The sequence below is a fragment of the Lottia gigantea genome (assembly GCF_000327385.1).
Source record: "Lottia gigantea unplaced genomic scaffold LOTGIsca_1, whole genome shotgun sequence".
Taxonomy (NCBI): Eukaryota; Metazoa; Mollusca; class Gastropoda; family Lottiidae; genus Lottia; species Lottia gigantea.
Window position 1 is genome coordinate 271,759 of NW_008706746.1, and position 68,070 is coordinate 339,828.

General features: G+C 33.2%; 5 protein-coding genes across 5 annotated transcripts; 3 read left to right on the forward strand and 2 right to left on the reverse strand.

Moving 5' to 3' along the window:
• Positions 1–2,685: 2,685 nt before the first annotated feature.
• Positions 2,686–3,802, forward strand: LOTGIDRAFT_227783 (hypothetical protein; the record flags this gene model as incomplete). Its single annotated transcript, XM_009045373.1, has 1 exon — positions 2,686–3,802. One exon carries the CDS (start codon positions 2,686–2,688, stop codon positions 3,112–3,114), a length of 429 nt encoding a protein of 142 aa, XP_009043621.1. The 3' UTR covers positions 3,115–3,802.
• A 10,895-nt stretch (positions 3,803–14,697) lies between these two features.
• On the forward strand, positions 14,698–27,358 carry LOTGIDRAFT_227784 (hypothetical protein; the record flags this gene model as incomplete). The annotated part of the gene is made up of 12 exons (XM_009045374.1): positions 14,698–14,734; positions 15,322–15,474; positions 16,082–16,169; positions 16,653–16,828; positions 17,282–17,591; positions 17,901–18,017; positions 19,576–19,712; positions 20,083–20,849; positions 21,142–21,266; positions 22,860–22,924; positions 24,407–24,477; positions 26,805–27,358. 12 exons carry the CDS (start codon positions 14,698–14,700, stop codon positions 26,922–26,924), a joined length of 2,166 nt encoding a protein of 721 aa, XP_009043622.1. The 3' UTR covers positions 26,925–27,358.
• Positions 27,359–28,639: 1,281 nt separating this feature from the next.
• On the forward strand, positions 28,640–31,060 carry LOTGIDRAFT_227785 (hypothetical protein). Its single transcript, XM_009045375.1, has 3 exons — positions 28,640–28,707; positions 29,187–30,388; positions 30,905–31,060. Exons 2-3 carry the CDS (start codon positions 29,220–29,222, stop codon positions 31,044–31,046), a joined length of 1,311 nt encoding a protein of 436 aa, XP_009043623.1. The 5' UTR covers positions 28,640–28,707; positions 29,187–29,219; the 3' UTR covers positions 31,047–31,060.
• A 3,568-nt stretch (positions 31,061–34,628) lies between these two features.
• Positions 34,629–41,512, reverse strand: LOTGIDRAFT_103055 (hypothetical protein; the record flags this gene model as incomplete). Its single annotated transcript, XM_009045376.1, has 4 exons — positions 34,629–34,797; positions 35,072–35,223; positions 38,368–38,440; positions 41,451–41,512. 4 exons carry the CDS (start codon positions 41,510–41,512, stop codon positions 34,629–34,631), a joined length of 456 nt encoding a protein of 151 aa, XP_009043624.1.
• A 24,273-nt stretch (positions 41,513–65,785) lies between these two features.
• Positions 65,786–66,061, reverse strand: LOTGIDRAFT_98579 (hypothetical protein; the record flags this gene model as incomplete). The annotated part of the gene is made up of 1 exon (XM_009045377.1): positions 65,786–66,061. A coding segment is annotated over one exon (276 nt), but the record flags the coding sequence as incomplete, so codon positions are not given.
• Between the last annotated feature and the right edge of the window lie 2,009 nt (positions 66,062–68,070).

The following is a 68,070-nucleotide window of genomic DNA, read 5'->3' on the forward strand; positions in this document are numbered from 1 at the left end:
CCTTGACTGCAATAGCCAGATTTGATTGGATTGTACGCTACCGAAAACAGCAGATGAGAGCCCAAACATAAGTCATAATGTTTATAGTCTTTATGTCGTATGCTCTTGATTTCTCTAGCGTAAAATCCAATCAATTCACTACATTCCTTGATAGTGATACAAGGCAGGTTTCTATTGCAATAAGACGAAGTTTGTAATAGCTTGACATTGTGACGATGGCATACATATGGAACGTGTTTAATATATTCAGTGAAAAATCAGGCTGCTGTCACCTGACTGTCACAAGGTTAAAAAAGTTCACTGGGTGAACAGGTCTGCACACGTGAAGTCAAACAACCGTAAAGAAGGCTTATATAAAATGAAATAAGTGTCAAGTTAAAGATTCTACGGACATCGAAAATGACAACGTTATTACCAGTGTCCTAACACAATTCACCCCCTGGCACACTGCATGGCTTTGCTTTTTTTTTCTTTCAACTCATTAAGGTGGAGAAGCAGGACGTTTAACTCAATTCCGCTTTATCACATATCAAAGTACACAGCCGGACCTATACAATACCATGACCAAGGTTTTTTGGTTATGTTATTTATATAAGACATCAGTAGCTCAACGTGGATTTAAGTGGGTCGGAGCCCCTCCCCCGGGAACTTTTTTTCCTGTGTAGGAAGCGAGCGAGCGTCTTAATCACTGAGCCACCAAGTACCTCTTGCATTCATGGGCATTTTTCGAATTCCCTTGTGGAGTAAAAAATGAAATGAATGGAGTTTTACGCCCTATTGTTATGCATCATGTGGGCAAATGAAGACGAGCAATACCATATAGGGTGCAATGAGGGAAATTTTGCCGGGACAGCGGCATTAGCCTGCTCTTTTTCGATTTCCAACTGTCGAGGGATTCCCATGTGGAGGATTCTTGATTAATGTTGATTAGAGACATGTCTATATTCACTGTGACATATTTTTAAAAATTAATTGTTTGGATGAGTAGTGTAAAGTGCACTTTGGTGAATATCACCAGTACTGAATAACCTGAGAACCAAGAGAGTTTATGGAGTACAGGAATATAAAAAGCAGTGTAAAATATTCCCTTTTTAAAATTTTGATATTCATTATTCATATTGCATATTTTTATAAACTAGATCATGGGTGGAATTCAAACGCAATTGTGTCCAAACGACGCAAAAGCTATCGTTATTTTGTTTTGAGGTCAGAAACATGAAAGTTTTAGCAATCTATAATTTTTTTCTTTTTTTTTTGGCAATTTTAGTTGTCTTACACAAAATTATTTATAGATCTCGTTCAAGATATAAATATATTTTATGGCATAGTTTATGTTTTAGTACGTATAGATCTCGGAAGTGATTTATAATTTGAATTGATTGGTTGATGACCAACAGTGACAGATCGATTGATTGATAAAAAACACGAATTCTTCAAAAATATTAAAAACACATGGAAAATTACAATATATGCCAGCTGTCTTACGCATAAATTAGAGTTTCTCTCGCTGTTTTTCTGTCATCAAAGTCTTCGATGTTTTAAGAAATGGGCGTTTGAAATAATAATTTATGATTTGACATCTTTATCACAAATCGTTTTGTCAAAGATCTGGAGACAATCAGTCAGTCAGTCTGATGTGATCCGGCTTATATCAGAACCGTCGTCGATAAAACTCCGACATCTATCCGGTCCCTTGTATTGAAACCTCCGACTTGAAGCAGGTTACAACCATACCGTTGAATTGGTGCGGGACAGTAAAAGTGCTTCTCGGCTAGTTTTGATCATCTGTGCCGTCTCATCAAAGTTTCCGAGTCGAAAATCAAAAGGTTAGTTATGTTATTTCTTTGGTGCTTTAATTTTTTTATGATTTACCATTAGGTATATTGAATAAACAAAATTTCTTTTATTAAATATCATTTTACAATCTATACAAAAAAAGAGACTAGAAAACAATAATGATAATTCTGAAAAAGATAAATAATCTTAATACATGATTTAAAAATATTTCACCCCCCCCCCCCCCCCCCCAAAAATACTGTAAATTCGTTCATTTATTTATTTTTCTAATATTTATTTCTTTTTATTTATTTTCGTTTGTTTATAATAATTCATATATATTTATTCAATTTAATTCAAATTGTTTTAATTTGTTATTCAATTATTCATTATTTCATTTTTTCTTTTGTTATTCATTGATCAATTCACGAATTTATTTCGATTGGAATCTGAAAAATTGCTTTTTATATATATTCAAAATTTTCATATTGTATTGGGTGTTGTTTTCTTTTAGTTCAAAATTTAAAAATTCGATGAAACGAATAACAAATTGACAACTTTTTCGAAATAAGAAATAAATATGAGACTATTTTCTCAGTGGAAATTTATAGATTAATACCGATTTGTCCGCAGCGGTAGCCTCAGATGACCGATCAATAAACTGACAACTCTCATGCATATGCAAATAGTACAGATCATGCTAATTCTTTTTCGAAACATATAGTAATAGTACTTGGAGGAGTCCACTACTATACAAGTTGCACTCTCGATTTTTTGTCATACTTTTCACGGGATTTTGATTAACGGATTTATCTTGATTGTACAAATTTTTATCCATATCATATACTAGAACATTTAAAGATTAACTACTTGAAAATAATTTCTGTTACAGATATAAAGATGACTAAAATGGCGATGTGTTTAATGGTGGTGGCTGCCGTTACTATGGTCAACTGCGTTTCTCTGACCGCAGTTCCTGATACTAATGCCAATCTTCACGCAGACGTTTCTTCAAAAGCTCTTGGATCAAAAACTCCTTCGTTTTTTCGATTAGGAGGAAAGCTTTTAAGAATTCCTGAATTTATTTTAAGAGCAAGTCGAAAATCCGGGCGTATACCAAAAGTACCGGATTTCTTGAAAAATGGAAACTCTCTTAACATTCGAGGAATGAGCAACAAGAAAGGTGGAATGCCGCCGATTCCAAACTATGTACGAGAAGGGAAAATCCCCGCCTATGCATGGAGGTACATCCCTAAGGTTCTGCTACCGTATTTACCATTGATTAACCCTAAAAATATTCGACCCAAGACTCTTTCTCCGGCAATCTCCAAGCAATAGTCTTTCAACTTAATGGTGCGAAGTGACAGGGTACTGTGTTCATCAATTAGTTCTTCTATATCCTACCTTATTGTTCATTCTTATCTCATATGAAACTACATAATATGGTTCTTATATGGAAATAGCAAAGCCATTTTGAGTCACTACCTCAAGTGAATTTTTTTTTTTTGAAAAAAAGGCTATAATATTTCAACTGAGCGCTCTTAAAGTTCTATTGTAGCCATTTCCAAAACTTTTCATGTTTGTTTAAGACTAAGTGAGTATTATAGAAGATTTGAAATATCGATTCATTAAGTCGAGGTAGAGCTTCAAATTTGCTGTGACCAAGGTTCGTGTGTGTTAACCATATGTATATTGTACCGTGTACCGAACATTGTAACACGTCTTCCCGCACCTTTACCCCGTCAGATCCGATCTCATTATCCTCAATACACATAACTTGAAAATCAAAATTAAAAACTTGGAATGTGTTTTATCATATCGATTGATGTCGAAAGGATAATCTTGTCAAGTGCTGAGGTGTCAAATATATCTAATTAAAGCATGAATGAAACAGAAATCTGATTGGACAATGTCTTTGGTGCTATTCCTTTGGACCAATCACATGTCATGAAATCATTTAGTTATGATACTGGTTGTGGTTTTTACTAATTTCATGATTCTAATTTAATAAATCATTTATTTAATTCTTAATGTCTTTCGTTTTTTTATTATTCATAAATTGACGCAAGAAAATTATTAGACTGGCTGATAACATAGAATTTTTTTATTTATATTATGCGAGATGAACCGAAAATCAGACCTCAGTTAAATTGGCTTTCAGTCTTTCAGAAATATGATTTCGTTTTGATTCAATTCTTTCAACAGCTAAAGATTGAAATTGTGGTATGTCGAAAAATATGAAACAGAATGAAAATTAGATTCAAATGGTCTATTAAAGCGCACCGCAGACGAGAGGAACTAGCTGAGCTGCCTGCCTCAAGAGGTTGGGAGCTGAGCTGTTTCCCCTGTGTGCGCTGAATTTTTTGTTACATTTCTGCCTCGAGTGGCTGTGAGGAAAACATCTATCTTGTTTGATATTTTCTGCCAAAAGGTCGCAGACTAAACTCACTAAGCTTTGAATAATATTATCTTAATGAAAACATCTTATACGTGAAGAATATATCTTTATGTATTGATACAGTAGTATTTTATATGTGTGCTTACTCCCAGGTCCGTGTTCATTAATAATGACGATTAAACAATCAATGTCACCAAAACCCGAAACTGATTTTAGTCGGTAATAAATGAAGAGTAACGTCCCTTTATTCTGAGATGTCCAGTTTCCCACCTCTACCATTGTGGTGGAGCTAGCTAAACTGATAATAATGAATTTCCCCTACCCCAGGGGCAATCCATTTATCAGGATTTAGATGAATCAACTCAATGCAAATTAGTAGATCTCTCAGACCGAAGGGAGCTCATAGGGTTAGGGGGTTACTTTGTCACTAAAGGTCCTGGGTTTAATCCCAGCTCTGGCCGAGAAAGTTAAGAAAACACGGTTTCACTTCCGTCAGTGGAGCTGCGGTTTAGAAAGTCGACGGTTCAACTCCGTTTGTCAGTGAGGCAGGTCAGAGTAGACAAGGGCTACCAAGACAACACCCCAGTGCAAAGTAACTTAAACTAATAATAAGTATCGACCCACCCCGCCATCCCAGACTTCACCCCTGTGTAAAGTTACCTAGACTGATAATAAGAATACCCCCACACCCAGCACCCATTGTGAAGTCACCTAAACTCATAATAATGAATAAACTTCTCCCCACCGCGCCATTCCAGGGGTAATAAAGACTACACCCAAGTGTGAGGTTACCTAAACAGATAGTAATATGACGTTTATCCAGTCAATCCGGATCAACAGATTCGTTGAGAAATCAGGCTCAATATCAGGATTAATATTATACAGGAATGATAACGAGGTGATTTTAGGATTAAATAAATCAACTTCATACAAATTAGTAGATCGCCCAGACTTATGGGAGCTTATAGAGCTCGGGGCTTGCTAGCACACTGAGGATCTGGGGTTTAATCTCAGCTATCTGGCTAGATAGGTCAAGACAACCAGGTTTCCATTCAGTCAGTGATGTAAGTCGTGTGTTTAGGTTGGACGTTTGGACTGTTAAGTCATGGGTGTGATACCAGGTAGAATACAATGGCACATACAGACACTCCCACTTCCTTTTACTCTGTAAGTGATGCAGGTCAGAAAAGTTGAAATGAATAAACATTCTTGCAATTATATAGGCCTAATGCAATATTATTATCTCTCGATCTTTCAATATAGTCAGCCTATTATAGCCAATTATATTATTATATCAGAAGAACTTGCAGAACAATATCAGTGCGAATATTTCTAGAAGAAGTTTTGACTATAAGTTGAGGTATAGATTGCTTACTCTACTGATATATCTAATACAGTGTAATGTTTTCCTTCTCGGATTCGATTACACTGATCGTAATTATGGTTTTCACTACAATGTACATAACTGTGAATGTCACAAACATCATACAAAGCCTCAACACAAACTGTTAGTGTTCTGCAGAATAAATTAATAGACAAATACCTCAACAAACTGTAAATGAGGTAGATATAATTTCTTAACCTAGAAAAGTTTCAATTTGAATATATCTGACACAGATATGACACAATCAGCGGCGGCTATCAAACTTTGAATTGGAAGGGATCAGCGCAAAAAAAGTTTCGGAGCCATTCTAGAGGGGGTCAGGAGGTACATTTTGAGAAATAAAGAGTTTGTTACCATGAAAACAAATTTAATTTAAAATGTTGCCACTTCTTTCTCTACGAACCATGACACGCGTGGCACTGGCCCTAAAAACACAACCAAAAAAGCACACACATATACCGTACTCTATACACAAAAACACATTCCTTTCCCTTTCTTGGTACAATACAAGCTATATAAAGATTTAATGAAAGTCGAATGGGTTTTAATTGTTCGTAATGATGGTGATATTGATCTGATCAGAGATCGATTATTATGATTGACTATTGTGATTGATTATTGATCTATGTAATTGTCAATGAGGTTTTAAGGTTTTATTTATTAATCTTACAATCGAAACGCTTCAGTGATTTTACATAAATAAAGAACTCTACTGTCTGTGAAGAATATTAAATACAATATCAATGTATTCTGCAGAATTTATAAAGTAACACGTGATATTTTACTGATATCAGCTTACATCGTGTGCAAACCACGCCCCCGTTTGTCATATTTCCTCCAGATACTAAGACCGTGACAAAACCCTTATTCGTGATACGATGATCAGCTTACAGAACAATAGTCGAAAATTTCAAAATAACCAAACTTGTATAACGAATGAGATATGGGAATTCTTAAATTCGGCCGCTTAATGATGGTGAATGAATAATGACGGATATTTAAAATACATTTTATTCCATCAATAACTATCAAAATCGAAAAGGCAATCAATAAATTTGAAAAGATTCATAGAATCCTAAATTTTTTTATACAAAGCGGACACGTTAATTTTTCTGAGGAGAGACAAGGGACAAAAATCATAAAGTATACGTCGGAATAGAACCTGTACTCAAGCTCAAACATCTAAATAAAGACATCACTGCATCCCTTAATAATCACAATAGAGACGTTATATTAGAGGAATGTGACACAGTGATTCGATTGTTCAATTATCTTTCCAGTTTTGGAAAGCGGTACAGCTTTCATTTATTTGTAACAAAAGATATATTCTGGCCGGAAATTATGTTCGATTAGTCGCCGGGTTTCTAAAGACGAAAATGAAAAGGCTAATTTCCGAGCTCGTTTCTCATCAAACTTAATAACCACCAAGTGTTATTCCCAGCTGGTTTTAAAAATGATTTCCAGATTTTGTAGGTTGGTTGGTAGATGACAAGTTTACGTCCGCCTCCAACTGTTGCTGATATCACAGACTATGTAGCTGTTGGTAGATGACAAGTTAACGTCCGCCTCCAGCTAACCGATATCGCAGACTAGGTAGTTGTTGGTAAATAACAAGTTAACGTCCACTTCCAGCTAACTGATATCACAGACTAGGTAGTTTTTGGTAGATGAAAAGTTACGTCCACTTCCAGCAGATGCTGATATCACAGACTAGGTAGTTGTTGGTAAATAACAAGTTAACGTCCACTTCCAGCTAACTGATATCACAGACTAGGTAGTTTTTGGTAGATGAAAAGTTAATGTTCCCTTCCAGCTTACTGATATCACAGACTAGGTGGTTGTTGGTAGATGACAAACGTCCACTTCCAGCAGATGCTGATATCACAGACTAGGTAGTTGTTGGTAAATAACAAGTTAACGTCCACTTCCAGTTAACTGATATCACAGACTAGGTAGTTTTTGGTAGATGAAAAGTTAATGTTCCCTTCCAGCTTACTGATATCACAGACTAGGTAGTTGTTGGTAGATGAAAAGTTAATGTTCCCTTCCAGCTTACTGATATCACAGACTAGGTAGTTGTTGGTAGATGAAAAGTTAATGTTCCCTTCCAGCTTACTGATATCACAGACTAGGTTGTTGTTGGTAGATGACAAGTTAACGTGCACTTCCAGCAGATGTTGATATCACAGATTAGGTTGTTGTTGGTAGATGACAAGTTAATGTTCCCTTCCAGCTAACTGATATCACAGACTAGGTAGTTGTTGGTAGATGACAAACGTCCACTTCCAGCAGATGCTGATATCACAGATAAGGTAGTAGTTGGTAGATGACAAGTAAACATCTGCTTCCAACTGATGATGATATCACAGACTATGTCGTTGTTTGTAGATAGCATGTTAGCGTCCACAACTAGGTGGTAGTTGGTAGTTGTAGAAGTATTGGGTTCTGTTATAGCCGACTGGTAGCGCCAAGATCTGTTCAAGTTTCCTTGGAATTAGAAATGGTGAATGAGAAATCAGCATGGTGTAAATATGGGATTAATTTGACAATATAGCCAGTTTATTGTGGACAACTATAGCACTAAATTGTCCAGACAGAATCTGAATTAATTCCAGAGTATTTGGCCTGAATGATCGAGTCTACACTGGAAATTATCCCGACGGGAACCGGGGCATTTGGTCTGTACGCTATGTTCGAGTTTATACCGCTAATAATCTTGGAAGAATCCGGATGAATTCATATCAGAGTATTTGCTCTAATTGATCGAGTCGAAACGGAATTCTGCAAACGAGAATCAGAATATGTGGGTGATTATTTTGTCTGAATGATCGAGACTGCATCCTAATAATCTAAATTGCTAATTATGCAGAAAAAAATCTCAGAGTACTTGGTCTGTGTGATCGAGTCTACCCCACTAATTATCCAGACGGTTCAGAATCAGAATTAATCGCTGGTATTTGATAGAAACAATAATAAGGGATTAATAATGTTGACGTCAGTTATAAAGACTGAAATAGTCGAATAACAATAGTTAATGACCTCCTATTATTTCTCCAATCAAACAGCTACCTATAGTCGCTGATCTTTAACTTTCTAGTCCTTGGTGATTATAGATTAACTCAGGGGTGAAACGGCCAGTTGGGGACAACCGTAACACTGCCGAAAATAGAGGCTAACTTGAACGGAGAGTGGTGTAATAGGGAATGTTTAAGGCTGGTTTTCTTAGATTAAGAGCCAGCCAAATAGAAACTTATAGACGAAAATATCATTTTGAACGGAGAGTGGTGTAAGCGAATAGGCTGGGGTTCTTAGCTAACGTGCCAGCCAAATAGGAACGTATTCAACCCTGGTGAAAGTTTTGTTTTACGAAAGAGCATTGGGGATAAAACCAGGACAAATAATGTCATCGTATGGAAACAGTTCGCAGGAATGATTGGTGTTTCTCACTAGCCGGACGAGATAGGAACTTGTCTAATAGGGATGTAATAACAGTTTCAAATATTGTAAGCGACAAGTACAGAGTCAGCTAAAATAGGAAATCATCTAAAAGATCACAGTAATTTGTGAAATATTATAATTTAGATGTAGAGTTTATGTATCTGATAGAACGAGATGTGAAAATATTAGCACAAATAAGACAGTGTTAGATCTTGGGAAATTGTGAAGGTTGATGGATATTCCAATCCGCTCTCGATTGTGTTATCCAAACCAAATTTTGAAATTTCGGTTAAGTGTGCTAGTTTGTCATCTTATAATCAGGAGCTGTATGTGCCCGTCAACTATTCATAGACAATAACTTATTCCAATTTGATCAGAGTAGCTAGATTGAAATTTGAGAAGAATCCACATAGGAAATTATACATATGATTTGGACCTATTTTAGAAATAGAATCTTATAGTGTTTTTGTGAACTCTGAAAAGGTGATATTATAACGCGGATTAATCTTATAAACCCTTTGATCATAGATTAATTTTTATAATTTCTCATTTTATAATAGTTAATCTACTTACATACTATTCGATATAGTTGCATTCATTCATTCTTTCCAGATTCATTCGTTCAAAACGATAGTTATTCGTTTCAAGATTTGTTCCAGGATTTTTATTATTCGTTCAAAGATTTCTTTCATTCGTCAAAAAGAGATATTTTTCATTTTCGTCAGGATTCGTTCGTTCGTTTGTTAAAAGACGCAACTATATTCTACTTGGAGCAACCAATTTTGGATTGCTAACATATATATATTGTTTAATTACTGCACTGAATGCGATATCTATGTCACAGCACGAACTGGACGTGGATTCGAATAAACATTAAGCAACACAGTACAGCAAAAATTGCACCAGAGTGATAAAAGGATTTGAGATATTTTCTATTTTTTGAGGAAGTGTAATATTTCGATGAAAATGGACAGAATAACTCCAAGACCAGGTATAGTACAAAATAATATATTTCTTAAAGGAATGCATTTATTTGTAGACATATAATTTATAAAACTCGGTGAAACAGTTAATATTTGCTACCCGTACACTTTTCAGGATTAAAGAGGAAAATGGGTTCGTTTATACTGAACCTGAATAATTTGAATAATAGTTTTGATAGCTATATGCAAGTTTTCTCCTTGTGATTTGAATAATAGTTTTGATAGCTATATGCCAGTTTTCTCCTTATGATTTGAATAATAGTTTTGATAGCTATATGCAAGTTTTCTCCTTGTGATTTGAATAATTGTTTTGATTGGTATATATCAGTTTTCTCCTTGTGATATGAATAATAGTTTTGATAGCTATATGCAAGTTTTCTCCTTGTGATTTGAATAATGGTTTTGATAGGTCTATGTCTGTTTTCTCCTTGTGATTTGAATAATAGTTTTGATAGCTATATTCCAGTTTTCTCCCTGTGATTTGAATAATTGTTTTGATAGCTATATGCCAGTTTTCTCCTTGTGATTTGAATAATAGTTTTGATAGCTATATTCCAGTTTTCTCCTTGTGATTTGAATAATAGTTTTGATAGCTATATGCAAGTTATTGTTGTTAATAAGTTGTTGTGATTTGAATAATAGTTTTGATAGCTATATTCCAGTTTTCTCCTTGTGATTTGAATAATTGTTTTGATAGCTATATGCCAGTTTTCTCCTTGTGATTTGAATAATTGTTTTGATTGGTATATATCAGTTTTCTCCTTGTGATATGAATAATAGTTTTGATAGGTATATGTCTGTTTTCTTCTTGTGATTTGAATAATATTTTTGATTGGTATATATCATTTTTCATCTAGTGATTTGAATAATAGTTTTGATTGGTATATATCAGTTTTCTCCTTGTGATTTGAATAATAGTTTTGATTGGTATATATCAGTTTTCTCCTTGTGATTTGAATAATTGTTTTGATAGCTATATGTCAGTTTTCTCCTTGTGATTTGAATAATAGTTTTTGATTGGTATATATCATTTTTCTTCTAGTGATTTGAATAATAGTTTTGATTGGTATATATCAGTTTTCTCCTTGTGATTTGAATAATTGTTTTGATAGCTATATTCCAGTTTTCTCCTTGTGATATGAATAATATTTTTGATTGGTATATATCATTTTTCTTCTAGTGATTTGAATAATAGTTTTTATAAGTATACATGTATGTCTGTTTTCTTCTTGTGATTTGAATAATAGTTTTTATAAGTATACATGTATGTCTGTTTTCTTCTTGTGATTTGAATAATAGTTTTTTTATAAGTATACATGTATGTCTGTTTTCTTCTTGTGATTTGAATAATATTTTTGATAGATATATGTCTTTGTTCTTCTTGTGAAATCTAACAAGTGATATTAAATTAGGTGTAACGTCGTATTCTTCTTTCGACTGGGCCAATGAGATTATCAGAATGAAATCTAATATTTTTATCATAAAACACATCAAATTCTAAAAGATTGATTTTCATATTTCGTTAAATCTTATTAACCTGATCTTCGATCTGTATTAAGCACCAAAGCTTCTAGTTCACCTCGTTATTATATTGGTATGTGCGCATTCGTGAAAAAGGGGAAATAGTAGTTTTGACTTGGGTTGCATTTGATTAACGTTTAGTTTGCGATTAACATTGCTAATCGACTGTTACATATAACTGAAAGGGTTACAAAGCTAATCTTTCTATGAAATTTGATAAAAGATACAGGGTTGAACTTAGCTATTTGTAACCTGTAAGAGGATATACTCAGTAAGAATGAATTCACACAATGATATTGTTTTATAAGATGATACATCTTGCTTCTCGTGTACAAAAGGTTAAAAAAAAATAATGTTTGAAATTGCTAGGGTTTTCGAGAATTGTTCGAACTTTGCTGTACTTATGAAGATTCTCCCTCGGCCGGATGAAATTGACATTAGTCAAGTGAAAGACATTATGAACCTATAAGGGAACATTAACTCTTTCCTAGGTGTTCTAAAAAGCTCTTGTCAATATTTACGTTATAACGTATGAGTCTATCGTTCAAAGCCTGTAGCACACTGCGCCTCGGAATATTGTCCCAGTCTATTTTAAGGACATTTAGCAGCAGTAGGTCATTAGAAATGAAGTTCAAAGCAACTCGAGACATTAAGCATGTTGTTTTCTATTGTCAACTGACACTCTATTAGCCTTGTTTAAAATGATTGCCTTGAAATAGGTCAAGTGGGAAAATATTGAATAGTAATATGTGTCAGAATGCACTAAATCAATTCTATTTTTTAAAGATGGCTCAGAGTTTTTAAAATGATAACGAGTTCAAAGGATAATTGAATATGTTAAATACCAAAGTGGACCTACTTAACTTATTATTATTATTGAATAATAATCTCTCGCACACGATTTCAATATCGATATTCATTAAAGAGAAAATACTTTAATCTCGTAATTAACTCTGTTCCCAAGATTCTAACGGTATCTATATAACAAAATATATTAAATGAGAAAATGAAGAATTAGCAATACACAGCAGAATGGGGCAAGGAGCTGGATAACCTCGTGGCGAATCTCCAGTATTTGGCTACTTCTGTTTACTAAGACAATGGGATTATGTGGTCAAAATATTGAGCCAACACATACTCAAAACACGAAAAAAACACCCACTCAAAACACAAAAAACAGACTCAATCTTAACACAAAAGACAGATATACTTAAAACACAAAAACACACTTACTTAAAACACAAAAAACACACTCACTCTAAACACAAAATACAAACACACTCAAAACAACAAAACAACTCAAAACACACAAAAAATACTCACCCAAAACACAAAAAAAAACACAGACAAACTCAAAACACAGACAAAAAAAAACACACACACACTCTAAACACAACAAACACAATCACTCAAAACACAAAAAAGATACTTCCTTTTCAAACTTAATAATAAAATAATAACTAAATAATTCCCCATCTCTTTATTGGTCCTCAGAAATTTTGTCAATCGACTAATAGTCAGGAATATCACAAAACACATTTTACACAACTGTTCTAACATTAAAAGTCCACCATAAAGTTCAACGAATCAATTAATAACCTATCCTCTCTACTATCATTGGTATTTTTAGATGGTATTATCTCAAAATAACTAGTCTGTGGATTATTATTCCATATATAGCAATTCTTATTCCTATTTCTGAATTTGACATTTCAGATGTCTTTTATAGGATATTCCTGATAATTCCAATTACATAATACCGACTCATTCTAAGACGAAAAGGTCGTAACATTTCTCACTAAAGATTTGCAGGAATTTAGATTCTTTATATGACCTTTTTCTCCAAAATTTATTTTTAGATTGCTATATATCATCATAGAATCTTTTGATCATAAATAAATGTCAAGTTGATTATGTGACATGCTAATCTGGATGTTTCATTTCGTATTTGTATTGAGGTGACTCCATTTGGCATCCACGATCTGACGAAATTGTTATGCATCTCATGTTCAAGGTCATTTAATATTCATTAATCAAACGAAACGTATTTGAAATCTGTCTTCTATATTGAAATATGACAGGATACTTGGATAAATTGGAATTATTAAAGACGAATTGTGTTTAATGTAATCTGTTAGAGTGGAATTATAATCAATTCCCCGCCATGTAGTCAATATATATTTTATCAGACCTAAAATAATTCACCATTTAATCACAAGTGTTCAGTAAACACTACAAGTTAACTTAACGTGCGGTTATTTAACCAATAGCCCACTGATTAAATCAATCGAGTGCTATCGATCTGAGGTTATCAGTTTCAGGAATCAATACAGAATGTCTGCTGGCGGTATCAGAACACATGGCAACATTCGATTGTTTGTTTTAATGCCTCTATATTCAAGGCATAGTTTGGTTGAAGAAAAAACACAGTACATAGAATCGAGTTATAAGAATAAATTAAATACCAATATAGCTGTGAGCTAAATTGAGCTAAATTATAACGTTGACTGTCATTGGCAAAGGTGTAAACACAGAGAAGTTTTGTATACAAAATTCATCACAAACGAAAACGGAGAAGTTATGTTTTTTGTGATGACATTGACCATATAATACATAGAAAAAGTGCTAATTGCTATTACGGCATCCCGCCACTCTATGTTAATTGTAAACATAAGAGGTTTTGGTTGACAGTAATAGCAATAAATCAAAGAATCATCTTTAGTTCGATTGCATATTCAATTCTGACCACAAAGATGCTACATGTATTTTAATATAATAATATTATTATTGTCAGTGATAGTTGTTCACGATAAGTTCCACAGTAAAATTCAAAAACACAAACATAAATTTGATTAATTTTAATATTTCTAATTTATGTTTAACCATGTCAAAATACATGTTATCATAGCACGCTCTATATTCATAAAACAAAAATTCTCAAACCAAATCAGACCTTTAAACAACCTCTTGTCAAACCTCTTAATCAAAATGTTATGGACACTGTTTAATCAAGAAACTCGGTTTAAATATTATTATAATATCGCTAGATAGCCTGTATAATAACACGTAATGGGCTAGGCTAGATACAGGCGACATGTGGAATATGACTAAATTGAAAGGCAAGTTCAAAATTCGGAATTTCTTAAATTTAAAATTTTATTCTTCATTAGGAATAATAAATGAGCCGAATATGTCAAATGACAGATGTTTTAATGCAAATTGTTCTTGTTTGTGGTAAATAAATTGATAAAGCTATACATCTTCGCCTGAGTTGGCTATTAAAAATTCAAACATTCGCAAAATTGTGTGCGACATTGTATGGATTAGATTGTAGCTATGCGGATTTGTGCCGACCAAACTAGCTATAATATTTTAATTTACACTTTTAAGATCAAACAAAATGAAACACAATGTGTTATTGTGTTATGTGTGGAGTAAAGAGTAGCTTAGTGTGCGGACTGTACAAATATCTTTTAATGGGATAGGCATCGAACCAAGTATTCAATATCATTCCATACTTGCAGGTTTGATCAGACTGCAAGATAGACATCGAATATCATTTCGATATTGTAGGTGTGCGCATCTTCATGTGCGGATTGTGCTATTGTCCTACTCTACTCACTAAACTAAATTTTAAATGTCAATGATACTTTGCAGGTTGCGAAGTACGATTGCGCATCATGGTAATTGTGCTATTGTTCTTATTACCGAACTAAATACTGAATATCAAGTGTGCGGAGTACGCGGGGTGCGATGGTGTATCTTGGTGTACGAATTGTGACAAAATACCTAACTTATTTAATACTATTGATATATTGCAGGTGTGCGGAGTACGTGGGGTGCAATGGCACATCTTTACGATACAGTGATATCTCTGATCACTCAACCAGCTGAGAAACGATCTGATGCCGAGATCGAACAGATTCTACCCTGGTTTAGAAAGAAATCAGACATGTTTAAACATCTACATTCAGGTATTGTTTACACTTATTGTAATTCTTATAATTTCTGTCTAATGTTTATAAATTGAAAAAAGTACAACATGTAATATACCTTTGCAGAAATCATACGGAATCAAGGACAAGGAAGAAACATGGAAAATATCACCCTTTTTCTCTTTTTTTATATTTCTGATTGGTTGCTTTGACTATCGAATAAAATGTATTTAAAAACTTTTCTTCTTTAAATTTTGGGACGTGCTTTAAACAGTCTTCAACCTTCAAGAAGCAAAGTTGTTTGAAAACTATAACACTTCTCATACATAGTCCGAAACATCTGCTGTATACCGGCCTCTGGGAGCTATTTGGACAGTTGTCGGTTGGCGTACACTCCAGCTTACAACTGTCAATATAGTCATCAGTGGCTGGAATGGAGGCATATGTTGCGGACTACCTTTTATTGAGATTTTATTGATAATAAATGGCATATTTTCGGGCAGCTCTTCCAAAAATTTGCCCCCCCCCCCCCACAAAAGAAGAATGGACGTTGTTGCAGTTATTCATGTTTCCGATATCCATCTGTTAATAAAGTTTTTGCATATTCTTGCTGTCACAATCCCTAGTAATATAAAATCTATTGTAGAGGTATTAAAAGACATCATTAAAAACTGTGAGTTCACATCATGTCAGAGAGACAGTGTTATTATTAGACAGGGAGAGAAAGGAGACTGGTGAGTTGTTGATTCTTATTTTAGTGTTATTCACAGAGCATGCTCTGATGCCATTTTTGGGGGGGAGGGGGGAGGGGGAGGGGGAGGGAGGGAGGGGGTGAGTTTTGAATATATTATGTAAATAGTCTTCAGAATTACAACAAATGTACGAAAAACGCATAATTCCTTCAAAAATATCTCAAACTAGGAACAAACTAATTACTTCTATAGATGTATTTTCTATATATGGCAGTGTTTCATAAAAAGATGACTCGTCTTTTTCAAATGCGGGTAATTTTGAACACACATGGATTTGAAGTCTCCAATTCGACGATGAGCTGTGAACACTATTACGATTTTAGCTTAGCTAAAGAAAAATTCCGTTTCTGAGACTAAAGTATATGATTGGTCAAAAAACGGCATCTGTCCCTTTAATGCATGGACGGGCCATAATTTTACAGAATATTTCATAACTATTAACATTGGTAAAATCTGATCTTTCAGCTTTTTTATCATCCTGACTGGTACAGTATCAATCCATATCAACACCAGTCTGACTGACGAGGAGTTTGCTAACACCCGGAAACGACAGTTGGACGAGGAGGCCCTGGTGTTGAGAGAGGGCCCGGATCTGCATCCTCTCGATAGATCCAAATATGGAAATTACCTTGGAAAAATAGGTATGGTATTTTGTCCTTTGTGGATGTAAACTTTATTAATACGACAAAATGATATAAACCTACATACTATTAAATTGTCTGCACCAGTTTGGGATAATCGTGAATGGAAACGCCATGCAATGTGCACTGAGGATATTTTTGTCAGGGCAGAGGCTCAACTAGATCCAACCGCGGTACTGAATATCAACATAAGTGCAAGAAAAGCATGTACCATTCATCAATAATGAAGCCGTCAAACCGGTGAACAGACTGCTATATTGAAGCATTTCTGGCCCCGTCTTTGGTAATAATCTTAACCTTAAAGTTTTCGTAACAGTATAACTCCAAGGTCTATTGTAATAATTTCAGATAACTCTATAATCACTATATGGTATTTAACTGGGTTTGTTAACTTTCAATATTCGTCTTGATAACAAGATTGCTAATGCACATTCATTTTAATTATTTTTTCAGAGGCCGGTAAAAGTTTTGGAGAGTTGGCTCTAATCAGTAACGACTGTGTCCGTAACGCCAGTATTATCTCGACAGAGGTCACCGATCTCCTTATCGTCCGAAAAGATCTCTACAACCGATCTCTGAGATTTCACCAGGCCCAGGCTTTCGAGGAGAAACAGAAATTCGTCAACTCTCTGCCCCTGTTCCATTCGTGGCAGAGCCGGTATAAAAACATGATGGCGATGAGTTTGAAGAAAGAGATTTTGAAGTTTGAAGATGTGGTGGTAAAACAAGGTGCTCCTGTTGATGGTCTGATATTTATAGTAAGGTCAGTGGTTTTCCAGTAATATCGACACTCTTGCTGCCACAAAGGCTCTTTGAATATCAAATACAGTGGAGGCATGTCCCCCAAACCAAAAAAAAAAACCAAAAAAGCCAACAAAGATTTACTCAAATCTTTTGTGATTTATTATACGGTAACCACAAACAAAAGCCTACCTTGTTCTATATCAGAAATATGTGTCAGCAGCATGACATAAATCTTAATCAATTGATAACCTGGTAACCACAAATACTTTGTTGAATAGTTGGACTTTAAAGTTTCTCATGTCCTTCACCACTGAGGTTTTTATTTCAGTGGTCAAGTTAAAGTAGTGATGGATCCCTCCCAGCACAAAACCCAGTACCCACATCACTTCCCTAAAGGTGCTATCGCTGACCTGGAGAAGGAGAAGGCCAGGGATTTACTTAGAAAGTAGGTATTCTCAATTTTCGTTTTATGGGTGATACGATACAACGTTTCAAAAATTTACACTGTGACATTATGGCACCATAAATCCCAAAGATCATTATTGGATGGTATTAACAACGTTTCAACAATTTACATTGTCATCTTATTTCATCAAAGTAACACAATGGCACCATAAGTCCTAAAGATCATCATTGGTTGATATAAACAACGTTTCAACAACTTACATTGTCATCTTATTTCAAAGTAACATTATGGCACCATAAATCCCAAAGATCATCATTGGATGATATAAACAACGTTTCAACAATTTACATTGTCATCTTATTTCATCAAGTAACACAATAGCTCCATAAGTCCCAAAGATCATCATTGGATGGTATTAACAACGTTTCAACAATTTACATTGTCATCTTATTTCATCAAAGTAACACAATGGCACCATAAGTCCTAAAGATAATCATTGGTTGATATAAACAACGTTTCAACAACTTACATTGTCATCTTATTTCAAAGTAACACAATGGCACCATAAATCCTAAAGATCATCATTGGATGATATAAACAACGTTTCAACAATTTACATTGTCATCTTATTTCATCAAAGTACCACAATAGCTCCATAAGTCCCAAAGATCATCATTGGATGGTATTAACAACGTTTCAACAATTTACATTGTCATCTTATTTCATCAAAGTACCACAATGGCACCATAAGTCCTAAAGATCATCATTGGATGATATAAACAACGTTTCAACAATTTACATTGTCATCTTATTTCATCAAAGTACCACAATGGCACCATAAATCCTAAAGATCATCATTGTATGATATAAACAACGTTTCAACAAGTTACATTGTCATCTGATTTCAAAGTAACAATATGTCACCATAGGTCCTAAAGATCATCATTGGATGATATTAACAACGTTTCAACAATTTACATTGTCATCTTATTTCATCAAAGTACCACAATGGCACCATAAGTCCTAAAGATCATCATTGGATGATATAAACAACGTTTCAACAATTTACATTGTCATCTTATTTCATCAAAGTACCACAATGGCACCATAAATCCTAAAGATCATCATTGTATGATATAAACAACGTTTCAACAAGTTACATTGTCATCTGATTTCAAAGTAACAATATGTCACCATAGGTCCTAAAGATCATCATCGGATGATATGAATAACGTTTCAACAATTTACATCGTCATCTCATTTCATTAAAGTACCACAATGTTCCTATTTGTCCTCATAAGTCCTGGTTCGTCGTGGAAAACACCCAGGTGTGTAGAAAGGCCAACAGAATTAGCAGTTTAATACGATATTGGATATACTCGGTATTATTGTACTTACGGAATATGCCATTAGTTTGAAGACTCTACCTGTGGCCATGATCTCTAAACAACAGCGTATGACGTTTATCTCACCTGAAAACCGTCATACACTATCGCTAAAGAAACATGCTTGTGATCATGAGGATATTTAGGTTTTGAGTTGCATCCCCTTCTAAAGGCCAATCATTTTATTTTATATCACCTGATTAATTTTGCAGAGAAATGAATTTAGAGAAGAAAAGAGGTTTTGATAGAAAGGAAACCTACCAGAAACGAAGTGAGGTTGTTCACGAGACTAAAAAACAGGCTAATAAACATCTCGAGCTGTGTTTGATGGGAGCTGTAGATATTATAGGTACGTTAATGTTCATCAACAAATCTACAGTCTAACTTGGTCAAACGGTCTAAATAAACCTAAATATTTATATGTAATTAACTCTAGTGCTAGATCTAAAGACAATGTGATTTCGATGTGAGGGCGCGTGAGGCAAACTGACAAAATGGAGAAATAACTGTCGAGGCTTAAATTCAAAATGCGAAAAATCCGAGGAGGCGTTTAAGTCTGAAAGAAAGGATTCTCTCATCAACATTTTTTGAAAATTGGATTGATTTGGCCCATTCTGACACGTATTTTTGGGACAAAAACGTAAAAAAAAACACTTTTTCTAGGGACCACTAATCACTTTAATTTAAAATAATCAATAGCCCACTCTATTTACTTCTAGGTGATTTAGAAATGGTGCTCGGATTACAGACATATGCTGAAACGATCATCTGTACAGAGGAGGCACGACTGTTTGTCCTGGATCAGAACAACTATGACCGTCTGCTGGAAAAACGCCATCCCCAGTCCCTGAACATAATGAAAGACATTGTCCATAATAAACTTACGCTTCATTTCTCTCGGCTCAGTGAACAAACTCTCCCACTGTTTAGGTTTTTCCTGTACACACTCGACGAAAAGGAAAAGAAAGAAAAATTGCGAAAGGCGCCGATTGTACAACAGGAACGCCCTCCACAAATAGAACTTAGCCCAGACGGCATTCAGAAAGGACCATTGATAAATATGTACGGGCCCGGAAGTGTGTTTTATCTTATAAGGATGAGGGAGAATAAGCGGCGTCATCGTAAAATCGAACGATCAAAATATACCGATAAACTCGACTTCAATAAAGTTCAGGAAAACCAGAAAGCTTCTGGTCGCCCGCCACAAATCGTGGAAGAAGAAATACCGGAAGAGGGCGTTAGTCCCCATCACGAATCTCAACTCGCCATTTCATTGGCTAGAAATGCGATGACAGACGATATGACAGACTCTTTCCTTACTGGTGTTGGTGAAATGTATTCTCAAGCGGAAGCGGAAGCAGATTATGCTTGTAGTGATTCTGCGCTAAGTATGTTGGAAAGAAGGATACAAGATTGGCACAATGGGTTTAATGAGGGTACTAAAGGGAATAAACGAACCGTGAAACTTCATCGGTATCAAGCAGAGGTAAGTATCTGACCAATCGGTCTACTTCTCTTCTCTTGATGGGACAAAAAAAACGAGGCACTGTGTATGTTTAAGATCCTTCGACAGTTGAAAATAGAAAAATAACTGATTGTTCTATGATCAGAACCGCAAAACAACACTTTAAATCCAAAATAACAGTTTGTCTACACATTGGGAGAAGCAGGAAATGATCAATTCATAAGAGGAATTGTATCAATTATAAATAAGTAAGTATTTCACAATGGAAATTGGTATCAGGTGTCCAGATAAATAATCTTCATCATTATTCTAGGATTCTAAACCTCGACCAGGAAACAAGATAGTCATCCGTCTAAAGAACAAAACCAATGTAGCGTTTACGTCGTTCCGGAAAGATGAATTCGATGCCCAGACCGAGCCAGCCGACATCAAGCATAGGTAAGAAAGGTTGGGTGGTTATTTGTTGTAACTGGCGCAATTTCATGAAACTAAATCAAGCTGGGTATTGAATGTATGCCGTCTAAAACGGATCGTGACAATGAGACGCCCCATGCAAAAACGAGTGTTTTTTCAAAAAAATTAATCTGCTCTCCTTCCGGTTATTACAATTACACTTTACGACGATATGAAAACTGAAAATGAGTAGTTGCTGGTTTCGCGCCCGAAGCAGACCTTGCTTTCTCTTTTCGAAAATCTGATGGCACTTCTTTTTTGCTCTCGGTTTTTGCCATACTTTGGGTGAGCTTTTGATTATACTTGATTATACTTATAACTTTGACGCGAAATGGCTTACAGAAACCTGTTCTAAGGGAATTGCTGTTGACACTATATGCATCATATAAACAATGAATTTCGTTCTCGTTTAACGACCAGTGCTTTCATTGAAACTCATATCGATACACATTAATATTGAAAAGCGTTATCCATCTTCAAGAATGTTTTTCACATGCCTTTGTTTAGTGTCATGAAGTTGTCGCCCTTTGTTGAAAACTAATTGCTTTTACGTTTAATGTCTGCTGCATGAAAAATGAATTTCGTTGGATTTTGCTAATTGTGCTAATAAATTTCAGAATTACAATGCATGACATTTGATTTTGCTAATCGTGCTAAATAAAGTTGAGAAATGCAATGCAATATTTTGCAGCAATCAGTTGTATGTAGCAAATGAAATGATTTACATAATTTACATGTCCATTAACCTAATTTTTGATGTTCTGACGCCTGTACTAATCAATGCACGAATTCGAAGGTCTTGTCCATGTAATGTAGTGCACATGCCGATTCGGACTGTTTTTATCTTCAAAAAAATACATTGGAAGCAAGACCTTCGACGGCGTATATGAGAGCTACATTGTCACTGAGGGTAACTGTTGAATTTACTTCCAAATAAACGTTTACTGTACCCTGTTTTCAAACAATTAATGATGACAGATTTCGTTCAAAAATATGAGAAATTCCGTAATTTTCTGTAATTTGCATCTACATATACTTGGCGCAGCACAAGAAGTTCCTGTCAAGATGGAACAACTTAGTTTCTGTATGATCCTTACTTCCATCTAGTCGGTAGTCAAAATTTTTGTCATTTTTCCCCTAATATCCTGATGAAAAAAGTTGACTTCTTGAAAATTAGAGCTCGTGAGCGTATTTTTTGGGGAAAAACCATGTTACCGTTATTTCTCGATTGTATTCATTCAGCCCTTTCAGTGACAATCTAGCACTCTCACCAGCAGTGATGTTTCTTCGGAGGGAGTGGTTCGGTTTCTTACCATTGAGTTATTAACAGTCTAATAAAAAATATACCAAACATCCGTTTCGTTTTTTATTAGTTCTTATGAAAAAAACGGAACGAAAATTTGGTATGATTTAATTAGACCGAGTTCTTAAATGCTTGGTACTGTTTGCCTCTCTAGACAATTCTGTGGCCCCAACTTGGCCCCTCCACCTCATGATCTATAGAAACTTCACTGCTAACCAGCATGTTTGTTTGTTACTTGTTGTTTATTTTTGTTTGTTTGTTTGTTTGTTTGTCAGTGCTCGTTTCGAAATTAACCTACCCAATATTAACCCCTCGTCGGATGATGAAACTAACAATCAAGGTAAGAGTGATAGTCTTAAAATGACTTGGCGTTTATGATGAAAATATAAACATGGGCACTCCTTATCAATTTGAAATTTGATTTAACAGGGGAAATTTGTGTAATTTTCGCTTGGATTTACTGGGAAGTGCGTATCTTACTAATGTTAAAGGGATTCTTACTATTTGAAGCGTAATAAAACACTAAGTTTTTGTGGAATTGCAGGAACCACAGACGTCTGACTGAAAACTGGAATAGTGCAAATTGATGCTATCAGTGTCTCTGATACATACACAAATTTTTCAAACCTCTTTACAATCCCTTTAACATACTAAAATTGTATATTATTATCGACGTTCAGTCATTCTAAGACTATCAGTACTATTCTGAAGCTGATACATGTATTCATTTAAATTTGTGAAAATCAGCTGAATTCGATTATAAAACAGTTGATTCTGCAAAAACAAGAGGCAAAAATTGTATGATGATTACATGTGTACTCAAACTCAAAGTCAAACGCAAATATATCTATTTTTCCGAATATGTCTGGTTTGGGCGGATAGGTTTAAATCCCCCGCACCCTCGGAGATGAAGAAAATCTCCACATGGCTTAGATTTTTTGTCTCATAGTCTAGCTCTTTAGTCTGATTTTTTCGTGTGTTTTCGACAGAAATGATCACTTATCTGTCGGAATTTGTCTTTGATTGCCATCGTGAATCACTGAAACTATTTTCACACAAAACAGTTTTTCACTGGGATATCATTTGTATCTACGTGGAAGGCTTCTTTTTATATGTAAAATGTTTTTCATGTCAAAATTATCCCAATAACACTTGCTATTTCAATCGTTTGATATTTAAATAAGTTTCGTTTCAAAACACGACTAAGATTCAAAAGTTTAGATTTTCGTTGACTTGTAATCGTTTTAACTGTATTAACATACCAATGAGGATTAACAGTATTGTCAGCAACATGAGATGAGCTCTTGTCAATGGATGAACACTTTTAAATTGTCGAGAAAGTTGATGACTAGAATGGATTCACGTGTAAAGGGAGATAACAATATATTTTTTGACAACAATTAAATTCCTGATAATGATAATGTTAATTGTTGAAACATAAAAATTTGTGCTCCGTTATTTAAACTGTTAAGCAGGGAGAATCGGGTCCTGTGATAATGCATGTGTGGTATATTTGGAAAACAATCCCGCGACTAATACTTTTTTGACCAATGACGTTAAAAACCTCCGGTCATTATAGTATTTTTCTTGAAGTTTCTTAAAGATGTATATGATCTTTTTCTACCTGTTTAGGCAAATAGTTAAGCCCCCCTTGAGACCCCCCGTATCACACTGACCTCGGTTTATTGCGATATTGAAATCTAAATTATGCAAATTGAAGTTAGGCTAAAAATGTTTCTGATATTACATAAAGCGATAGGGAAACCTCGTTTAAATCTTAATAAACTTGAAAGTTAATTATTTTCGTGTATTTTATTTTCAGAGGTATTCGAGGACTCAAACAGGTTGCGACCTAAAACTTGTCCTGCTGGAACCCGGCAGAGATTCAGAAAGGTAGGTTTTCATGAAAAAACTCTCGTTCTAATAATTGCAATATATCGAAAGATTGGTGTATCGCGATTTGACATGCCACGAAACGCGTTATGTATTTCAACCTTTTATCCCATTAACCCATATCGCTTTACGTATTGTATTGTGATACGTATTGTGATACGTATTGTATTGTGATACGTATTGTATTGTGATACGTATTGTATTGTGATAAGTATTGTATTGTGATACGTATTGTATTGTGATACGTATTGTATTGTGATACGTATTGTATTGCGATACGTATTGTATTGTGATACGTATTGTATTGTGATACGTATTGTATTGTGATACGTATTGTATTGCGATACGTATTGTGATACGTATTGTATAGTGATAAGTATTGTATAGTGATAAGTATTGTATTGTGATACGTATTGTATTGCGATACGTATTGTATTGTGATACGTATTGTATTGTGATACGTATTGTATTGTGATACGTATTGTATTGCGATACGTATTGTGATACGTATTGTATTGTGATACGTATTGTATAGTGATAAGTATTGTATAGTGATAAGTATTGTATTGTGATACGTATTGTATTGTGATACGTATTGTATAGTGATAAGTATTGTATAGTGATAAGTATTGTATAGTGATAAGTATTGTATTGTATTGTGATACGTATTGTATAGTGATAAGTATTGTATAGTGATAAGTATTGTATTGTGATAAGTATTGTATTGTGATACGTATTGTATTGCGATACGTATTGTGATACGTATTGTATTGTGATACGTATTGAATAGTGATAAGTATTGTATTGTGATACGTATTGTATTGTGATACGTATTGTATAGTGATAAGTATTGTATAGTGATAAGTATTGTATAGTGATAAGTATTGTATTGTATTGTGATACGTATTGTATAGTGATAAGTATTGTATAGTGATAAGTATTGTATTGTGATAAGTATTGTATTGTGATACGTATTGTATTGCGATACGTATTGTGATACGTATTGTATTGTGATACGTATTGTATAGTGATAAGTATTGTATTTTGATACGTATTGTATTGTGATACGTATTGTATTGCGATACGTGTTGTATTGTGATACGTATTGAATAGTGATAAGTATTGTATTGTGATAAGTATTGTATTTTGATACGTATTGTATTGTGATAAGTATTGTATTGTGATACGTATTGTATTGTGATACGTATTGTATAGTGATAAGTATTGTATAGTGATAAGTATTGTATTTTGATAAGTATTGTATTGCGATACGTGTTGTATTGTGATACGTGTTGTATTGTGATACGTATTGTATTGTGATACGTATTGAATGGTGATAAGTATTGTATTTTGATACGTATTGTATTGTGATACGTATTGTATTGTGATACGTATTGTATTGTGATAAGTATTGTATTGTGATGCGTATTGTATTGCGATACGTATTGTATTGTGATACGTATTGTATTGTGATACGTATTGTATTGTGATACGTGTTGAATAGTGATAAGTATTGTATAGTGATAAGTATTGTATAGTGATAAGTATTGTATTTTGATACGTATTGTATTGCGATACGTGTTGTATTGTGATACGTGTTGTATTGCGATACGTATTGTATTGTGATACGTATTGAATAGTGATAAGTATTGTATAGTAATAAGTATTGTATTGTGATACGTGTTGTATTGTGATACGTGTTGTATTGTGATACGTGTTGTATTGTGATACGTATTGTATTGTGATACGTATTGAATAGTGATAAGTATTGTATTGTGATACGTATTGTATTGTGATACGTATTGAATAGTGATAAGTATTGTATTGTGATACGTATTGTATTGCGATACGTGTTGTATTGTGTTACGTATTGTATTGTGATACGTATTGTATTGTGATACGTATTGTATTGTGATAAGTATTGTATTGCGATACGTGTTGTATTGTGTTACGTGTTGTATTGTGATACGTATTGTATTGCGATACGTATTGAATAGTGATAAGTATTGTATTGTGGCATGATGGGCGATACCAAATACCAATCCTGACTACATAAAATTAATTGTGCTAGAGCAGATAGGATTTCAGCTTCCCATGAAGATCTGAAATTCCTTTTACAAACGCCTTTATTTACGTAGGATATCAGATTTCACTCTTCGGTTGAGTTTTTTTTTTCTTTTGCACATATTGTTAATCTGGTATATTCATTATTCGCCGCCTACAATCTTCAGCTCTGGCGAGCAGTTGATTCGGTCAAACATTGGCTCGTGACTCTTTTAGTTAAAGATATCATGCACTTACTCATGGACTGATTTTTTACATTACAGAGAAAAGATTCGAAACAGTACACACGTGAAGAATATCTGGATCTAAAAGCTGAATTAAAACGTCGCCAGATGGCGTACAAATCATTCCTTCCACTTCAAAGATCTACCACCACTGTATAGCTATTTATAGTAACATGTGCGTATATGTACGTGTACAATTAAAGAACAATTGAAAGGGACATTTACTATGGATGTGATCATCAGATGGACCAATGATGATAATTCTAAAATTGACTGTCATACGGAGGTTAAGGTTAAGCGGCGTTAAAAATAATTAAATCAGGCCGGTCCGGCTTTGATCACCTCTCCCATCAGTTTGATATCTGTTACCATAAAGCTCTGTATTGCCCTGTGCTTTCAGGCCCTTGAAAATTCCGTGGCCCCTCCTCGGCCCCTCCACCTGTTGATTTGTAGGAACGTCCCTGAGGAGAAATCGGACAATGAGTGCTTGACGTGTAAAGACAATTGATGATCGACGTCCCGTGTAAATAAAATATAAATATATACATAATATGTCACTATTAATATTATTAAATAAAATATAGTTTATTTTTCAAAGGTATATTTCCTCTCAATTTGAGACATTGGGGTCATGGTCTGTACTAGACCGGAATCTGATCTCCTGATGGCAAGCTGTAATTTGTCACAGTTCAAGATCGAAAGTCGTGTCTTCAAACCAAGTTGTGTCAAGAATTATCTGAGTTTGAAAGTTAATATGACCACTGTCTTTGCTTGAGACTCTACCTCATATAGAAAGACATATTATATAGAAATTCTCACTTTAAAATAGTATGATTATTGTCGTGTGAATGTATTAATATGAGCCTCCTTGACAATTCTGTTTGCCTTACACCCTCACCTTAAGATATATAGAAACACCATTGATAACGTGAGATACATTTTCATTTGAGAAACGGGGCTCTAGGTATCATTTCCTTTAACAGATAGCTAGGAAGATGGCAAGTTAATCTTCGCTTCCACTGGATGCTGATATCATAGACTAGGTAGTTGATGGTAGATGACAAGTTAATCTTCGCTTCCACTGGATGCTGATATCATAGACTAGGTAGTTGATGGTAGATGACAAGTTAATCTTCGCTTCCACTGGATGCTGATATCATAGAGTAGGTAGTTGATGGTAGATGACAAGTTAAACTTCGCTTCCACTGGATGCTGATATCATAGACTAGGTAGTTGATGGTAGATGACAAGTTAACCTTCGCTTCCAGCGGATGCTGATATAGCAAAATAGATAGTTGTTGGTAGATGACAAGTTAACGTTCGCTCCCAGCGGATGCTGATATCACAGACTAGGTAGTTGATGGTAGACGACAAGTTAATGTTTGCTTCTAGCAGATGCAGATATCACAGACTAGGTAGTTGATGGTAGATGACAAGTAAATGTTTGCTTCTAGCAGATGCAGATATCACAGACTGGGTAGTTGATGGTAGATGACAAGTTAACGTCCGCTTCCAGCGGATGCTGATATCGCAAACTAGCTAGTTGTCGGCAGTCGTACAAGTTAATAGTTTGGATTGGTTCAAATTGGATGATTCTGTGCTGTTGGTTTGGTAGTTCCTTTAACAATTTATGTGTCAAGGTTATTAGCCTAATCCATAGAACATGCCTGTCACCGATGGTTCGAGTTCATGTATTTGCTTCGTTAGACCAATCCGCCTAATCTAGGATTAAAGCGGATTATTAATTAATGTATGATTAGGCGAGTTAATCAATCACAAATTATTAATCCCTATCGATTTATCCTGGATAATTACCAAAATCTTGTCCTTTCCCGTTTAGCAGTTGGTGGTGGCCATTTCTTTTGTATCTTATGTGTAGCAACAAGACTCGTTTTTCGAATTTTAATATTTTTAAGGAACTAAAGTGACGCATAAAATTGAGGTTTGCATCGGTTTGTGATTATCGTTTTCCAATAGCATCATTTAATCGATTGCCTGTATGGTTGTTGTCAAGGATTTTTCTCAAAGGAAATGTTTTGATATAGTGAGGTCTTGGATTGACATGCTGGAAGTATTTGGATTTTGTTGACTGAAAAAGTCATGCCAGATTCCGTGAGAGGTGTCACTTCACTATCATGATGATCTCAGCGAAGTTACATCTGTTATTGCTTACATTAGACACGGAGGATGCCCGCCGTAACAATCGTCCTACTTAATTTTCACTGTTACTCACGAAAGATATATTTTCTATAAGTGAAGGTTATTTCTCTGCTTAGGATAACCAGACATTTAATATTGTGCCCTATATGAATGATTTCTTGTTTAACCTGATAACAATGTAAATTGTTGAAACGTTGTTTTACGTTATGATTGATTACATTTCGTTAAAAACTTTACAGTAATTTAATACGTTTGTTACAGTGACAAGTTCGAGAAAGTGTTTCAGAATGTGAAATGAAAGCCAGACCAGAAACGTTACAACCTCTAATAATCTACGGCAACCCACTGACCCCAAGAACAAGACGGGAAATGAGTGATCTTCAACACTATCCAAGACTTCCTCCCATTCGACCAGATACAGCCGATTCAGAGGACGGTGAACTATCAACCGAAGCAAATCAGGAAGTGACGCATGATGGCGATATAGCACTAGATTTAGGCGATATTGACGTTGCATGTATAACGGAGAGAGGCACAGTTGGTTTGGAGTTCGGAAATGAAAATGACCGTCTGCAGGTTGCGTACACTCCCATAGACAATTTCCCAGGAGCAGGTACCAACGTGTCCACGGGTTTAGAGCCCTCTCCCCGTTCAGGCTCTCAAAACCCAACGCTTATAAACGGGGTTATACCTACAAGTAACAGTTCAGAAGATGCTGAGGAAACGAGGGTGTTGAGTACACTGGAGGAGATCGAGAGTCCACAAAGTGAGATAGGTGATTTACGAAATAACGATGCGCTCAACAGGAATGTTACTAAAAGGCGTCCACCCTTCACATCACCTGGGTTTAACTTGTCGACTGGTGTCGGCGTCATGAGCTCTGATGATCGAAGAAAGATACATGGAATGGATAAAAATAATCCAACAGCTATCCTCGAGTTTTCTGAAGACGAGGAATCAACACTCGTTAAAGACTCCACCCTGGACGGGAAAAAAGTCGACGAAGAGCTCACAGATGTAGCAAAAAAACAGCAAAACATTTCAAAAGCTCCAGAGATCATCCTAACCACACCTTCTATCGACATAGAAGGTACCCATTCACCTACAACAGAACAAGGAAATGTTTCCCAATATGGCGGTGAGGGACAGAAGCCAAATGATGACTTTACTAAAACTGATGACGTAGCAAGGCAACGTCATGACGTTATATCCGAAAAAGATGACGTCTTATCCAAAAATCATGACGGTTTAGTCAAAGATGTTACTGATACCGGTGATGAATATGAGATCAGCTGCGACGATGAGAGTGTTTATACCACAGATCCTTTGGACTATGACGATGACGATTCAGATGATAATTTGCTGACACTCGAAGAACAAGAAGAACAACATCTGTGGGATCTAGAATTCGAAAAGAGAAAAGATGAACTTGTTCGGGAGCAACAGAAAGTTGAGACAAGAAGGTGGGTGATGTAGATTTTTTACTATTATTATTTGATTATGATATTTAGGCCTGTATCAGCAACCGTTCTGTAGTTCTGATTTGTTGACGTATTGCGTATTGGCTGGTTGGTTGGTAGATGACAAGTTAACATTCGCTTCCAGCGTGTTGAACTACTTTCGAAGTATATAGGTTGTTTTCACAGTTACTTCCCTTAATAAGAAATGTTATAGCCTTGCGCGATGCGACAACTGTCCCAACTTTGTACAGGTGATGTCTTGGCTTATTGTCCCATGAGAAAGTACCAGACGCTTTCTACATGCCATTCCCTATATTCTGTATCGCTGATGAGGCCATACAACATAATGGAACTGTTTATTTAAGCAGACCAGAAAGATTTTGAAGGTTATGTTCTTCTCCAGTGGATCTCTTTGGGTTGTACAAAATTTAAAACCAAGTTGTATGCCTAGGTCTATGAAAAAGATATTTTAGTGATCATGCAGTCTCTCATCTATTTCATTTCGATTTATAATTTCAGGGCAGACTATCTGAGCAAGTTGAACAGCCTGACGGACAGATGGAATGGTATTGAAGCTCGTCTTGAAAATAGACAAGTTGAAAAACGTCATCAGTTATATGAGCAGCTTCAACAACTCGTTATCATGCATAAACGAAATTAAATTAAATTTGTTTTATTTTTTGTCTTTTGGAGGACGATTTTGTATGTTTTGGACGATCTCCTAGCCCATTGCCAAATCTAGCACATAAAAGAAGATGTTACAATTCGTTTCATTGCATTGCGTTTCCCCGCCTTTCTTTTTTTGGAATTGTTGCAGTATGATTTAAAACAAAGGGGCACGTAACACTTCTTCTCTTTTGCATTCATGTATAATATGGGTGCGGTTCCATAATACCTTTATTAGAAAATACTGATGTTATGGATATTATTCATTCAGCTTATACAATGGAAGAAAGAGGGGCTGACATGGAAAAAGCGTCTATTCGCCAATAAAGCAAGGCTGTGCATATTGGAGATCCGTTGAAAGTTGGAAATCTTAATGGCACACTGCAGTGCGAAACCTGTCTTAAGCCCATAGCGTTATTTCCGTTTCCTGTCCAAGCGATTCCGAAACCCCCTCCTTCCAGAAAAAAAAGTTTCTGAAAGTAACACAAGGCTCAACAGAGTGCAAAAAACACAAAACTAAAAAGATAATTTTATTCGTCACAAGTATTAGAATATCACAATAAAACAACATAGAATCTGTATTAGTTGACATATATCGTCTAGCTTTATTTTAGATTTATCTATAACCATTTCTCTTTAATGGACTGTACTGGACAGTTTATAAACATTGATTTTGGTAGACTCAGTAGCTGAGTCAGATCAAGTGTCCAGTATTGGTTAACTATCGTGAGATACGCGATACAACCACTCCGCTTACAACCTTACAACAGCTTGTTGATTTACTCGAGGATTAGAACGGTTGCGTATTATATCCTTGCGTATTATATTCGCAATTATACGTTATTGCTTGTCATTTTATAGATTTGTTGGTTGGTCAATGCCAAAATTTGATTCAAATCTGACGTTTTCAAAATATCAGATAACTGTATTTCTAATATCATTTTATTAAAAATGTTTTTTTGAAAAATATCGAGATATTAGTTAATTCGGAATTTAAAATACATGTATTTAAATGCACTAAAGGTTTCTTACAGCAGACACTATAGAAGTTACCCATTATAAATTGCACATTGAGAAAATACTCACAGAAAAATAGTTTTTGATTGAGAAAAAAAATCCCAATTTCACAGCTCAATTTAGAAATCTATTACTAAGGCACAGTTTGTTTAATATTAAAAATTTAACCTAGCTTCAACCAGAAAAGGCACATTGTTAAGAGAGGAACTTGCCATATTTTGACCGAGTCTTTGATTGCTAAGATTCAAGTTGCTTATATTACAATCCTCGGCAGTTTCCACCAAGCTGAGTCTGCTGCAGGGCGGTAACCGGAACTTTTACGGTAGACCGTTTGCAAATAACTCACTCAATGTTTGGCCAGTTATAATAGTCTCGAAATATATTAAATAACAATAGTTTAGGGTCGTTTCACTCCTTGGTCAGGGTCCAAGATATACTTAGGAAACCTGTTTCCCATGTCTTTTCAACTTATATGAGATGACCTGTAATTTCTACTCTTTGTATATTAATGACTACATGTATTCTGTTCCTGTTATAATGACGAATATTAGCAGCAATCTGTCAATGTTAATCCAGTTTTATAATTTGATATTATTTACACAATATATAATAGATATTAATATATTTAGATATCACTGTCTTGTGTTTATATTATTCAGTCAGGTGTAAACTGGACTTTAGTAACTGAAAAATCATGAATATATGGTAATTTGTAATTGATATCAGAGTATATTTTGACAGCGAATCCCGGTATATCTGTGAACTGAGTACTAATACAAACATGCTATTTTAATTTTGAATCCACACCAATTACAACGATGTATATTAAGTCTGTTCCACTCATGGACTCTTCCTGTTTTTAATGTGCATGTGCATAATTACCATTGACCTACTTTACACCATCATTTTCACGCGTTAATATACTTTCTGTACATATGACAAAATTCCAGTATTTTGAGGCCCAGTTTTTTTTTACACCATTTTATCTTTAAACAAATGTAGATGTTTCTAAAAGACAAACTACAAAAATACAACAAAACAAAACAGAAAACAAATTATGCTTAAACAAAAAAATAACAAGCATTAAAAATTCCTCACTAGCTATGACCCATTGGTCTGGAAGCCTTAAACATTCTAAAAAACAACATAAAATATAGATTGCTAGATAACATTGCTTGAAAGAAATAGTCACAGTTTTTCATGCACAGCGCCATTTTGATCCCAAACACTGCCATATAAGTAACAAGTTAGACACCCTTCCTCTATATTGAACTATTCCTTACATGAACATTTTCAATCTCACCGTACTATAGTATAACTGAGATATGCACATCCAAAATAAACAGGAAGAGTCTACTTTGTTTTGAGGTAGAATAAGTGGCACTTATAAAAGCAATATCTTGTGTGCATTCATTACCACTTGAACTACCTCAAAATTAAGTAGATGTAAAATATGATAAATGAATGAGCACAAATATTTGTATATGACAGAAGAAAAGTTCATTTTCAAGAATAGGGGCATCAAGCTTTAGAAATATATTTTTTATAACATTTAATCTGGCAACAATGACAGATTCTATTTCGACACTAGATCTTAAAAATGAGGTACAAATGCAAAAAGGTATAAATTTTAAAATATTCTTTGGCTAGGGGCATAAAATCTACTAATATTTACAAAAAAACTAAGTTTCTCTAAAAAAAAAAAAAAAAGTCCTAGAAATGTAAAAATAATCGTGGGGTAAATAAAAAATAGAAAATATAAACAAAATTATAGAAAGACGTTGACAGTAAAAATTAAATTTTAAAAGTTAGTAAGGGATGTCTGTGAGAAGAAATAGGAGTTTAAATCATTATTTTGGAGCTTGCCCTTTTTTCAGATCGTTTTTCCAGACTTACGTTTATGTTTTTGTTTTGTTTTTCTAATTTGCATCATATTTTATAAAACATTTCTTGTTTGTTTTATTCTACCCTTAAAAAAGCCATTTTTTCACGTCCAGAAAAGACCAGCAAACTTTTGTATCTTCCTCAGATAAATGCCCTCAAGTGAAAATTTTTGGCAGTATTCGTAAAAACACATATTAAAAAAACTTCACTCTTTTTTTTTTTTTAGGAATTCTTAAAACTAAACACTCTCTAAATGTCTTCTAATTTATATAACAAACACAAAAACGTCTTTATTATGTTTGGTAACCATTGGTAACCAAAACAGTTATATAATAATAGTAACCATTGGTAACAAAGTCAATTATATAATAATAGTAACCATCAGTAACCAAAAGAAATATAAAATTCTGGTATCCATTGGTAACCAAAACAATAATAAAATTCTAGTAACCATTGGTAACCAAAACAATTATAAAATCCTAGTAACCATTGGTAACCAAAATAAAATTTCAATTTTGGTGACCAATGATTACCAAACAAAAACAATGTATACATTTGGTGATGAAAATAAATAAATAAGCACCATAATATCATTATGTCCAAAAAATCTCTTGATTGGTTTCTATGGCAACGAAAATGTCTTTTGAAAATACATGTATCAGTGAGTGAAAACTCATCATTGTTCTGCAGTAGGAGGGAGTTTGGCTGGAGCTGCTTTGTTGCGTTCATGATCTCGAAGTTTTCGGTAAAAACTCTGAACATACGTAAAGACACATTTCCAATCAGGATTTTTCATCTTCACCATATCTTCGACGTCCAATAACGGAGCAATATCAGCCAACTCTCTAAAATTAGAAATAAAAAAATCTTTGAAATAATTAAACCAAAACATAAAAGCCATTAATCAAAAATTAAATGTAATGTCAGTGGTGAAAAAAAAAAAAGATATTTGTTATAATCTATATTTTATCTTTGTTAAGTTTTTGAGAATAAGACCCCTAGGCCTAATCAAATGTGGAAAGATAAAAATATAGCTTGAATGTCCATGCAATGTCCACCATTTTGTTACAAAATACACATTATCATATAATATAAATATATAATATAAATTCCACTTACTCAGCCTTGTCAAAAGCTAGATTAAAATTAGCACGGCGTTGTTTGGGATCCAGCTTGGAGAAATCAAAGGAGTCAGGATAGAAATGATGAATCAAAGCACAAAAAGCCATTCCATTGTTCCAGGAACTAGAGAAATTGGTAACCTCAACGTTCTACAAATCGAAAATATTTATGAAAACATGAAGAAGTTGAAATGTAATGAATGCAAGAGAATTTTTCAAATCCTCTGGCCCTTATAATAGTGCTGGACAAAGACCTTATTGGGCTATTGAAACAGAATTTTCCTCCAAGCTTTTGTGTACCTTATTGGGCTAATGAAACAGAGTTTTGTTCTAAGCTCTTGTGTGCCTTACTAGGCCAATAAAAGGGTGTTTTGCTCCATCCTTTATTGTTTCCTATTGGGCTGAAGACATCAAATGCTTTGTATCTTGCTGCTCTGTATGCTTTCTGGTAAATGAAGGTGGGAAAAGCCCTACATAATGTCTCTTTTTGAGCTTTGGAATAATATCAAATATATAAGATTGCACAGGTTTTGCACAATAATACCGTTTTTCAACAATTCTTGGCAATTTGAGAATATGTTTTCATTTTGCAATTCCAATTTTCTTAAATGTAAAAATTGAAATCTAAAAAGACCTCAGTGACACTAAGGTTACTTTAAATTTAGAAAATTCTTGCAGCTTCACTTTCACAATAATAGCAGATAGCAACGGTGTTAATAATCACACAATACGACTCAAAACAACCATAACCAACAAGATAAATCTACAATCCACAACAATACACAAATAATAAGCATGCCACCAACACAAAACACTACAATAACTAACTAATTTAACTTCATAATATCTTATCACACTTTGACTTTATAGCTAAAAAGATTTGTATATCACTAATAAATATATTCACACAAATATCGCATGCAGAAAGTAAGGAAAAAAGACGTTTGTTTTCTTGCAAGATTTGAAAGTGCAACATCACTGAATAACAACTGAGCATGCAGTTCAATGAGTGTTAGTAATATATATATGAATTTTACTGCAGATGATGTACATGCCAACTGTAAGTTGTTGACCTAATTAAGTAATGCACATGCGTACTGAACTGCGACCTTAAAAGGCAAAGCACATGCAGACTGATCTATGATAAGTTAATGATCTATGATTGGTCAAAATGAATTTCCCAGCATGCAATATACCTCATATTCCCTGGTCATAGCCTTGGCCCATTCTAACATGGTGGCTTTAATGGTGCTTGGACTACGTGAGATATTAGCTTTCAAACCACCACCAGCGCTAGTGACGGAAGAGAGAGAGGGTGAAAGTGAGTATATGATTGTTACTATTATAGAAATATGATTGGATCAAATCATTTTATAATGAGTACTTGTTTAGTGCAGCAAGATTAATTCCATCATGAGTGAGTCTTCTTAATATAAGACCAAACTTTGTTACGTTTTTATTTTTAATTAGCCAAACGGAAGTTTGGTCGAATTTTTTATATATTTTTTCTTTATCCGTCATTTACATTTGGTCTAAATTTACTTTAATTTTTTTCATAATAAAGTTGGTCAACACTTTCAAAATTTTATCAAAAGATTTCGAAATAAGATACAAAAAAGGTTTGATCCAATCATGAAGTTAGTCAGAGTTATATTTCAAGTTATATACATTATTAAAATTATAGAATGAAGTCATCAATCTGCCATCTGGAAATGAAATTAAATATTAAGTATGGTTTGTACACAATTAAATGATATTTTATTATATATATTAAATACTGTAATCTGATTGGATAGTTTAACAACTAAGTTTTGAAATCCACTTTAGGGATTGACCAATCAGATGACAGGAACACTAACAATGTCTACAGTTAAATGTTTTGTAAATAAGTGATATTATGAGTTTTGATGAAATATTATATGATTTAAATAGAAAAGTGACAACCCTTCCCCCATCCCACACAGCTTTTTGGATAATTTTGGAATCGGGTGTCTTGAAAATTTGAGATGGTTACCAAGAGTTAAGTTAACTAGGTCATCTAAAAATAATTAAAAGTTTAAAATCCAAAAACGAGCTGAAATGATTATATGGTGTAAAATATTGACAATTTGAACACAGAAAATGCAAACATGAGATATAAAAGAAACAAATACATGGCAAATATTATATATGTATATCGAACAACATCAAAAGCTGCAGAAAGAAATAAAAATATTTTCACAGAAGATGAATGAAAACCTTCCGATGGCTGAAGAAAAAATGTTCACAAATGTGCTATCTTAAAACTATACTACTTCTTAGAATGGAAATAAAATTTAAAGTCTCAAGCTTGGTCAATAAGTGTATATATACATCAGTTGGACTTACCAGATGTCATGACTACAGAATAGAATCTCTGTATAACATAATATATCCATCAAACTTTTTAGCATGTTTCAAAATAACTTAATTTAATTACATAATTTTATGGATTTATTTGATTATAGAGGGATTCTGTTGTTAAGTTACTACACCAGGTTAGTCCACTGACAAACAAAAACTCTTTTTGTCCAAGTTATAAAATTTAAATTTTTTGGAAGTAGTATACCTTTAAATACAAATTTGAATTTGTGCGCTGAGATCCAGGTGTGACGGAGCCATTAAGACCATGGGGAGGCTAAATTTTATTCAAGATAAGTGTACAGACTAGAGGAGGCTAATAGGCCTACATATTTAACCTTGGTGTATTAAAACTGGAGATGCTAAACTATCCCTGACCTACTGGCTCCACCAAACCTAGTGAGATCTTTGTTAAACCTCATAACATAACACAAGACAATTTTCTCCAACATGAACAAGAAAATCACGAAATAGTAAGGATTTTTAGGAGGAAGGGGGTAATGCAATTGATCAAGGTTCCTGAAAGGGGTAATAGAAAGAAAAGGTTCAAAACCCCTGTATTAGACATAGATTATGACCTTAAATAATTAACACTATTTAACAATAATTAAAGCAATTAAAACATGCTGAAAACATCAATTCTGACGTCTGCCACAAAACTTAATATATAGTGATCTCCTGCTCACCAAATAGCAGATGCAATACTGAGTTCTTTCCATTGGATTGTATTTCTCAAAATCGGTGTTAAAACACTTCTAAAGGTATATGATGATCAAATTTCTAGCAAGTTAGCCTTATTCAATTTTTCAAACAAAAATTTTTTACAAGGGAAATAACTCAATATTTGCAATCTGTCATAGCAACATGCAACCAATAACCATAGTAAAAGTAACCAAACACCACCATCTTGGTTACCTCATATTCACTAGTCATGGCTTTAGTCCATTCCAACAGCATCTGTTTTATAGCACTTGGACTACGTGTCATCCTTTTAACAAAAATTAACAAGATTGGAATTGGTATTGGGATTTCAAAAATCAAAATGGCCACTAGCGGTTTAAACATATGATGAAATGCATCATGGCCTTCATTGGAATGTAGCCTATTTAAAACAGTTAAGACAAAAACTGTACACTGAACATTGATCTAAATTGTCCAGAAATATTCAGCATCTTTATGAGATCTGTTATGAAAACACCCTGAAGAAAGAAGATATTAAAATAAGAGATCAATTCTGAAAAAAAGAAAAAACAACTTTCAAAAGTGTACAACTACCATTGATGTAGATAGCTTACAAAAAAAAAAGAAAAAAAAGATAGCCTACAAAATAAAATAAGGACATATTAATCTAATGCTCGAGGCCTCCTAGAAAATTTGGATAATGGTTTTATTTTTAATCTCAGAAGGTATAACAAGTATAATATTTGAATCTTGATGAGATAGATTGGTAGAATAAAAAGTTAGTTTAGAAATAAGATCTGAAAGAAAGTAGGACAGAAGAAAGACAGAAATAACCAGTGAAATGAAACCGATAATTTACCTACGGGCCCTGTAGCTACAGTAGGACAAGGGAGAACAAGGGGAGACAATTCAGAACAATTCCATTACTGCAACTAAACACCATCCATCATTGCTCCTCCAGATATATTACTTGGCCCTCTGAACAATTAAGTCTGGCTAGGGCCGCTTCACATAAATCTAAACTAAATAAACCGTAACCTTACTCAGAGAATTGATAAAAAAAGAGTAATACACAATCAAATTATAAGGATAATAACTAAGCTTCTCGAGAGTCTATACTAACTGGTCCTTGATCAAACCTCTTGATACTTAATTATCAAATTACTATTGGGTTGACTGGAATAATGACGAAATATGACCCAGGTACCCAGGCTTTCATTTCAGCAATTTATTTCCTAAAGGCTACCAGCCAAATTCAAAAATGTTTCTATCATTGCCAAAATCATATCATTGCCAAAATCATTTCATTGCCAAAATCATATCATTGCCAAAATCATATCATTGCTAAAATTTGCCATTCATAATAGAAAATTTAGTTTTTTCTAATCAAAAGAGACAGGAAACTTTAAACAACTGACTAAACAAACTATTCTGTAGAATCAAAAAATTATTCGCAGATTTCCCATCAAAATTGCCAAATTACAAAATCTATCAAATGAAAACCAGACTCATAGTCTTAAAATTGAAAAATGTTGAATATTTCCTAATTCTGTCATTAAAACTACCTCATATTCTGTTGTATTTGTTTTAACGAATTCTTTCAGTTCTTCTTTAATTTCCACGGCGTTACGCTGCATGTTGCGTACAGCTTTCTTCGCCATAGTAACAGTTGCTAGAGCACTGTGGGAAAAAATAAAACATGCAAATATAATTCTTAAAAACAAGAAACGTAATAGAAGAAAATGAATTCAATTGTTATAATTGAAACAGCTCTAATTTATAATTTAAGCTAGCCTCTGTTTCAAATTATATTTTCAAATTTTTTAGGGGTGGACCATTTCTTGAATATTGTTGAACAACTCATTTCATGTCTATCTTTTTGGGTTTTTTCTTTGCAATATATATCAATATATCAATTTTGACTTGTTAAATACTTGTTCATACAAAGATCAAATTAATTCAATTAAAATTTGATTTTTTCAAAAAATATAAAATGGGGAGAAACAAAATTAAATGTCTAAAAGAATTAAAAAACAAATTTTAATCTAAAAAAATCTAGAAATCTAATAAAATCTAAAAAAAAAATTGTGATTTTACATTCGTTTTTTTCGTACATGATAAGAATGATTTCAAATAGAAATGTTTTTTTTTTTCAATAATATTTCTTTATCGATTTCAACTTTCATTGAGAAAAACACTTAGCAGTTTTGAAAGGGAGTTTTACATCCTATTATAGATACAATTGATAAAACTCATTGTTATTTCATATTGGGGTTTATAGAAGCTTCAAGGTATCAATGGAGGTATTGAAAACCTCCAAAAATGAAACATAACTTTCTAAAAATTTCCATCATCTAATTCTGTTAATATTCTAAACCTAAAAACTTCAATTTCTAAAAAAATATTAGTCAAGTTATTCTGATTAAAACAATAACAGTACCTATTGGAAAAGCTGAAAATCGGGAAAAAAAATTAAATAAAAAAACATACATAAATTATCAATGACTATAATCCTGATCCTGGGGGGTAGCGTCTTTGGAAATTAAGGACATGTTTAGTTAAAATATTCTGAGAACATGGTAATTAATTTTGAAGTAGCCAGAATTTTGAAATCAAGAGAAAAAAAGGTAATTTGATTAAAATACAAATTTGGATATTTCTTTTCTTGTTCTTATCTGCAAGTAACTCTACTTGCCATCTATGATCTGAATAAATTGTTACACATCTGAAGTACTGGATTATATTATATTCCTCCAATCAAATCCTTTTCAAAGCTTCTGTGACATGTTCATTTCCATTTTTTTTTTGAGACAAGTCTTTGTATATATATTGAAATTTAGGAAAATGTTTGGAGAGGAGAACCTCAATATCTACTGTCAGGAGGTACCCTTTTTTACACAACCAACAGCCTATACCCCTGGATTATTCTTAAATTATTCAAAAAATCCCAGTACTTTATAACATAACTTTGAATTTGTTTTCAATTTTGTATCATATTGTTTTGTAAAGAGAAAGATATGATATCTATTTTGTGATTATTAAAGGTGTAATATCTGTGTAAGACCGTCTTATTTAGTTTTTTCTTAAAACAGTTTGATATACTTTTAGAGTACTGAGATTTCAATCTATTTAATTTACTGGAGCAAAAATATTTAAACACCTTAGAGGACATTTCAGAACATTAATTAATACAAACAATCAACTTTATCTTTTGGTTTCTACACTACTATTTGTGAAACATCCATATTATTGTTTTGATGTGTATAAATATCTCTGCTACAGTATAAATGTGTCTAATTACAGATAAAAATACATACTTTGGTGCTCCCTTAGCCCCGGCTGGATTTGCTGATTTATCCATCTGTTTGAATGCATTCATGGCACCTTTAGCCCCACCTGAAAAATAGGGAAAAATTCAATATTGAATGATATTATTCATCTTATACTTCACTATTATTCCTTCTAGAGATATATGTTTGGTTGTCAATAAGCAAAAAATACCCAGTAAATTTTCAAAGGGTCTGTGGTGATCAAATTTGTTTGCTTAATTTTAAAGACTACAGTTCACAATACATTATGAAGCTTTTCGGTCTCTCGTCAATTTTTCATGTCTTTTTACAACCATTTCAAAATGTTAACACTTTTAAAACAGCAATTTTAAGTTAAAATACACTTAACACTTATACTAACACTTATCTTGCTATGTAATCATGCAAAGGTTAATAATGATGATTCTTTACATGCAATAACAAGGTGCAACCTTTGATGTTTGATTCGATATGATTAATTATGTTAAGGTTCACATGGGCTCTATTCAAAGTGTCAATGAGTAGCCTAGTGTCATGATAACATAAATACTGATATCTTTGTATCTTTCAGAGTTCAATTTAGATCATTAATTCTTTCTTTAACTAATCAATTCAAATTTTGATGTGCTAATAGTAGATTGCAAAAAGGGTCATTTGCTCAAATTGAACCATATATGGACAGTTGGAGAAACTTTATCTTATACAAATATCAGCCAGCCAGAAATTTGTCAGAAGCTTGTTCTTATTTTGTGTGTCATCTTCAGAAAAATTCCTGCGATGGCAAGATTCTACCACACCTCACTTGATCAATGAATATGATTACAACACTTGAGAAATAATGGTTGTCTAAATCCCATTTCTAATCTTAAAACAAACTACAACAATATTAAGATTTTCTATGTAGATGATCTACTCTACCTCCCCACGATTCTGTCTTCTGTGATTTTTCCACTAAACCATCTTTACTATTCCACGATTCCGTTTTCACAGTAATCTGACCACTTGTGCCATATCCACAGTTACGTAAAATCTTATTGGTTAAATCTGCAGCAGTGTTGTCTATAAGCCAATGAAAACACACAACACAAAACTCAATCAATAAAACAAAAGTAGAATAACACCATGCAAATGAATTAAATCTAGATGAAATGAATGAATGAATGAAAAATTACAAGTAACAGTTTTTTCGGTTTAGGGTTAATTTATAAAATCTTCACCAAGAATATATTGGAGCTGATCAAACCTTAATTTCAGTGAGTGACCAATCAAGAATCAAGGGATCAAGCTTTTAAAACTTGTGTTTAAATTCCATCAAAAGTGAACCTAATTTGATGAGCAAGATGTGTTTTCAGGCAACAATATTTTTTAAAGGAAATTTCAGATAAATTATTGGTAAATTTTCATACAAAAAGAATGAAGAGTGGAAAATTTCTTATGCAATCATATTCTGCTTCCAAAAATGTTTTGTATTTGGGTCCTTCTGTCAGCGCTGGTGACAAGATCAACAGAAATTGTGATCGACAAATTTTTTAACAATGAATTAATTTGATATGAAAAATCTACATCAAGGCATGCTAACTGATCTAGTAAACTCAATATCAGGCAATGTTATAAATCAAGGGCAATAACTCTTACTAACCTGCTGGTTTTTTGCTGTAGGACATTCCCATTGGCGTAGATGTTTTAGATAGACTCGTCTTTTGAGTGGTTGTTGTGGTCGTTCCACCTAAAATCGAACATGTTGTGTTAGTGGTAGCCTAGCAACGAAAGCCATACTCTTAAAAAATGCAATAAGAAGTCACGATTTTACACAATTTAATTTTACAATATTTAATTGCCTTGATGCATCTTATATTCCAATACTCAAAAATTCAAAAATTCTAGAAAATTATACGCATATTTTCATACCAAAGACACATTGATACATATAATATAACATCATTATCTTGGTCTACCTTTGTCAAAATAACTTAATACATTTGAAAGACATGATATCCTTTTAACTTTCAGATCTCGATATATTTTTTCACTTTCTAAATTCAAAGCAGTTGAAATATGTTTCAACTCTATCTGAAGAAAATCTAAAAATTTCTTTTTAAAAAAAAGCTGAATGTCAAAAGCTTTGTAATTCAATTTCGCAACCATTCTTTAACATATGATAATAATTTGAATACCTAGCATACATTAAAAGATAGACCAAGATGTTCCTCAAAAATCTGGTATGATAAGAATAAAATATGGCCGCCAACAACAAAGTAACAACATTGCTTGTTCAACAACCAAGCAACACAGTAACAATAAAGCCACAACATTGAATACGTGATGTAAATGATTCAGGGCAAGGATTTTTTCATTTTTGGGCATTTTTAGGGGGTGGGGGACTCTCAGAGAGGGAAGGGTATCTGGACCTAGATTTATTTTTTGATTTTATGAATTCTTATCACTTTCATTTGATCTAGGTTTGATATTGTAAATTTTATCAGAAATATCACGTAAAGAAAATAGCAAAATTAAATTCAAGCTATTTTTCTGATTTTGCTGTGGAATCTCCACCTATAACGTTTAACATGATAGGGAAAACCAAAAAACGTCAAAAAGTCTTGATTTAATTATTCATATAAACAAAATTCCAGCCACTGCTATGCAGATGCTTTGTCAAATATACCTCCAATCAACAGCCTTAGTAAAATCATAGAAATTGTAAGGAATTTGACCTGACAGAAGATTTTATAAATAATAATACAGTTAACTTAGTAATCAGACAAACTTGATAAAACATCCTCGTTTTTAACCAACAAAAACACAAGTTTTTGGAAATTCTCCAGAATGAACATTAAGCCTGTTTTGATGAAAATATCTTGTTGAAGAGAAAAACAGATATCTGTATGAAAATATTTCATTTTAATTTCTAGATTTTGTTGACAGATATATCACTTGAATGTTAAGTGATACAGTTTTTAAATTAAATTTTCCAATAGCTGTGCCAAAACAAACTTTGAAGTTAAGTTATCCAAACTTATTACAATATTTTCTACAAGTTAAAAGGTTTTGCATCAGTTTTGAACAGGAAATTCATGAATGTGTCAAAAATTTCCGTTAGAATTTTCAAATTCATTTATCGCTCGGCTAAAAACATCAGCTCAAAATATTTTACCGAACATTTGAAGGTACATTATCCAATATGATTAGAATTTTTCTACTAGTTAAAAAAGTTTTGAATAGAAATGAAAACAATCACAGCAACTTGTGGTTTTAAGGGTTTTCTATGGTTTTAATAGTATAGTGTGAAGACATCAAATTGTAGCACAATTCTAATTTGGCTTTAGGACATGATCAGGCAATTCAGGAATAAAACGGGAAAAGGTTGGGAGAAATATTTCAAAAACTTCAAACATTACTGCTTACATGAGTGAGCAGATTAAAATGACTTCAAACTCTGGTATCTAGTCAAAAATATTTTTCACACAAATGAAAATATGTAAAACCAGAGATTTGGAAAACTTTTGTTTATATATTTATATGGTGAGAGGAGACATGCAGAGTAATACTGTGTGAATGGATCTTGAAGAAAATTTTGAATTTTCTTTATTTTTTTGTCTGATCAAATCAATTTTAGATTAGAAAGTGACAAAAACTTAACTTTGAGATAAAATTCAGTTTCAGAAATAAGTGTAATCTTAGTACTTGATCAATCAAATTACTCAAACAGTAGACGTTTCCCCAAACTTATCTGTGCCACATATAAAAGATCAGTCCTGGTTGCAGGGATGAGGTTTCTTTCATACTTAAGATCTTCCTAAATGTTCTAATGAAATTTGGAATCAAAATGGCGGGATGAAATCACTATGTTACCACTCATGCAAAGGAGACTGTTCTAATGCACCCAAAGCCAGCTGCAAGAATTTGAAAAAGATAGAAATGGTCACCCTGAGTTTTGGTAGAAGTTTGAGAAATCGTTGTTGTATGAGTAACAGAACCGTCAGCACCTGTTTTTGATTCCGCGATCTTGCTGTAACTTTCTAATTTTTTCTGTTTGTCCTCATCTGCTGCTTTTTTGGCATCTTTAACCCGGCTGTCAGACGACTTCGCATACTGACTTTCCCGCTCTCCTGTCGGACCAGCAGCTGCGTACGACTGCATCTTTCTGGCTTTTTCCTCATCAGCAATCTCATACTGACGTCTGACAGCTTTCTCTGTGTCTTTTTCATGCTCTAATCTTTTCTTTTCATAATCCTCTGGAAAAAGAAAATGCTTCATTAGAATTTTTCGAATCCGAAAAAGGGTTTGGCATTTCTGCACCTATCAGAAAATCACGTGATAATATAAGTCAAATCAAATCAAACAAAACCTGCTTTAGCTGAATGATCTTTCTTACCAGTTTTCAAACCAAGAACAACTCTTCAAAATGTTTTGCGAATAGAACACATTGCTGATCTTGTTTTTTTATCTTTAAGAATATCTAAAAAAATTGTGATGTTTCTAGATTCAAAAGATCAAAAGCATCAGATCCCACTCAGTAAGTATTTTTGCCACCCCAGTCGATTCTTTTAAAAGCTATTAGGTTTTTGTCCTGATAATAAATATTTAAACACTTACTTCTCTGCTCCTCGTGTAACGTTCTGATTCGGGCTCGAATCTTTTTCTTCTCATCAAAACTTTCTGTTTCATTCATCTAAAAATTAAATTGTGACATAAAATTAACAAAATTTTATTATGTTTTCAAGTTATCCTGCCATCCATTTCTCAAAAAATACTATAGCAATCTCGGAATTTTACATTAAAAAACTGCACACTTAGGCCTACTAACAGACATTTTGAGAATAGGGCCTGCAGATTGTTTTGTCAGTTTTATCCTTGTGATTAGGAATTAAACTGGTCTGCCATTCCATCTAAAGGCTTTGCACCAAAGGAACGGGTTCAGGAAATTGTTAACTTGGCAAAGATTGGACGAAATTCAAATAATACACTGGGTTCCCAGTTGTCAAGGCTAAGTAAGCTACGTCTCGCCAAACTCCTTCACTGAGATTAAGAAAGTACCTGTTAATAGGGAAGCGATATACAACAGGGGTCCAGTTTAATTAGGATTTATGGATTGTGATTTTGAAAGGTACGTTTCTCCAAATCATTTGGATTCTGACTTATGAATTGAGATTTGGACTTAAATTTTGAAGATAGGAGAGGAAACAGTGTAAAAGTTATTTACGATGATTTGAATGATAAAATAGCAATATTTACACTCCCCCTGATACAAATTTTACTGATCTTTTTTCTTACAAGGCTTTGATAAATATATTTGATGTTGGCTCTAGGCCAGGTCATTTTCACTTTTACTAACAAATCAAATGAATAACTAAGAACATACCATTTTTTGGAGTTCATCCTCATTGGTGATACTGTCGTAGGAACTCATGGTGACGGAGCTGGTGATGTTATTTCTGACGTTAAACTGAGGCTGGGAGCTGGTCTCCCCCTGAAATAATATAACAAAAATTCATAAATTATCAACTTTTAACTTTGTGTAGAATTTAAAATCTGTAATATGTGTAAGTTTTAACCTGTTCGTTCTGCTCATGAAAATCAATGTCTTGTAAGTGAACCACTGCTGTTGGAATACCAGATTTTAAACAGGTTCTTATCATTTGCTGTTTAAACATGGGTATTTGTTTAATTTACCTTTATAATTACTTCCCTTGTTAATGTGTTAATAGTCCAGTAATATGTGGACGTTGGGTCAAAATTAAGAAAATAGTCAACTACTTTACTTTTAGTAAGTTGTCATCTTAAGTTTAGTCTGTATAGTTTCAATCACTAATTTATTTTACATAAAAAAAATATTATCTGTGTGAGTTTATGTTTTGATTTGGACCTGGCACAAACATCATTGTCAGACAATAAATTATGATTCGTTATTGAATGGATTATGTTTTCTTGAGATTGGTTTGCACATAAATCTATTTATATTCATTAAATTATTTGAAAGGTTAACTCTGGAACAAGATACAATTCAGAAACTTCATTATAATAATATAACATAAAACATGTGGATAATTTCAGAGGAATTCAACCTGTTATCTATCAAATTAATTTTAATAATGAAAGATTAGAATATGAGTATTAATAATGATATGAAAGGTACAATTTTGTCTTATTGTAGAAGAACTGGATGTCATATTCTAATTCTGAAAGGTGATACAGGTAGCTGAAATTGAGCTCTACTTGCTTGAGAAACAAACATTTCAACAACTTACAACAACGGTGCCAAAACCTAATGATATTGTAATAAACATGTTCAGTAACCAAACAATATAGTCTTTAAATTAATTTGGAAATTTTCGGACTGCTGCCATCCTGTTTTCTGACATTTTTATTATTTCCAAGGAATAATTAAGAACTTCCTTAATAACCTATATGTCAAAACTGAGCAATTGTGAAGACTCAAATTTAAACATTAATTTCCCCTCTACAAACTATTTTGAAGTCTTTCCTGTCTCATTAATCACCATGACATATTCTTTGTTATCAGAATAATCAGAATAACATATTAGACAAAACCAGGCTATTACATCATTTCAACATCATACTTATAATCTCTCTTACAACTTTCAACTTTTTATAATTGTTGCTTGTAAAGAACATCCGTCATAACATATTTGGCAAAACCTAACAACATAAACATTTCTCCCACTACTACATATCAAACTTTCAGCAATCTGCTACAACCATTTTGGCACCAATTTACCATTTTGGCACCAATTTACAATAAAAACAATATCAGATTGATGGTTTGGTATGTTGCATTTGCCGAGAATTGACGGCAAAAATATCCAACTGTTAAACTCACTTCATTTTATGATTATTATTTTTTTACCTTCATTGTTCTGAACCTTTAACACCATGCGGTGTGCAATGAGTTAAATTTAGTCAAGACCAGCAGCATCAGTTCAAATTAGCAAAATAACCTATCATTAAACTACCTTTTGAATTCACTTCATTTGAATATAAATATGAATTTCTCCAACTGTATTGCCCCATAGTGGTGAATGACAAGATCAATGCAATGCAGTGTGCAATGAGGAAATTTAACCAAGATCAGCAGCATCAATTCAGAATGGCAAGGTATTGATAATAATGATTTGGCAGATTTGATTGCAAAACCACCTTTTGAATTCACTTCATCTCCAACAGTATTGCCCCATAGTGGTGAATGACAAGATCAATTTAATGCAGTGTGCAATGAGGAAATTTAACCAAGACCAGCATCAATTCAGATTAGCAAAATAACCCATCATTAATAATGATTGGCAGGGCTAATGGCAAATATAACAAATTGTTAAACTCAATTGTAATTCATTTTCTAAATTCACTGTGCAATTTATTGGTGAATGAATAGATCAACACAATGCAGTGTACAATGAGGGATATTTAGCCAAGATCAAGGTATCATTTATAATGACTTGGCAGAGCTGAAAGCAAAAATAACCAACTGTTAAATTCACATCATCTAAAAATATATTCCTGACGCCACGCCAAGTTTCTAGAGTAACAAAATACAGGAATAACTTGGTACCTATAGATTCCGTTTATATATCTCACTTTTTATAAAAATCTTTACATTTCACATCTATCTTCAAAGATTCTTCAGGTTTTTCTCTTTTTCTTATTTCACAATTTAAAGAAATAACCAAGTTGTTATTTTCAAATTCTCTCAGGTATGATATGTACAGTTGACTCAGCCAATGAGTGGGAGCCATCAAAAACTTTCATAAAACCAGTTCGCTTCAAAAAACTTAAATTGACTTCAATGTTGCAGACTTCTGATTATAACTCTTAAATAACATGAAGCTATACTGTTTTCATTCAATCAGGTTTCAGAAAACCCTTTAATAATGTTGATGGAGGATTAGCTGAATAGGTAACAAGTTTGATTGTCATCTAGTTAGTAATTTTATGTTGTTGGTTTAAACACCACTCAAGGCAACCCAGTGTTGCTAATGACTTCAACATTATGTGTAACTGAGACAAATACTCAAAAAGTAAGATTGGCATCGTCAAGATACTTTACAAGGAATGCAATTAATCTATTTGTTTTCACGGGGAAATGACCTACCTAATAGTTGCTTAATGTATCAAGGGCAATAACTCATAAAATAATAAGCTGGCATCAACAATGTCTGATCATCTAGATCAACAAGGTAACAATCTAGCGATAAAATAGAGTAGCAATTTGGCTTGGCACCAAGGAAGACATGGTAACACACATCTTGATTAGAGATGCAGGATAATGGATAAAACATTAATTAATAACAATGGATAATTAGCCTAATTAGTCTCAGATTATTATCTACCTGATAAAATATCAGTCAGCAAAATGATATTACAATAACAAAATATTTTCACTGTTAAATTAGTGTTCAATACATCAATTATAGAGCTATATAGAAATACCACTGTTAAAATAGTGCTCAATATATCAATTATAGAGTGATATAGAAATACCACTGTTAAAATAGTGCTCAATACGTCACTTATAGAGTGATATAGAAATACCACTGTTAAATTAGTGTCCAATACATCAATTGTAGAGCTATATAGAAATACCACTGTTAAAATAGTGCTCAATACATCAATTGTAGAGTTATATAGAAATACTACTGTTAAAATAGTGCTCAATATATCAATTGTAGAGCTATATAGAAATACCACTGTTAAAATAGTGCTCAATACATCAATTGTAGAGCGATATAGAAATACCACTGTTAAATTAGTGTTCAATACATCAATTATAGAGCTATATAAAAATACCACTGTTAAAATAGTGCTCAATACGTCAATTGTAGAGTTATATAGAAATACCACTGTTAAAATAGTGCTCAATATATCAATTGTAGAGCTATATAGAAATACCACTGTTAAAATAGTGCTCAATACATCACTTATAGAGTGATATAGAAATACCACTGTTAAATTAGTGTCCAATACATCAATTGTAGAGTTATATAGAAATACCACTGTTAAAATAGTGCTCAATACATCAATTGTAGAGCTATATAGAAATACCACTGTTAAAATAGTGCTCAATACATCACTTATAGAGTGATATAGAAATACCACTGTTAAATTAGTGTCCAATACATCAATTGTAGAGTGATATAGAAATACCACTGTTAAATTAGTGTCCAACATCAATTGTAGAGAGATATAGAAATACCACTGTTAAAATAGTGCTAAATACATCAATTGTAGAGAGATATAGAAATACCACTGTTGAAATAGTGCTAAATACATCAATTGTAGAGTGATATAGAAATACCACTGTTTAAATAGTACTCAATACATCAATTGTAGAGAGATATAGAAATACCACTGTTGAAATAGTGCTAAATACATCAATTGTAGAGAGATATAGAAATACCACTGTTAAAATAGTACTCAATACATCAATTGTAGAGAGATTATAGAAATACCACTGTTGAAATAGTGCTAAATACATCAATTGTAGAGTGATATAGAAATACCACTGTTTAAATGGTTGCACTATATACAACTTTAAAACACTCCCAGAATATCTCACTTAAATAAATCAGTTTACACTTTTCCTGTGTTTAAAAAAAATTTTCTGCCCATTAATTTTGACATAGATCAAAGCTACCTGATTTCTTAATTAAAACAGCATTACATCAGAGGAAATTTTGGAAAAAAAACTTTTCCTTGAAAAATTTCATACTTGCTTCTGACAAATCCTTATCTTCAGATTTTTTTGTTAAACGTGCCCCTGGTTTTCAAATAAAACAATACAGATTCCCTTTTTAAAAATTGACAGACAATGAAGTCTTGAAGTGACACCAGTCTAAATTTCCAGGGTGCAGGATACTTTTTTTAATCAAATTTCAAGAGAACCATTCATTTAATTCTGAATAAAGCATGTAAGAATTATTGGGATGTTAACCTGTAATTCCAGGTAAATATCTGGTAATTCAAGTATCAAGATATCTGAAAATCAGCTGGATTTTTGTTTTGAAACAGTGCTATACTTTGTCAATAATCTTACAGTGATTGTAAACAGATTTTCTAAATTTTGTATGTGTATCGGGGACACTGATGACATCAATTTTCATCATTCCAATTTTCAATCGTACGTCTGTGATTCCTGCAACTCTATTAAAACTTAGTGTTTTGTGATCTCACTAATTTCAAAATATGCTTAATCACAATCATAAGGCCCTTTGTGGTTGGTGATATCATCAAACACGTAGTTTTAGTGGCAGGCAGGAACCATAGACATCTGAAAAAATTCTTATTGTGCAAATTTGTGCTATCAATGTCCCTGATACACATAAAAAAATTAGGAAACATCTTTACAATCCTTTTAATCTTTATCTTATAATGCATGTCTTATCTCTGGTCAATAATCTTGTAAGAATGTTTAATATAAAACATAGTCTACAAATTGATATGATTTTTACTTGCTACAGTACACCAATATGTATATATAATCAGTAGGTTAATTAACACCCTTAGAAAGATGTTAATAGTTTTAACAGTCAGAGAGACAAGGTTAATGAGAGAATTTGAAGGTGAAGTAAGGAGAGTAGGAGTTATCTACCTTTATATCATTATACTAGTCATTGTTAACAAATCCTATACACTTTTGATTTTCTACACTCCTACTTTTTTTGCACTTGATTTAGGATGAAAAATACCATCATTGCATTCAGTGTACAAAGTGAGAAATTTTGACAGCACCGATTTGAACGTGTAAGTCAGTAGCGCTTATGTCTTGCTCCTGTTAGAAAAACCAAACACCACTAGAACTCACGATTATCAATTTGTGATCATTATAAAATCAAAAAAATGAAATCCATTTTAAGTCCAAGTTTTCAGCTCCAGTTTATAGAGAGATATAGAAATATTACACCATAACAATAAAATCTGCTTTTTGTTCAAACTTATTTAAACTTTTCTTCACAAAGTAAACACCTGTTGACTATCATCACTTCCAGGTTGTTGTTAAAGAGATTTTAAAGTGATTGTAAAGAGGTTTTCTAAAAAAATTATGCGTATTGGGGGGACACTGAAAGCATCAATTTGCACCAGTTGAATAGAGCTTCCAACAACAGCTTGTATCTTGCTGAAAACATGTGTTTCAGAAATAGGAAAACTAGTTCTGGAAATGGGGGCTAACTTTTCCAATATAGGACTTTGGACTTCATCGTTTTAAGTCTGTGAAAATAGCCCTGGGTTAATGTTATTTCCTTGTAAAAACTGAAATTAAATAAAGATTTGTATTGTATTGTATCGTATGAGCACAACTGAAGAGGAGCAGAGTATTTTGTTGTCAGTGATAGAATATGCTTACACTTAAAGAAAATACATTACTGATTGAAATTGAGGGTCCATACAACACAATAATATAAGACCAATGCCTAAAAGAATAACAGATTAGGTTCTTGTGGATCCTGCCTCTCAGCTTCTCAACTTCTTCTTCTTCATTATCTGTACAAATTTACAGCTGAGCCGACTGGACTAACAAGGAAAGATGACTGATTCAGTATTTTCATTTTATAGCTGGGTTGACTGGAATAATGAGGAAAGATGACTGATTCAGTATTTTCATTTTATAGCTGGGTTGACTGGAATAATGAGGAAAGATGACTTACTCAGTACCCATTTACAACTGGGTTGACTGGAATAATGAGGAAAGATGACTTATTCAGTACCCATTTACAACTGGGTTGACAGGAATAATGAGGAAAGATGACTTATTCAGTACCCATTTACAACTGGGTTGACTAGAATAATGAGGAAAGATGACTTTTTCAGTACCCATTTACAGCTGGGTTGACTGGAATAATGAGGAAAGATGACTGATTCAGTATTTTCATTTTATAGCTGGGTTGACTGGAATAATGAGGAAAGATGACTTACTCAGTACCCATTTACAACTGGGTTGACTGGAATAATGAGGAAAGATGACTTATTCAGTACCCATTTACAACCGGGTTGACTAGAATAATGAGGAAAGATGACTTTTTCAGTAACCATTTACAGCTGGGTTGACTGGAATAATGAGGAAAGATGACTTATTCACTACCCATTTACAGCTGGGTTGACTGGAATAATGAGGAAAGATGACTTATTCAGTACCCATTTACAACCGGGTTGACTAGAATAATGAGGAAAGATGACTTTTTCAGTAACCATTTACAGCTGGGTTGACTGGAATAATGAGGAAAGATGACTTATTCAGTACCCATTTACAACCGGGTTGACTAGAATAATGAGGAAAGATGACTTTTTCAGTAACCATTTACAGCTGGGTTGACTGGAATAATGAGGAAAGATGACTTATTCAGTACCCATTTACAACCGGGTTGACTAGAATAATGAGGAAAGATGACTTTTTCAGTACCCATTTACAGCTGAGCCGACTGGACTAACAAGGAAAGATGACTGATTCAGTACCCATTTTCATTTTATAGCAGGGTTGACTGGAATAATGAGGAAAGATGACTTATTCACTACCCATTTACAGCTGAGTTGACTGGAATTATGTGGAAGATGACTTATTCAGTATCCATTTACTTCTGGGTTGACTGGGTTATAGAGGAAAGATGACTTATTCAGTACCCATTTACTTCTGGGTTGACTTGAATACTCTAGGAAGTTGACTTATACACCCATCAGACTTTCAAAGGCAAACAACATACTTTAACTAATTTTAAAGGAGATCCTCTATATTATTTCCTTGTGGACGTAGATTTGTGATGTGTGATTGGCTTCAGTACATTTTAGTTTCTCCGTGTGTTCATTGTGTTGTTGTTTAATTCTCAAATTCTGATAAACATCTCACACCAGCTGTGTGGTAGTAGGAATTCAAGGTTAAATTCTGTAGAATCAGGAATCTGTGTAGGTACCATCTATCAGTATCATAAGATATTAATCTTGATCTAATATTAGTTTTATACTATAGCTATAATCTATAATTAGCTAGGAACACCTGATGCAACTCAACATCTGAGTTTCCAACTAGATATCACCTTCAGAGAGTAGATATATTTCATTAGGTCTAATTTAACTTAAAAATTCAAAATGTAAAAAAGAAACGATTGGAAACACATTTATTCTGTTGAAAAAAATTGCAACACTAATCAATACAACCACAAAACTTATAATGTAGGATATAATTTGGAATATTTATTAGTATTATCTGCAGGCTACATCATAAATGAAAATGAAATGAAATGAATGGAGCTTTACGTCCTACTTTTCTGCATCTTGTGGGCTATTGAGGACGGGCAACGCCAAGCAGGGTGCCATGAGGGAAATTTTGCCAGGACAGCGGTAATAGCCTGCTCTTTTTTTATTTCCAACTGTCGAGGGATCTTTAACGTGCACAGCCTGTAGCACACAGGGCCTCGGTTTATTGTCCCTTTCCGAACGACTAGACGCTTTTTCCATGTCAGCCCCTCACCTGCATCACTGACAGGGGGAAACCGGGTTGAAAAATCCGAAGGTATTATCTCGACCTAAGTGGGGATTGAACCCTTGACCTTCAGGTTAGCGAGCAAGTGTCCAACTCACTGAGCCACCGCGGCTCCCTCCATCATAAATATTCAGAGGGTAAAAAGAAGTGCACATTATATAAAGTATCCAAACTTTTTCACCCATCGTTTTTATTTTCTTAAAACTTTATTTATTATTTCAAGAGAAAATCAACAACTCTGTTTTTACAAGTATTTAGAATTCAAGGTTAAATTGTGTAGAATCAGAGACCATGAAATATGACTCAGATCAGAATATTTATGCAAAATGCCTGAAATATCTCAGAGATAGTTTTGAATTTTATATATTTATAATGATCAAAACAACAACTCTGTTTTAAGTATTTAGAATTCAAGGTTAGATTGTGTAGAATCAGAGACCATGAAAAATGACTCAGATCAGAATATTTATTCCAAATGCCTATTATGCCTATTTTTTATGAACAACACAACAACTCTTTTTTTACAAGAATTTTAGAATTCAAGGTTAGATTGTGTAGAATCTGGTGATAATGGAATAAGAGAAATTCTCTGTATCTACAGATCTCAATCTATGTTACTATATATAGAATATAACAGCCATTACCTCCATTCTTATATTCCAATCATAATAAATATTACTTTAATAACAGAACTACTGAAATCTTCTACCATACCCATTACAAATAAAAACACCAAATTATATTTTTCACTATGAGGTACTGAGTTGACAAACCTAATTACCAAATCAGCATTATTAACTTTGTGAAGTCTCCTAAGATGCAGAGTTGATAAAAATATGTAAAGGTATAACAAAACCAAAAGCAACATATAGCCTTAACGAAAGATATATTAAATGAACCAGCAGACTGTTTTGACCAGAAATTTTGACCAAAAAGCTGTCTTCCATGGGTCCGTTCTGATGAAAACCAGGTTTTCTCCCTAATTACAACAAATTCACCAAATCGTTAACCCTTACTGTCATATTTATAATATACCTACTAGCTCATAAACCAATCATGGCAAGTTAACCCCAAGTTCTAAAAATAGCTGTCCTGATGAGGATATAATATCTAAAACATGTGTCGATAGAACAAGATGAGCTTTAGTCAATTACTACAGGTATGAATGAATACCTTGAATCAAATTTCAGCCAAAATCAGTCTAGTCTTATCTTTAGAAACAACGAGAAAATATTTATATGAGAAACGGAAATTATTCCACCCAAGCTCTAGAGACGAATGGAATCTTTCAGATACAGAAACAATGTAATAATCAGAGAATTTCCCAGTATCATTATCTATATATTATTATTATCCTAAGGTTAATCTAATGGGGAGACAACTATCGAGGTTGTGATTCAAAACGCTGCAGCTCCATGGAAGCGTCATCAGCTCAAGCCTTTCATAGAGCGTTTTAAAGAAAATTTTTGTAACGAAAATATTGATTTAGTAAATATCTTGAAACATTTTTTAAAATTGTTAGAAATCAAGTGGGGGTAGGCCTCAATTGAGGAAACAACCCACTTTTCTTCTGCAAATGCTCTCCCTGTACCCCCACTAGCCACACCACTGCTAATCAGATCATGCCGGCTTCAGTAACCTTTTAACTAAACCCTGTAACCATTACACCTTATCATATACATGGCTGTTGGTACACACCATATTGCCACCAGGTGTCGACACTAGTAATGTTTCTCATCAACGACACCCAGTCGTAAATTGATGTCAGGAATCCCAGTCAGGGATATTAAAGGTCATGACATTGGTAGCTACCTACACCCAAATTTACTCAAACTCTCACTTTATACAGGAAACAGAATTATTGATAAAACTTGGACTTTAATAGATTTTGAAGAACTGAGACTTTTAGCCATCTGTAAATTTGTAAATATAATTCCGGAGAACCTTGAAGACCTTGGTTCTTAATAATATGATAATCTCAGATAAATTTCTTTTAAAAATTCTAAAAAATCAACTTGGAATTTCTTTCACAAACCTTATAATGGTATTTGTGTCCCCTCTTGCTCCCCAAATAATACTAGCACAAATTGAAGGATAATGTCATGTAATATAATCTACTTATTAAACAACTATCATTACAAGTAACAATTAAATTTCAAAACCCACTATCAACTTGTGATAGGGCTTAACCGAAAATTTTACCAAAAACTGCCATACACATTTAAGGCAAACCAAATAAAAAGCCTTAAATTTTGGTATATGACTTAGGACTCTCTTTTGAAGAGTCCAAATAACTTATGTTTTTTTCTCAACTTGATGTCCCGTTTTTGAGAGATCACATAAACAATATTATTTATTTGATATTTAGGTTTGTCAACTCAGCCAAGATTCATTGGAAATTAAAATTTGTTTATTACTCTATTGTCCTCAGAAACAGGAAGAATCTCTCGTTGCCTATACACTGTTTATTTTAGAATATAACACCAGAAACACACTGGAATATTATGATATATGAGATGATGACCTTGACCTTCTCTTTCTGATATTCCAGATGATTATAAATATTGCGTAATTCATAAACCAACCAGATGGTATGATATATAGGTGAACTACATGCCTCGGAATTATAATAATACTCGTATGTTTGATTATTGGAGTGAAGATGAGGTGCGGGATAAAAAGATAGAGTTTATGGAAAAGTTTGGGGCCTTTCCTCAAAAAGCTATGACCCTTTTCAGAAAGAAACTTGACCCCTAACAGAAAGCTATTAAAGTGGGAAATGTGAAATCTAAATTTTGTGTTTTGTTTTTCATGGAACTCTTGTAAGAAATCAGCAGGTTGCTTCAAGATGATTTGCTAGGGAGGTAATATTATATTCCATAATATTATCTTGTGTTTGTGATATGAATTATATCGATATCCACCTTCTCCTTCCCTCCAAAGCAATAGGGTTCTTAACTAAAGAATGGAAAACTAACATCAGATCTCATCAGAAACTTGAATTCAATGAGTTGAGACTATTAGAATTATACGTACATTTGATGTATATTTTCTTTACCAACATCATTAATAGATTAATTATTATTGTAGAACATACACGTGTCTTTATTAAAGAAATGTGTTTATTCTATAATATTGTCTTGTTTTTGAGATATGAACTTCTTACTTCTAAATACTGTACAAGTTTTATATTACAGTGAACAGGTCAATCGATCAAATGGCTTAAATCATAAATAGTCATAAAATAACACAGTGTTTTCAAAATTCTCTCTGATACTTCTCAGATACCCCTTCCAGGAACCAGACCACATATTCTCGAAACGATCTTAGCGCTAGGATGTCCTAGGTTCTTTTCTTCTAACATTCATTCTAGGACATCTTAGCGCTAAGATCGTATTGAGAATACGTGACCAGGAAGTTTTTCATAAGTATGGTATTTCTCAGTGTAAAAATCTACTCTTATTCTACCCTACTTCTTATGATTTGTTTGTGGAAGAAGGCCCAGGGTTGCTGTAAAAAGTCTGTTTATCTCATCATATACTGATACATATTGGTACAATAACACCATTCACAAATAAATCATATCAGGTAATAGTCTGATTAAATATAGAATTTAAAATAGAGATTACATCTTATTTTCTACCAGAAAAATCCATTAAATTTTATCATTGACCTTGGAGAAGAAATAAGTAAAAAAATCATTTTCTAAAATCTTAAAACATGTATCATTAGTTTGGCAGGAGTCATCTTTTTGAGAGAAAAACCACCGAGATTGTGCAATACTTCATAGTATATCATCTGTTGCCAAGAATTGGAGAATTGAATTTCAACATGGTGGTCTACAGGGCTAATTAATAAACAAACTTCACAGAAAATTTCCTTTTAATCTTTGATACATTGCATGAGGAATTTCACTGGTTTTGCTGTAACTGAAATTAGCTGAAATGGAGTGTTACATCCTATGCTTCCGTTCTAATATTGACACAAGATTTATTTTTAGTCTTCAAAAAAACTTCACAAAAGTTATTCAAATGAAAAATGTAATTTACAAGTAGAAAATTGATATATCGCTACCTAAAGCACAATCAAGAAAACAAATTCACAATCACAATCTGTAAGTGAAAGTCTAAATCACCAGGAGATATCTGATGTACCTATCAAAACTAATATCCTAGAAGTAAGATTAACCAGTGACAGTGTACTTGTTAATGTAATCTGTGATGGTGAACCTTTAGAGCAACTTTTGAATCTTAAGTAAATATAGTTCCTACCTGGTTTTAGGAGGAAACAAGGGTATATAACCTGGCTGTCAATCAATATACAGTTATTGCATACAAACAGATAATATATATATATTACACATATATTATATATAAATAACCCTTATTTTAAACCCCTAAAAACAATAAAATCATCATTATGGTTATTCAAGTTGGAAAAGATAGACAAAACAGCCATGATGTTAAAGTTTCAGCCTCATGGTAATTCTGTAAAAAGTATGCACATGTCCTCAAAATATTAATAAATAGATTGATAACAAAAAGACTTTTATCATGTTTAGAAGGTTTGATTTAAACAAAATAAGTCCTAATAGCTAGAAACATGATCTTAGATTATTATTCATTACATCTGTCTACCATACAGTTAATTATTTTCATAAAACTGTTTTTTCTTCCTTCGGTTACATATTCAGATGACACAAATTGTCCAGAAAAAAAGATTACCAAACAAAACGCTTAAAAACATTAATTCTTTAGCGACAATTAGGGATAGAGATCAATCCACCTGAAGATGACAATGTAGATTTGTTGAAACCATAAAATTGTGTTCCGTTATTTAATGCTTAGAAACAAAGGGTGATACAAGTCTTGTAATTTTAAAACCACTTGTTTACATTCAAACTATTTCAGAACATTAGTAATTTTCTAAATGATTAATTATAAGGTTTAATTATTAATTAATAACCATGTATATTAACAAATGTAATTGAGTATAACATATACTGTTATATTTGGTACTGTGTATTGGTGTGTGTATTCTGTTAATTAATAAATGCAAATTAAAGAATTAAAATATCTAACATGGTCCCAGTAATGTTCAGAGCAGTTTAAATGTGAATCATTTAATATTGTATCAGAAATGTTTCAGAACAGCTTATGTGAATTTTTTTCATATTTTCAATATTTTTTTTAAGTTTGTGTCTATTTGATATATCTGAAAACTCTCTGATATTGCGTTTACCTGAATTGAATTCAAAATGTAAGAAATTCGTTAAGATTCAGTTTAATTTTCGTTTTACTGATTTTACTGATTTAGGTTTCCTTTATCTCTTTTGGTATAGTGAATTAGTAAATCAAATTCCGAGAAATCAAACCATTTTCTTTTCTCAGTGTGTTTTACCTGATAAATGCAAATTTCAAAAGTTCAATTGAATGAAAAAAATAAATGTTTTGGGGGTTTTGCTAATTAAATTTCCTTTTTTTCTTTGATACATGTTAGTGAATTATTAATATTAAATCACAGAAATCAAAGAATTTTCTAATTCTTTCTCAGGTGTTTTTTTTACCTGGATTGATTAATGCAAATTTCGAAAATTCAAAAGAATGCCTACCTGAAGTAACCAGTAAATGAGAAAATCCCAAACAAGCCTGACAATCAACGCTACTACAATTCCAAATATTGGAAAATAAACAAATGTTAAGAAATCCTTAAAATTGATGAAGGAAGGATCTCAGGTGAAACTCACTCCCTGTGTAGATTAGAGAGTGGAGAATTGAAGGTAAATTTAGTCCAGGCAGTCTGCCTGAAGGTGTTTGGTTGCCAAAATGTATATATAGCGTTGTTATGGGTTACCATCCTACTCAAGTCAGAAATTATGAGAACCAGATAAACAGAATCTTTACTGTTTGTTTCATGATTGAAGAGATCTTATGGTGAAATCTAGAAATCTATTAATTTCAATTCATTAAATGGAAGCTGTAATCATCAGCCTAAATTGAACCCCTGTAGTGTTCGCTTCTCGCTACACTAACAAAATAACGGCATAAATCTCACTGTCAAAAATAAGACTTGTAGGATTTGATGAGTAGTCTATTAGCGTTGACAACTTAGAACACCAATGACTTTACATTAGAGTATGACGTGAATTTCATCCAATCATTGCCAAGATGATAATAGCTCCAACCTGTTCCTTCGGTGAGAAGCTTAAGATGGAATTGATGACAAGTTTTTCCCAGTTTTTTTGGACGACATCAATATTGCAAGGTCCACTGTTGTTTTCAGGATTGAAGAATGTCTTTCAGTGAAATTTAGTTTCAGAATTTCTCAATCCAAGGCCAGTCCTTTTTGAATTATTTTCATATTCCCTGCTGTTTCCATGATGGAAAACGTCTTATGATGAAATTTATTAATTTAATGGTTTCTCAAAATCAAGGAATTGAGGTTGAAATCCTGTGCCAGTCAATTCGGAAAAAATTTTTTGTCAATAAATGTCTGTCTAATGGTTAGATTTAGAAAATCTTAAATGTAGCTTCAGAATTTCTTAATCCCCTGCCAGTTCTGTTTGAAGTATTTTTTTCAAATTCCAAGTTGCTTCAACAAATTAAGAGTTCTTTTGGTGAAATATATCAAACCTCTGCCAGTCCTTTTGAAAGGAATGATCAAATTGTCTGGTGAAATTTAAATATATAACAGTTTCTCTAATTATTTTTTCCCAGAAATATTTTTGTCAATAAAATTTCTAAAGCTCTGCCAGTCCTTTTGAAAGTATTTACAAAATAAAAAAAAAAATAATTTGATTTTCTATCATTTCATTTGAGGAGCTTGCAAAGAATCATACTGATTTTTTATAAGTTTGTATACAACACTCAACACCTACATCTATGACATAACTAATGTTTATTTGATATATTTCTGACTAACAGAAATTATTATTACAGTACCAGAGTTTATTTAGCACCACGGGAACCAACATACCATAGGTTTTAAAGGGAGATAACTTTCACACTGTATACGTGGGTCACTGAGTATAAATTGTTAGACCTTCCATAAAGGTCAGTCGTAATCTTAAGAAAATGTTGCAAAAAACTAAAAAAAAAATGAATTTTTTGCACCTATTTGAGCTAATCAAGACGGAAGAAATGCAATAAACTAGAAGAAAATGAAATGAATGGAGTTTTACTTCAGCATCCAATGAGCACAGACAAACACCATGCAGTGGGTAATGAGAGAAATTTTGCCAGGACAGCAGCATTAGCCTACTGTTTTCTTTCTAACTGTCGAGGGATCTTTAACAAGCACAGCCTGTAGCACTACAGTAAACTAGGAAGCTGGTAAATTTAACCTCTCTTTTAACTGCTGTTATATATATATGATAATCATTTTCTGATTTGCGGGTGTTATTTTTTTTATTTGCGGGTGTTGTTTTTTTTAATTTGCGGGTGTTGTTTTTTTTATTTGTGGGTGTTGTTTTTTTTTTATTTGCAGGTGTTGTTTTTTTTTTTATTTGTGGGTGTTTTTTTTTTTATTTGCGGGTGTTGTTTTTTTTATTTGTGGGTGTTGTTTTTTTTTTATTTGCAGGTGTTGTTGTTTTTTTTTATTTGTGGGTGTTGTTGTTTTTTTTAATTTGCGGGTGTTGTTTTTTTTAATTTGCGGGTGTTGTTGTTTTTTTTTATTTGCGGGTGTTGTTTTTTTTTTATTTGCAGGTGTTGTTTTTTCCATTCTATTCAATTCTTTATGAATAACAGAATTCTTCAGGGATTTACTTATTTTTTTAATTTTTAGTGAGAATTTTCTTTTTTCAAATTTAAATTTAAACTATAATTCAATAAAATGAAAATCTTAAATTATCTTGACTTTTTTTTAGATTAGTTATATTTCTATAAGTGCATAGAATTTTCTATTAAGAGATTGGAGTCTGTATCAATTTAAAAAAGAAATTTTATACCAGAACTTTCAAGATTGAGTCAATTGTCAGCTATCATAAGCATTCCTAAATTTCAAAATTTTTAAATGACAAGATTTACATTTCTGCCAGTTTTGAGAGATTACTAGTCTGCAAAAATGGAATATAAACAGACAACAGTTGCCTAGTAACCATATCAGATATCATACCTCCTTGTTTGGAGAGTACCAAAACAATCTGGTCCAGCTAGCATTAGGTGTTACCATGGCAACGACTCAGGTAGAAACTTTCTCTGTGTACAGCAGGTATGAAGAAGAGGTGTGTTTATAAACAGAAATCATACCAACACTCAAAATACATCAACAGATAAATTTATTTAATTTGATCTGGAGATTAGATTATTTTCATTTTAAGCCTAATTAAATCAGCACCACTTTAAAAATGATTATATTTTATTGCAATAATTTCCTTGCAAAAAAATAACAAAAGGTTATTTATTTTTCTTTGCATTCCCCATTAGGAAACTTTGAAGAGTCTCTTTTGTGAGCAATTACCCTAAAGCACTGGTCAAGGAACTTAGATTTGTCATTGCCTTAAGAAATACATATTAAGTATCTAAATTCCAAGCAGACTAGCTACTGGCTAAGTTAATTCACTGTCTCAACAATACTGAATAGCATAGCAATTGCCTATACATAAAATGTACTTTACTTCATATAGTGCACCATATTTCATAGCAGACGACAAGTCAATTTTATAGAGTATATGGTTATCAGTGAATGATTTGATGAAGTATTTCATATTGAAAAGTTCTTTCAGGTGTCTGGAAAAGTAATCATACTTTGCCTGAAGCCACACCTGTAATTGGTGCATACTCTATGATCTAATGAAGTATTTCATTATGAAAAAAAGTATCAGGTGTCTAGAAGAGTAATCATACCCTGCTTGAAGCCAGACCTGTAATTTCTGCTTAATATATGATCTAATGAAGTATTTCATAAGGAAAAGTGATATCAGGTGTCTGGAAGAGTAATCATACCCTGCTTGAAGCCAGACCTGTAATTTCTGCTTAATATATGATCTAATGAAGTATTTCATAAGGAAAAGTGATATCAGGTGTCTGGAAGAGTAATCATACCCTGCTTGAAGCCAGACCTGTAATTTCTGCTTAATATATGATCTAATGAAGTATTTCATAAGGAAAAGTGATATCAGGTGTCTGGAATAGTAATCATACTCTGCTTGAAGCCACACCTGTAATTTCTGCTTAATATATGATCTAATGAAGAATTTCATTATGAAAAGTGATATCAGGTGTCTGGAAAAGTAAGCAGACTCTGTTTGGCACCACACCCGGTTCATGGTTTTTGTAGGCGTATGTCAAAGTTCTAAGATTCTTACAATCTAGTAGGATTCCTGGCACAAGATCTCATAAAAGCTTGTGCAATGACTATATTATAGTAATATATTAAATTGCGTGGAATGGTGAATCGTGGGAAAATAATGAGTCTGTTAAAGAGAATGTTGTTATTTTGTTGCCATGACTATTTATAATCTGAGTTTTCTTATTTTAGAAAATTACCAGATATTTCAGACCTTGATGAAAATTTGTTTTTTGCTAGTTTACGCTGCATTTTATTGTTGGTGTAGTGTATCGTTGCCTATATTTAATCTTTAAGATACAAAAAAGCAACATTATGCACAATATTGGGTAGAGATGGGAATAGCTTGATAACTGAGCTCCACCCCCACACCCCCCCTCCCAACTTTCATCTCCATTTATATACATGATACAGGTGTTTTGGATATATAAAATCCATCATCATCTAGATGCAAGACTTCTTGGGATCTGGGTTAAGAAGATATTAATGACCAAAAGAATTCTACCAAAGTAAAATATGATTGACCTAGAACCAGTTTCGTATCTATCATCATATATTGAAACCAACCTACAAACTTTCATCTGGGATAGTTGGTTTTTCACAGGTGGTTCTCTTTTATAATATCATTCTATTGGTTACATTATATTACTGTAAACTAGGTTATAGACCTCAGAATGATTGGTTTCAATATAGCTTGCCAGACAAGATATCATACACCAACCAGAAGCTGTCAGAAATGATAATAGTCCTACTATTATGTATCTTATTGGAATCTATCATCTTTCCAAGAGTCATATAGAGTTTTACATTTCTTTGTAATATACCTTAATGAGAGAAGAACTTTAAGTCTTATTGTTCTGTACCTTATTTGGCATGAATTAATCTGCTTATATCTTATGATTCAGACCATTTGCAGTAGTGATGCTATCCTTATTCTTTTTGGAACACCTGATGGTACTTTTCTTTGAAGGTGTACTATACAATTTAACTCCCGATTTGTCATACTTTGGACGGGATTTTTAATCGAGGGAATTGTCTTGCATGTAACATATTTTATCACAATGAAAGCTGTACTGTGTTGTCAGGTAAGCAATGTAATGAATTGTGCAATGGGGTGAATTTTTTTAGTTTGATTTTCAAAAAAATATCAACTTACCTTATAAACACTGAATTTGTTTTCTTGCGGAGGCAGGGAATGCCATCGCCTAATAGAAGATGATTTGGGAGCATTTGATTGGTTGCCGCCAACTTGAAACTGCATGCGTAGCTGACTGACAGAGGGTGGCTTCTCGGGATCAGGAGGGAGGTTGTTTGACTGCAGTGGTTTATGGCTAATCATAGATTGAGGTTTCTGAGTTACTGTTTGACTAAACGGTGATTGTGATTGGTTAAAATGTGGTTTATTTTGATTGGATGAGGCTGAAAAAGAAATTTTTACATCATCAATCTCTATGACAACAATTTTTATACCATAGAAACACTGCCTATATTAATAACTTTAACCTTTAGGTAACAGTGATAGGGTTCCATGTGGACTTCCTGGGTCTAGAAGATTCAAAATGGCAGACAACTCACCTTCAACAATGAGTTGACAAGTGCAAGAAATTTCTCCACCGGAATTCTTTGCGATCATTTCATAACTCCCAGAATCCTGTTGGCAGACGTCATTGATCTCCAGGGTAGCGATGTTATTGTTGCCATATGTCTGGACAAAGTCTTTAGTCTGACCAATCACCATTCCATTCTTTCTCCAAGATACTGTGGGACGTGGTGTTCCCGTGACTCCACATCGCAACTTGACGCTGTCACCAGATCGAGCTGTTTTATTGGTCATTGGCTGAGTGATAGTGGGAAGTATTTGACATGCTGAAAATACAAATGATAATTCTATACAATATTACTTTGTTTAGTTTACTTATTACAAAATCATTGCAGGTGCCCTTACACTATACCAATTACCAGTAGCATACGGTTGTGAACAATGAAAGTGGTTTCAATGAGTTTCAAACAGTGCTAACTATCTATGCCAATAAAACAAGATTCACTTGAACACAATTTAAAACGGGAAGTTTGTCAGATCATAGATAGTGAGATGAATAACCCACAGAAAAAGTACCAAATGAAACGTTGATATCAGCAACAAAAATGTTTTTCACATCTGTTAAAAAATCATTGTGGATGGCAAAACGAGTCATTCACAGAAAAGGCATCAAAGAAAAATCTAGATTTCAGTGGCTGAACCAGATGAGTTGGACCTTGTGGACCTAGTTGGGTTGGGGTCTGTTCACTAGGAATTTTTGCTCTCCTGCATTCTGAGACCCCTTTGAAAGTCAAATTAATCCTCTAGATAGGGTTCAAGCAGTTGTTAACCATTTGTTATTGTCTGTTACAAACTTATAATACAGTACCAGTACATTTGTTTTTCAAGTCTGTATTTTTTTTTTCTTCAGAGGGGAGGGCCCTTCGGGGTGGGGATATTTGGACTTGGTTCAACCAGTGGTAGTTGAGACACTGCCAGATTTGAATTTTAATTAGATTGAAAAATCATTCTTTATACTAGCATCATTGAGGTTTATTACTGAAGAAGTTATTTCCCTTGTATAAAAGAAGCAGCCGCAGGGAAAGTAGAAGCAGATGTGAAATTTGAGATGATTAGTTACCAGCCGTTTTACGTTAACAACCAATAAACAAGGCAGATAACTCCATGTGGTATTAATCTCCATGAACGGAATAAACTTGTTAAAGGTAAAAATAGTTGAAATAGAGAAATCTTTGTCATTCTGACTCTGATAATATTTAGATACTTTTAAAAGTCTATTATTTATTTTCTTATCCTTTCAAAAAGGCATCATAAAGATACGAGTATGAAGCATTAAACAATATGACCATCCCTGCCTAACCTTCCTCAGTTTCACCAGTGAAAATGTTTATTTGGACTTTCATTTAATTTATTGATATTATATAAACTAACTGCGCAAACTATACTCTCTCACTAGAGGTTAACCCTATGCCTGTGCCTGTGCTATCGTAACATTATTTAAACTGCAATGTTAAAACCAAAAATTCCTAACTAACACTTAAGTCACTTAATTGCAATCATGCTTGAAGGGAAAGAGAAATACCACGCCCAATGGCTGCTAACATCACTACGAATAAGATGGAAAACGAAGACAGTATGTGCCATGACGATACAAATAGACAGTGCGTTTTATCAAACTAAATCTAAACAAAATCATAGAATGCTGACTTTGAATAAGAGAGTCAGAAATAACAACTTTATAAACACTGCACTGTATTAAGTTAAATAAACTACAAGTCTGTTAGATAGACATTAATCTTTTACAAATAATCAAATACTCAATTTCTTACTTGTAAATCACGCTCAAATATCAGAAGTTTTTTACACGAATTTATGAAAACTAATCAAGGCCGATTCTATGTAAATTTTTCAAGCCATATTCATTGAATTTGTAAGTTTTTGTTTTAATCTAATAAGGCCTAAATTTATTAAAACCATTTGTGTACTAACATGACCTCATGCTTTTAGCTTTGATATTCTGCTCTGTGATAAAAAATCGTGTTTTAATTTTGGAGATGAAAGCTTCATTAATGATTGACTGTAAATTTGGCTGCATTAACCAGTCATGTTTCAACTGAAGCTCTACTGTTGATTTGGCTGTATTAACCAGTTATGTCTGACTAGAGTTCTAGACTGTAAATTTGGCTGTATTTACCAGTTATATATGACTAGTGTTCTAGATTGTTGATTTGGTTTTATTTACCAGTCACATCTGGCAAGAGCTCTAGATTGTTGATTTGGTTATATTTACCAGTCAAATCTGACTAGAGCTCTAGACTGCC

Excerpts from the sequence above, each read along its gene's own strand:
- LOTGIDRAFT_227785 (XM_009045375.1), top strand. The coding sequence starts at position 29,220 with ATGAAAGCCAGACCAGAAACGTTACAACCTCTAATAATCTACGGCAAC. Across the intron at positions 30,389-30,904 it reads CAGAAAGTTGAGACAAGAAG|GGCAGACTATCTGAGCAAGT; the intron begins GTGGGTGATGTA and ends TTATAATTTCAG.